Source organism: Protomyctophum bolini (genome assembly GCF_963924005.1).
Source record: "Protomyctophum bolini genome assembly, chromosome: 12".
Taxonomy (NCBI): Eukaryota; Metazoa; Chordata; class Actinopteri; order Myctophiformes; family Myctophidae; genus Protomyctophum; species Protomyctophum bolini.
In genome coordinates, this window is record NC_137873.1 from 2,701,480 (window position 1) to 2,773,568 (window position 72,089).

At 42.6% G+C, this 72,089-nt stretch overlaps 3 protein-coding genes and 3 long non-coding RNA genes across 6 annotated transcripts; 5 read left to right on the top strand and 1 right to left on the bottom strand.

Annotated features, from left to right (window-relative positions):
• The first annotated feature begins 2,983 nt into the window (after positions 1-2,983).
• On the top strand, positions 2,984-4,519 carry LOC308325019. The gene is made up of 4 exons (XR_013964992.1): positions 2,984-3,074; positions 3,366-3,463; positions 4,208-4,302; positions 4,430-4,519. It is a non-coding gene; the product is annotated as an uncharacterized lncRNA (long non-coding RNA).
• A 599-nt stretch (positions 4,520-5,118) lies between these two features.
• Positions 5,119-15,309, top strand: LOC308325534 (kinesin-like protein KIF2C). Its single transcript, XM_080778060.1, has 19 exons — positions 5,119-5,155; positions 5,260-5,295; positions 6,138-6,242; positions 6,336-6,440; positions 6,595-6,692; positions 7,259-7,378; positions 7,721-7,775; positions 7,899-8,061; positions 8,463-8,553; positions 8,692-8,755; positions 9,329-9,420; positions 10,282-10,424; positions 10,847-11,060; positions 11,997-12,107; positions 12,781-12,848; positions 13,653-13,740; positions 13,824-13,892; positions 14,155-14,281; positions 15,138-15,309. The coding sequence occupies exons 3-19, from the start codon at positions 6,167-6,169 to the stop codon at positions 15,218-15,220; spliced, it is 1,767 nt and encodes a 588-aa protein (XP_080634186.1). The 5' UTR covers positions 5,119-5,155; positions 5,260-5,295; positions 6,138-6,166; the 3' UTR covers positions 15,221-15,309.
• Positions 15,310-17,315: 2,006 nt separating this feature from the next.
• LOC308325325 lies at positions 17,316-19,348 on the top strand. Its single transcript, XR_013965022.1, has 3 exons — positions 17,316-17,386; positions 17,469-17,623; positions 19,237-19,348. It is a non-coding gene; the product is annotated as an uncharacterized lncRNA (long non-coding RNA).
• A 231-nt stretch (positions 19,349-19,579) lies between these two features.
• Positions 19,580-22,105, bottom strand: LOC308325324 (uncharacterized protein). Its single transcript, XM_080777813.1, has 6 exons — positions 21,978-22,105; positions 21,596-21,850; positions 21,306-21,492; positions 20,271-20,442; positions 19,897-20,045; positions 19,580-19,771 (listed from the first exon to the last, which is right to left on the bottom strand). Exons 2-6 carry the CDS (start codon positions 21,836-21,838, stop codon positions 19,590-19,592), a joined length of 933 nt encoding a protein of 310 aa, XP_080633939.1. The 5' UTR covers positions 21,839-21,850; positions 21,978-22,105; the 3' UTR covers positions 19,580-19,589.
• A 4,934-nt stretch (positions 22,106-27,039) lies between these two features.
• Positions 27,040-28,004, top strand: LOC308325513. Its single transcript, XR_013965030.1, has 3 exons — positions 27,040-27,349; positions 27,623-27,788; positions 27,950-28,004. It is a non-coding gene; the product is annotated as an uncharacterized lncRNA (long non-coding RNA).
• A 3,470-nt stretch (positions 28,005-31,474) lies between these two features.
• On the top strand, positions 31,475-39,990 carry LOC308325403 (DEP domain-containing protein 7-like; the record flags this gene model as incomplete). The annotated part of the gene is made up of 12 exons (XM_080777890.1): positions 31,475-31,559; positions 32,969-33,154; positions 34,088-34,229; positions 34,335-34,430; positions 34,647-34,693; positions 35,183-35,384; positions 36,128-36,264; positions 37,132-37,278; positions 37,815-37,957; positions 38,251-38,376; positions 39,322-39,397; positions 39,779-39,990. The coding sequence occupies 12 exons, from the start codon at positions 31,475-31,477 to the stop codon at positions 39,988-39,990; spliced, it is 1,599 nt and encodes a 532-aa protein (XP_080634016.1).
• Positions 39,991-72,089: the final 32,099 nt, after the last annotated feature.

The window sequence follows — 72,089 nt, forward strand, 5'->3', positions numbered from 1 at the left end:
GCCCCGCCTGCCTCTGATTGGCCTACCGACACTGCCCGTCTTGACTGTCCTCCGAGGTGGATATAGCTATGCTGGATAGTCTGTTGCGAGGTTTACTCCGTGGTGGGAAATAATAAAAGTAGTTACGATATGATACGAGAGAACTGTAACTTGTAACTTTTGTAGGCGGTTAATTTTCTCTTCCTGGTCCTCACTAATCACACACAGGCTATACATTCATGAGCTGCACAAAAACATATACGGTTGTATATGTATAGTTTTCAAAGGCACAATATTTTTTGTTGGATACAGCCACATTTGAATGCATCAACTATTTGTTGTATTTTTCCCTGGACCAAACGGGATACCCAAAGAAAGAAAGAAAGAATTCTTTGCCACCATGTCATGAACCATACAGTCACCCTGCCAGTCACAATAACTCACAACGAACCTCAGCACCCAACCACAACACACCACCTACTAGGCCTGTCAAAAAAAATCGATTCGAGTTAGAATCGCGATTCTAATGCCGTCCGATTCAGAATCGATTCTCATTTTCCAAAAAAAAAATTTTACCTGTGCATGCAATGCATTATGGCCTGGGTTTCTGCATAGTGCATTTACTACCAGCTAAGCTAAGCCTGCCAATTGTATTTATTTTACACCTGTTTTAATACTAATGTATTGTTCTGGTATTGAGTGAGAAGAGATTTTGTAACTTTTGTACTGGTTCAAATTTGTGCAAGCTAAATACATGAGACATGTTCTTATTCTTGGATTTAACCTTTGTGTGTTTAAATCATTCAGTTGATAAAACCTTTACAATTATACAAGCTTTTTACTAATTGCACTCTGCTTTCATGCCAGAAGACTGGAGTAGATCATGCTAAAATTCTATTTAATTGTTTTTAATAAAATAAAATAAACTGCTTTAGAATCGAAAAAAATATTTTTTGAATCGAGAATCGGAAAAATCGAAAAGATCGTTTTTGAATCGAATCGTCACCCCAAGAATCGGAATCGAATCGAATCGTGGGACACCTAAAGATTCGCAGCCCTACCACCTACTGTTTATCAGTCAATTGAAAATTGACATTTGGAATTGTTGGCTTTTATGTCAAAGCCCAAAACCTCTAGCTCGAACCAAAAGGAAATAGCAAATTCACTCCTAGGATTATTATGAGTGAATGATCAAGATACACATACACATACTGTTCCCATGCAGTTACTCACATACCTTCCAACAGCAGATAGTGATACAAACACAACATACAAAACTGTAGATTCACATCAGCGTTCAATTCCAGAGCCACAAACAGTTGCTGAACATGTTTCATTGCCACCCAGTCATTGGGTCCCAAAATGACAATAATAGTACACCAGCTTGAATCACACTAGTATGCACACAGCAATGACAGCATACAACACAAGCAGCAGCAGCAGCAAAGAAGGAAAAAACAAAGTTCCTACCTTGAGCCGTCTTCACAACTAGTTCATGATGAGCCCTCCAGCGGCGTCTCCAGTCATCTCCATCTCCATGCTCCCAGTAATACCAGTATCAATGGTACCGACCACTCATTCTCCTGGCTGCCATCTTCTCACTCGGCTTTGGATGTTTTGTACAGCACATAGCATTCTGGTCGTAGTGCAGTGGTCAGGGATTCAGGGCAAGGCTCCAAGGTCCAGCATTCACAGCATGTCACAGGAGAATGGACTCAGGGCAGGGAGGAAGCTGAGCTTGGGGGTCTGGGGTCATCACCCTGGCTCGTGTACCTGTGGAGCAGGTTGAGAGACACACCATAAGCTTTGTGTATAAGTAAATAAGTAAGGTAGAAAGAAAGTAAGCTGACCAAGAGCCACATACTAGTGTACACCAGTGGGTTTCAAACCTTTTCATAACAAGGTCCATTATTTATTGGCCATTTGAGCCATAGACCACCATTTGATGTCTCTCAGGCCCCAAACTAAAGAATATTTTGTTGTTGTTGGATAAGATTTTGTCCATGCTGTATTGATGTTGGTACCATTGGAGAGATAACAGGCAAATGTTGATCATAATAACAATTCTTCTACATAACATTATCTAATATACTTCTTGTAAATTAAGTAATACAGATGTTTAACAATAATTTAATTCTTGAGAGCGTAAAATGAAACCCATGTCCATTTGGTTTCATTTTAAATGGTAAAATCATTGATAAATGGTGCATTTATAAAGCGTTGTTTGGGTACCACTGCTTCTGGTTTGTTGGGAGCATAGGGAGCCCCCTCATGCTCTGCTCTGCCGGATGTCTACGACTACCACAGTTGACAGCAGGGCAAATATAATTCCAGAAGACATGAAGTAAAAGTAACACTCCAGAAACATACTGTTTGAGATGATGCACACTGGAAAACGTAGGATATTCAGCATGTGGACCGTCTGACTGTGATGGTTGCGGGCTTGTGGCACCGTGCGCTTGTGTTTGGATTCATCCATGGTGTAAAAATGTTCCGACACTACCACAGTGTGGTGAAGCATAATATTGCACAATTACTGCTTCATTGAATGGACTGCAAAACCAATACTTTATGTTGATAATTTTGCCTATTAATTAAATCCAAAATCCAAATTAATTCCGTAGGACTATGTGGTTTGCATGGGCAACAGTGTCTTTATCATTAATTAATAACGTAACATAGCCTAATTTCAAATTGAATATCATATTCATACATATATCATATACCCCAATGGATAGAAGCAAGCCGTAGGCTTTCTTGGGTTTAAAATTCCTGTGCTTTTTTTCTGCAAACTGTTAATAAAGTAATCAATCATTATATTGATTGAATTTGCCCAAGTCAAACCAAACGCCAATCGTCATCAGTCTGATCATGACAACTTCCTGTCATTCGACCAATCACTAATACTCTATGCCAATCACGTGTTCCAAATTCTGATAAAATGCCAAAGAAGAAGAACGCACCCAATCATCAGCCGTTCTCAATCCGGACAACGGTTTGATAGTTTGATTCAAACGAAACGAAGGCAAACAGTGGTGTGTTTTTGTTGCAAAATACTCTGCGTTCGCTCCGCTCGATTAGTCTTCTTTTTAGTGGTAAGTACGGTAATCCAATGCTGTTGTTATTTCTTGACCAAATGTTAATGTTATTTAGATGGCCAGTTGTTTAGACAAATGCAATATTTTGCCTGCGGTGTGTAGTTTATTCGAGGCACCACTAGATTTTGTTCTCTCGGCACTCCACTGCGACGTGGAGAACTTTGGCAGGAGTTCATGCTTATTCCGATAAGTCGATCGGGATAAAGGCCCTGCTAAATGGCTAAAGTGTTGTTCATTGAAATTTCGCAAAAAGTCATGTTCGGCTAACGACTGTTTGTTACTTTACAGTGTTTTCGGCGCAGGCATAACTACTTACCTCGAAGAAATGGAGGCACATATTGTTGGGAGTCTGCTCGGCCAGACTGTGAACATAAGCAGGAGCGATGGTCAGTCCATGTCATTTCTTTGCTCTATATTCCCATAATCATTGCAGTTAATGCTAACTAGTCTTTTTGTGTAATTGTGGGAAGGTTTTTTTAAATGGGATAAGTATTTATCCTATTTTCAACTTGACTTCAACTGTTCACTCAGCAAATGTTTCAGCTATGCCTTCCTCTGTACTAGCGGCTATTTGTATTCAGCCCTTTCCCAAGTACGTCTCACACCTGAAGCTGATTATCTCAATCAACAATTCAATTGGGGTCGCGTAGGAGAACTTCAACTGTAGGCTATGGACCAGAGCAAGTTCAATTAATAATATACATGCAAACCACTGCCCCTATTAAAAATGCACTTATATCTTAGCCAGAGCTTACTTGCCGTATGACTTTCTGCGTGCATATAAATTGTAAGAGCATAATTCAGACATTTTTTTTTAGTAATGGTCCAAGTATGCCCTGGTTGAGCTGTGTATTTTTAATAGGGGCATGATTTGTATGAGTTTATTGAAAGGGCTTTGGGTATATGACAGACTTGCATAAGCCAGGGACAAAAGGACTGAAGACATGGCCAACAATGATTGAATATGACATGACATTAAAGAACATATCCCTGATTTTGGGTCTACTGTAATATCATTGCCATGATAACCCTATGTTGTAGTGAGCGATCCAGTTCTCTGATACATTTTCTTTAAAACAAATGTATGAAATGTATGTTCATACCCATTTCATGAATCTATATGCAACTAGGCAGAGTTCATTCTTCAGTGGTGAAGTCCGTGGACGAAGCCAAAGGTGTGGTTATGGTTGAGTGGACAGAGAGGAATGCAATCAAAAGGAAGGAGGCAAGTGTCAAAGCTGGTGTTTATGGATTTGTTAAGTCGGCCAGGTCAACAAGTATTCACCCTTGGTTGACAAATGTTTCACAGAAACCCTGCCTAACCTCTACCCATGTTCATCTGTGGTGTACAGGTGGATTTTGAAGACCTGAACGCCCACAACAAGGAGCTGCTGCTTCACCTCACCTCTTTGGTTGTGAAAGAGGCTCTATGCATGGACAAGGCAAGTGTGAACAAGGTTTCCATGCAATCAAGCTTATTTGGCTTTTCCCTTAAAGTGAAACCGATTGGTGGCCTGCACTGGAGAGTGGAGATTTCCCCTAGCCTTGTTTGTACTGATGTACTTTTTGTTTTGTTCTCCCCCTTTTGGAATATCCACATAGTGAGTCTGTAACCGGAGATGAAACTGCATGCATGGGTGTGAGCTTCATTATAATTGGGCCTTGCTAATGTTCATAATCATTTTGTGTCTCGGAGGACTAGACACGTAAAAAACCTGCTTACCAGTGACATAATCGATGATTAATCTAATCTAATAGGAACTCCATGCTTTCTATTACTGGAAAGTTGGCATGCTGTAATGGAATCCATTGTACTTAATCTAAAACATTGAAATTGTTTGCTGGGGGAAAAAACTGCCTAATGGTGGTCTGGTAAATCGCTCCTATGAAACGCAGAGTAGAAACTTATCATGAGCATTAATGAGGACCACTATATGGATGAAGTTGTCCATGAGTGATATGGCTTGTTGCATGAGCTCAGTGTCATGTCTGTCATGATAACTGTACACCTCTCTCTTTCCATTTGCAGAAATACCTTAGCCGCCTGCGCTCGTCCAGAATTCCTGCTCCTCCAACTGGTATGTAAATTGGTTTTCACTACACTTCTGATTCACATCCATTTTGGCATTTGTATATATTGACTGTTTTCTCCCAACAATTTCTTTCTTTTTTTAAACGAAAGCCACTGTTCCAGCAGCCGTTGTGGCTGAACAGACAGGTTGGCATGCTATACATGTTTCTCTTTGTAAAGCTGATAATCACAATCACTTATTCTCCATAAGGTCATGAACGGGTGTTTTGGGATTATATTGCCTGTAAAGTCATTGTGTAGCTGATGATCATATCTGTTTAATCGTTACAGGTTAAGGGGGTGAAATGAAATCGTAATTTAATGGTTTTATGCAAGCCTATTAGGAAAGGAGTGTATTGTACCATCACATGGGACATGTGTAGATTTTTAAATTATTTAACAAGGACAATGCACATTAATCAACATGTCATTTTGCAAATGTAAATTAGCCAGAGTTGGCCATAAGCTAATTTTAATACATTTTGTTTAGATGTTTTAAATTTAATGTGAAAACAGTTAATCACATCTGACTATGCAATGACTTTATGCATGTTCCCTTATAGGCAACCCCATGAAATGCTGCATTCAATTGATAAAGTAATAATCACCAAATGGGATTTAATATGCTTTTCGTTTCAGTCTTGTAGATGATTTTAATACCTGCTGAGCATAGCCTTTCACTTTTCGGTGGGGGTGCATGTCAGTCTTTAAGGGCAGCCCTGCCGATTTAACCAGACTGTTAAATCTGTGATGTTGCTCTGAAATTCTGATGACACTTACTGTAGACTGCTGTTCCAGCACCTTTGCAGTTGTCTTTTGCAAACTGCTTTTGCTGTGTGGCTCAGAAACCCCAAGTCTTTGTTTCTCTCCCCAAGTGCATGCTTTAGTTTACTTTGAAATAATCTCCTTTTCCACATTGTGTAAAAGTAAAGTTCAATCATTACTATCACAACTCGGGTTGCTGTTTGACTTACATTTCACTTCTTTAGTTCCCAGGGCTTCGACAAGGCAAACGTGCATGTTTGTGGCTCCACTTCAACCCACATTCGTAGAGCCAACTCCTCTAAACTCTGCCCTCCCCTCAACTGGAACTGGTTGGTATTCACTTCAGCCCCTGATCTGGCTACATAAGACTAACTTGCATGCATCTGTATATTTATAACTGACTCTTATCTCTCTCTCCTTAGTGGCCACCAAAAAGGTGAGGAAGGATGCCGGTGGCTATAATCGTCCCCGCGAGGAGGCAAAGGAGAACGACGAGGCCCAGGACATTGTAAACAACATGGTCAAAGGTCAGGATTGGGTGGTGGAATCATATTCTCTGTCAACTAGCTGAACTACAACTGACAATGAACCATGTGTTACAAGAAAATGTTTCTTAGCAAAGGACTAGACTTGTTTTTTGTTTTCTTTTACTGACCGTAATGTTGCATATTCTGTATACAGGCCCAAGACCATCCATGGCTCCAAAGGATAAAATCAAGCCCAATAAAAGGATGTCTGGTGTTGCGAAGCCCCCTGATGCTCAAATGAAGAGGGGGAAGGTGAGACAAATTGCCTAGTAATTGTGTCAAGGGAATCCAGTTATTCGTCTAAGGCAGGGGTTCTCAACGTTTTGTCCCGGGGACCCCCGGAAATGCTTCGGCATGTCTCATGACCCCCTCCCCACCCCAATTCAAATTGACCACTACAATAACCTTAATAATAGAGAAGATAGATACATCATAAATAAATTATGTGTGTACTGTGCGACTGCGTACTATGTATTGTAAACTCTTAATTTCCATTGTCCAGCGATTCAGTAGCAAAATAAATAATTACGTCAACTATGTTCATGCATTTGCCCTAGCCATAATGGCCTTACAGGCGTATGCAAAGGCAAACAATTATGGAAGTTAGTTTGTATATTATGTAGACATGGTTGCAGTCAACTGTTTTGTATATTTTTATTTAACCACAGTAGTTGCAGGTGAAAGTAGCTGGTCCAGTGTCTATGCCTTCTGCAACTGTTGTCCCTGCTATTGTCACTCACTGGACTGGCAGATTTAGGCTGAGGCGTGCTGGTAGACTCCATTTGTCCTTTGGTTTAATTCCCATTTGTTTCCTGCAGTTTGGAGAGGTCTCCCAGTCCCGGCCCCACCAGAAGTTTTATGACATGATCCAGGAGTTCAGAGAGACCCTGGACATGAACCCTCCCAAACCTATGGATGAAGTAAATGGTGCATGCGAAGTAAGATGTTAACTTTATTATTTTGTAACGTGTATATGGGTGATTGTAGCATTCACCCAGAATCACTAATGGGAGCTGTACTTATTAGGGCTGCAAGATATTGGGAAGCGTGCATTAACTGTATTGAATATTGTGATGATATGATCCGGTTTGCTGCTCACATGGAACTCAGGTGTGCGACTGCGTGACTGGGTCTAAAAGAAGAGAAAAACATAACCTGAATTGTAATGGATTATTTTGTAGCCCTACCTACAGTACGACCTAGTATGTCAGCTTGGCACATATTTGATGGCTTATCGCTGATCTCAGTTTCTCAATTCTGATCTTTATTTCTTTGTACAGGTAGAAGATCAAAAGTTATGCGTGTGCATCCGCAAGCGGCCGTTTAACAATAAAGGTAAGCGGTCCATTCAACAATGTTTAAAGAAGAAACGTGTTATCAAAACCTGTAATCAGTTTTACATGGAATTACATTTAGTAGACGGCTTTATTTATTTTCCCTGATCTGTCATGTTCCCAGAACTGGCTCGAAGGGAGATTGATGTAGTGTTTGTGCCCGGCAATGGAACTGTGCTGGTCCACGAACCCAAGACCAAGGTGGACCTCACAAAGTACCTGGAGAATCAGGAGTTTCACTTTGATTACTCCTTCGATGAGAACGCCACCAATGACATGGTCTACAGGTAATCATGTGGCCTATTTCTTTACTCCAGTGCTTCTCAAACCCCAACGTGCTATACAGCCACGGACGGGTCCAAATTATTTATTTTTAAACAAAAGACCAACTCATGCTCCATATGACGGCATATGTTTTTGAGCAGAATGTTGCAGATAACTTTCATTGGTCTGAATTACCTCTCAGTTTGAAATGCCACTGTTTAGAACACCAGACGAGGCCTTTAGATCTTAGCAGTTCCCATCTCTATGCTCTGGTATTGTGACTTTGTAGGACCCATTTCCCTACACGTCATTGGTTTTTAGATTGCAATTAACCACTGGAAACATGGCATCCCTGTTCTGGGCCAACATTCAGCAGAAGTGGTTAAAAGGACAGGATTAATTATCCCCCCCCCCCCCCCCATAGGTTCACAGCCAAACCCCTGGTCCAGTCGATCTTTGATGGTGCCATGGCAACTTGCTTTGCGTATGGACAAACGGGCAGTGGAAAGACCCATGTAAGTGTGCAGTCTGTTCATAGTGCCGGAGAGCACATGATCCACATTTTATGCACTATGGGTTGAATCTTTGAGCCTACTAATGCAGTAGTTAAAATGTACCATGTGCTTATGGTATGGCACTTTACTTATTTCCAGACCATGGGAGGTGACTTCTCTGGGAAGCGCCAGAACAGCACTAAAGGGATCTATGCCTTGGCAGGTAAGCCATACTCATACAATTTCCATACCAAAAACTATGTCTTAAAAATGGCTACCTCATGGATTAAAGGTCTCAGGCAAGCATAAAATGCATTGCGGCACCACACATTGTATGCTTGTAGATGGCTCATTGCTGGTATTAATTATTTTGGATTAAAACTTGCAATAAATGCAACGTTAATGTTCCAGAAAATCCTATTGAGCTCAGATATGTAAGCAAAGGTTAAAGCCTCAATCTCCGATTTCTTAAACTGGTTGGCTATGGCAGGCTAACAAAACATAATTATGCTAATTGTTTATGAAACTTTGCTAATTCACAAACCAATCACACTAGGACTTGGACCTAGCAACATCTTTCAGTAATTAGATTTTATTATTGCTTTCATTCATGTGACCCCCCACTAGGCTAGTTAAACCACTTAATCCTGTATATTACGGGGTTCCCTAGCTTCACTGAAAATCTGATTATCTTATCTGAAGATCGCTGACCGTTCACATTGCGCTGTGAGCTTATAGATCTGCTATATGGGGCAGAAATGGGTCAACTTGCAATTTTTTTTTGTCCCTTACACAGCCCACGATGTGTTCAGCCTAATTACCAGCCGGAGGTATGCCCACTTGGCTCTCTGTCCATACGTCTCCTTCTTTGAGATCTACAATGGCAAGGTATGAATCTAATAAACATGTGCTGTTGTACCCAAATGTGTAGCGATAACTTACATTTTCAACCGAATCTTCGTATCTGGTTTCTAGTATCTCTAGTCTAGAACAAAAGCCTAACCAAATTTGATGTAAAATCTAAGTAAAAATTCATTCAGTTGTGAAAACGGATAGTCTTTGGGCCAAGCCCCCTAGGGCCTAGGTTTGTTTCCATTGTGTTCCTCTGTATAATATCGGCAGATATGACCCTGCAAATCAAGATTGGATCATATCTTTCATAATCGTGCACCCCTAATTATAAAGAGGGATGGAACATGGCTGGAATGGTCCTGAAGTCCTACATCATTATGGACTTGTGTGGAGGGGGGAAATAGTCGATACCCCTTGGCTTGTACAGTTATCTGTTTTTAGAAAAGTTGTATTAAAAACACTTGAATAGTGTCTATAATGACATAGCAGATTGAAGTGGCTAAGCGTTAATATCTGGCTGGAACTCCCTGCCCAGCTGCAGGGCTGGAGCCCTGTCGGAAAACGAGGAAGTGAGTTGATCAAATGCAATCTATTTTCGCTACTGCTTCGTCTATTTCTCGCTCGAATATTTTCAGACATTTTTTAGAGCAATGTTTAGCTGCAAATGACATTGTGTGCATTTACATGGCTGTCATGTTGGAAACGGCAGTAAATCAGCAGGGCGCAGCTGGTGCTCCGAGGGTTTGATTAGGCATCGGTCTGTATTAGAGTATGTTATCAGAAATAACAGACCGCTGAATTCACCGATTGACCAATCGGAATAAAGCATTCAACAAAGCCATTGGTGGGCTGTGTGGACCAAATGAACCAACATGACAAAGTGTTTTGTCATTTCAGGTCTATGATTTATTGAACGACAAGACCCAACTGCGTGTTCTGGAGGATGATCGGCAGCAGGTTCAGGTGGTCGGCCTGCAGGAAGTGGGTGTCTCTGCAGCGGAGGACGTCATCACGATCATAGAAGTTGGCAGTGCTTGCAGGTACAGTATATTAATGCTGAACAATGTCACCAATGTTTGTGAAGTCTTCGTTTTCAAAAATGGCAGATCTACAAGCCAATCTACTTCCATTTTTAACCCATGAAGACCTGAGACCAGATTCTACAAAATGTCTTTCAAATCCTGACCGGATAGGTGGTGCACTGATGCTCAAACCTTTTCATGTCAAGGACCAACAGAATTATCTCTGAAAATATGTTGTTCCAGTCACCCCAGAAGCAAATATTTGAGTTAACAATATTCACTGTGATTATTCTTTTCCCCCCAGAATATTAGCACATTTTATTATTTTTTCTTCTCCAAAATAGCCATTTCTCAACCACTAAAGTTACAAAAATAATGGTTAAAAGCTAAGCCGACACACTCTCTGTTCTACTGACTGTTCTCTTCTGTCACTCCTATAGGACGTCTGGCCAGACGTCTGCGAATGCCAACTCGTCCCGCTCCCACGCCATCCTCCAGATTGTCCTGCGATGCAACAACCGCGCCAGGACCTTGCACGGAAAGTTCTCTCTGATCGACCTGGCTGGGAACGAGCGGGGCTCGGACGTCAGCAGCAACGACCGTGCCACAATGGTGGAAACCAATGAGATCAACCGCAGCCTGCTGGCCCTGAAGGTATTAACCATAGATATAAAAATAATTATGCCTCATTGGCCGCTGCAGTTCGTTGGAGCGATGTGTTTTGAAGGAGGGGCGGAAGAATTTACACTGGGGCAGGAAGTACACGGTAGTGTGGAAGGCACGTTGCGTCACACTACCACACATTCTATCCAATCACAGCGCATTTTTTCCTGGCCTTATCAGACCCGAACATGCGCTCTGTGACGCATGCTCATGCTTCGCAAGGAATCTTGGGAAAGTTTTGCCCTCCCTTGAGCACATGCGCTCCAGAGCCGGAAAGGGGCGTCTACCTTTTATGTCTATGGTATTAAGACTGGCTGCACACTGTCTCTGAAGTCGCAGTGGGGAAGGAAAGGGCAGAAACCTTATCTCTATATTTTAACATTTTATTTAAACGCTCGACTACAACATCACACAAGCATCTAAACCACATTGCAAGTGTGTAGATCTGCTGCTTTGTTACAGAGTTTGAATGCTGGAAATGATATGAATATTTTACTTCTACTCTATTAATCTGCTTTAGTTAACATGAATGTTATTTATAATCTAACTAGCCAACCCTATTTTACTTCGGTACGAAGGTATGGCATCAAAAATGCACTCTGAGTTCCCAAATGCACTCAGTTCCCAAATGCACTCTGAGTTCCCAGAAGTTCTTTCTTGCCACCTTACTGTTTTAGATGCTGAGTTAAAGCTGACATATGTCAGAGGTCCTTTAGTGACATCTAAGCTGACATATCTCAGGTCCTTTATTGACATCTAAGCTGACATCTCAGAGGTCCTTTAGTGACATCTAGAGGCAGTGATTGGATATTACACAAATCCATGAGCTGCAAAATGGACTGAATTCTAAAATGCACTTCAAAATGTTTCTCCAGTAATTTGTAGTCTGGGCTTTTAATGAATAAAGTGTTTCTCTCACTCCCACAGGAATGCATTCGCTCCTTGGGGAGGAACGGGGACCATGTGCCGTTCAGAATGAGCACCTTGACCAAGGTACTCAGAGACTCCTTCATCGGTGAGAAGTCCAGGACCTGCATGGTATGTATACAAACATGGAACCATTAAAATGCCTACTGGCATCCAGCGTGTTTCGGAATAAATACATTTAATAAAAGCAATGCGTTTTAAATATTTAGGTGCATATCAATCAAAAGGCAACCTTCCTTCAGTAATAACATGCACGACTACAACATGTGACAAGTGTTAAATAAATAATTGTGCAAAAGTCATGACTGATGCACCATTTCTCATACTGCAGTTTACTCGGAAAAAAATTAATCGGTCACTTTGTTAGTTCCTACTTTGTTGTTTATAGAAATTGGAAATCCATTTACAAAAACAGACTTATTTGTATTATACGCAGACAAAAAGGAATCTGGGCCACTTTGTTTTTGCAAATGACTGTCGATTAGTATCGGCAATAAAATGTATGCTAGAAATTACTCCGGTCTCCTGACTAGAAGTTTTGTATAGGCTCTATAAAGCACCATAGGCTAGCAATTCTGTTGGCCTAGGACTTCTCTACTTGGAGGTGCCCACAACCTACAAAATTACATATACACTGGTATTTGAGTATTTTTGCTGCCAACAGATTGAAGAAGAGTAAAAAGACCTGACGGATGAAAAATGCTTTAAAACCATGCAAATGACTGGTGCTCAGTTGGTTAACCATGAATATTAACGTACATGCACCTTTCCTCCTTCTCGCCAGATCGCACTGTGCGCTCCAGGCATGGCTTCATGTGACTACACCATGAATACGCTGCGCTATGCGGACAGGTAGACATCTATGTCATGAAACTACACCTGTGGTCCCCATTTGTACACTTAACAGAGTTGGTTCTGGACCTGTTTGGAACCTTTCTAGAAACCCTGAGGGTCCCTGGACCTTGAGTTTCTGTCCACTCGGAGTGCGACTGGAAATTGGTACACCGCAAACTCTATAATGTTAACTATTCTCCAGATCATTTCTTCCACTTACCACTTAGTATTTACTGTGTATAGAATCTACTCTGTACAGTGTATAGAATCGACTCTGTAAAATTAGAAAATGGTATTTACACTGAAGAATTCTCTCAATCAACAAATGTGATTGTAAATATCGTTTAACTTTGTATCAAATCATTTTGCAATGCAAATAAATCAATTATTGATCAAAATACTAAGTACGTGTGCATTGTATTTAAACATTTTAAGAAAAGGTTACTTTTCAATATCGCTACACTTGTCTATCGATGTGTATTTGTTCATGTCAAGGTGTGGGTTGGTCCATATGTTAGTTACTTCAAATACAATGTCCATGTATGCCAGAGAACCACTGTTTACTTATGTATATCCATAATGTTTCCCTTAACCCATTTAGACCTGGTGCCTGGTACCTTTGAATCCGGGAGCTAAATGGGTTAAAAGAAAACTGCACTATCCACACGTTTCACACGGATTTAATTTCTTTGTTACTGTGGATTTTAAATTGTCATCAACCATGTATCGTTACACCTGACCCTTACCATGCATATACACAGAATGGCCATGCATACAGATACAATTCACCTCTTGATTGGGTTTTCTTGTCATTTCTATTAGGGTGAAGGAGTTGAACGGTCCCAAGGCCCCGCGACCCGCCAAGGCAGCAAAACCCTTAGACAGCAGCTCATCGGAGGAAGAGGAGGAGGTCAGATTGGACACGGCTCCCAAATATCCTGACTGAAATATTAAGTCATACTAGTCTCTGACATTGATTATTTTCCTCTGCAGGACTCGATCCAATCTGACCCCTACGCCCTGGTGACTGAGCTAGAGGACAAGGTCCAGGGCGAGATAGAGGTAGAATTTCCCTTGACTAATAACATGTCCTTGTTACTTTTTGAGACAGTTTCTGGCTTGGTGTTTGACGCTTCAAGTCATAGCTGCGTTATTGGAATTTGGCCACTTAAATTCTATATACTTATGTTAGGTGACCTGGGTATACTTTGCCCCCTCTTTTCCATTACCAATTCTCGTAACGCAATTTTGCCAGTGTTATCAATGTCCAGGAGAGGGATGCATATGGTTCATAAAATTGCATCTTGATTTGATTGTTTTCCAGAGATTCAGTGAAGTGTCTCAGAGAGCCAGTGAGGCAATGAAGCACATCTCATATGACGTGGCGGTTGCCCTCCCTGATCTGCTGGACTACTCGAGACGTGCGCGAGAATATTCCAGCAGTCTGCAAGGTTGGAGTTATTTATTACTCTTTAGATTGAGTGTCATGATACTTCTTGTGACCAAAAGCATTGCATAAGCAAGCCATGGTGACTGCCATTTTAATGAATAGGCTAGTGAGGGCATATCGTTGCTGTCTGGAAACCTTGTATCCATATTTCAACTTCTGTTTTATTGGGGTGGAGGGGGAATTGATGCCTGGTCATAGAACATGCAAAAGTAGCAAAGTATGTATAGCATTGTGATCGTGTCATTTAAATAAGCTTGTTTTTGTCAGTTGGTCTTATAAAAGTAGAGCTTGTGACCTATATTGGCTCCTTGGAACAGTTTATTTTATTTTTTATACCTTGTCCTGAAGGTAACATGTTTGGCCATTTAGTAAGGCCTTGTGTAACGCAACACTCAGTGGCTTTAGTTTAGGTCTTAAACTGGTCTAGTTTCTGCCCAACAACATGATTGAAGGTGTAGCAACTTTATCACACCATATCAACATGAAGATCAACTGAATGCTATCGTTTCTCGTCTTTGAATTTTTCTGTGCCTTCAGCCTTGACCTTTTTGTGTTTAGTCTTTATTTTTTAGCAAACTGACATGTGTCTGTTCGGGTGGAAACCTGGGGCACGTTCAGAAATGGCGCACTGTGCAATGCAAACTAATAGGCGAGTGCACTCCGGTGCGTTATTTCCGAACGCACCCCTAATGTGTCAACGGTTTCAAGATTAAAATTTAAAAACATGGCAAAGTAGTAGATCGGCATGCAACACGTCTGTGCTGCGTTTCGAGCTTGCAGATCTGCTACTTTTGATGCTGTAGTTGATCAAGGTACGATTATGATTTATAATTGTGTTTTCCTCTGTCACCATGTAGCTGCTGTGGAGGCTCTGCAGGCTGCTGTGGAGGAGGAGCGAGTGTCACGTCTGCCTAAACCATCAGGCTCCCGCCGCCGCTGAGTTCCGTTTGAAGTTGTTCTAATGTGTTTAATGTGTTTTTTATGTTGAGGTTTTAAATGTGTTTTGTAATAAAGTAATTTGTCATACTACTTGGGTAATTTTGTCTTTATCTTTGGAGTCGTCCCATGTCTGTGAAATGATTCCTAAAGCTATTTTGCCAAGATGCTGCTACAGTAGCTCCTAGTTGCCTATGGGCTCATTTCCCCTAATCTAAGGATGAGGCTGTCATTTTACAGATTGGTTAAAGTGTTGTATTAATTCTAATGAGTCTTGCTTGATATGCTATGAAACTGCACACATTTGACCACTTAACATGGCAACTGATGTGTAGGAAAAGTGTACTTGTGTAAATATTGGACTGGGGTTGACTACTTTGTCCCTCACTGCCGATTTGATTGTGAACTTGGTAGGGTATGGTCACACCAAACTAATTCTGTTTATTAAGCTGCCTCATGCTACAGAAACAGGAGATGGGCCCCTGCCCTGTATGGGCTTACTTACATGGGCTACTAGTGATCTGCAGCTTGGCCGATGTGTCTGTCATGGCACAGACTCCATACTATAGAACCAGCTGAATCGTGTGTACTATATTATGGATACGGTTTTGTAGTAGGTGGTCTGTAGGTAGATGGCACCTGTTTAAAAATTGAGGGATGACAATTTCAAATGGCCTGTAGATTTGAGACTATGATTTGAGAGTAACCCTCAAATGTATTGTGTACAATGGCATCCCATAACTGACAAACATCAGGCAAAGGCAATAGGCATGCATTATGTAAAGTGTTTCAGTTTTTAATTTTTCTTAGTTCTAGGATCTGAGGAGCATAAAATGGGAAAGTTTATTATTGGTATTGGATTTGGATAATTTATGGTGAATATTAAAGTGGCTGTAAAGCAAAATAAAAAGATGATACAATTTGTATTCCCAGTTTGTCACGCCACAGAGTAATGTGTTATTAACCAACACACCAAATTTGAATGATGAAAAAAATCGCTTCGTTTCAGGAATGATGTTTAAAAATGGATGAAATACAATGCAATATTTTCTGGCCTCTCTGGCAAGGACTGTAGTGGCGTGTCCATTGTACAGTTCGCGGGAAATATCTCTCCCCGTTTCGTCCAAACGTTATGTCGACAAGCTTTCCTCACGGACTGTACTCGTTTCAATGAAGTTGCTCGCTGGTCGCTAGTGTGCCACTGCCACGTGTGTGTGTTGACAGTGTGTGTGTGTGTGTGTGTGTGTGTGTGTGTGTGCGCGCGCGCGCGTGCGCGTGTCTAAGCCACGCCCATTCGCGGAAGACAACAATCTAAGTATTAGATCGTGTCGCCCGGTCTTTTGTAAAAGAGAAACATGTATGCACCAAATAGTTCCATCGGCAATGTACAGCCATACAGTTTGAGCCAGAGGAACCAGATGAAGAGGAACCAGCTCAAACTCAACCTCAAGGAGAATGGTGGGTTATTTTCCCCCATACTTCTACTCTATTATTCTACCACTGTCTGAACAACGAATTGAACAACAAGCACTGGTCCGGAGTGCATACCATTAGCATACCCTATGCTATTTATAAGTAGCATAGAACAAAAAACATTGTCATTTTACCAGTTCATTCTTTTTGTATAAATCAAACTGGCAGCCAGCCATCATGTTTTTAGTTCTGTTGCCTAGCCTAGCAGAAAATATTGCTACAAAAGATTATGCTCTGAACTGTACTTATTGTAAACTGTATGACTCAATTTCGTTCAATGGTTGACAAAATATATAATCCAATTGAAGGGCAATCCACACCAATGCATGCAACTGCCATTTGGAGATAATGGTAGCAAGTAGTTGCATCATGGAGTTGCATCGAGTGGACTGGCCTTTGGGTAGCATGATGACAGCTAGATTTCATTTCATTTTTTTCATTGTTTGTAATAGTATACCGACATGATGCTATGGTTATTGATTTACCTGGGATAGTAGTTATTGACACTAGTTATTGAGGCACTAGTGTCTCTCTGCTGTCTATGTACGGTATAGTGGAGATGATCGAGGGTCTGCTAAATGCATACATTGTAAATTGTACACATCACTGTGAATTGTAATCATACAGGTGCATCTGTGGGAAATGCAGACCAATGACCGATGTGAATCACAATATCTGCTGCAAGAGTATCAATGTGGTATGTAAAGAAACATCTTCAACAATGCAACAATGATCACCACAGAACCAGTAAAGTACTAAAATATATCATACTCCAACAGCTTCAGAATATGTTTAGCGAGCTTCCAGAGGACCTGGAGTGCATGACTCTCCATCCAGGACTAGAACCTGTCTGCCTGAACCCCTGGTCCCTGCAGAATGCCCTCAGACAATATGAGGCAGAGCATGGAAGACTGAGGACGAAGAAGAGTGCTGAGTATGTTAGACCATCAAATATTTATTTGGAATGTATATAGATTACTTTTATCAAATGGCACACAAAAACTGGTAAGATGTAGGACAAGAAAAATATGTTATATAATCATTATACAAAATAAACTATGGTCACTTAGCTGTATGGTCATAGGCATTCAATGTTATTTCAAGAACCTCCATTTGTATATGCATTAGGCCACAGACCCATTTGATCTCTGGGACACCGATCAAGATGACAATTGTCAAGTGTTTTGTACACAAATGTGCACAGTACTTGTCTGACCAGTAGGTTCAAGGTTATACTTTGTTACATCTTGTGTACCAGGTACATAAGAGTAAAACTTATTTGTTTGGCTTCCTTACAGACTGCAGCAGCATATATATAGCATAACATTCAAACAACAAAACACAGCAAACAAAGGGATAGAATATATTGAGTGCAAGAGCATTCAAAGAGTACAAATAAAATAAGTACATGTTTTCCCTGTATTAGCAAAAGTTAGGTAAACTTTGTGAACAGCTTCACAGTAGGTTATGTAGGTTCCATTATATACTGTATGCAATTCAGAGACATTGCAGTATTTTCTTCCAAACCAATTTGGTGTTATTATAAGCCACTTTGGGGTGATCTGTTTAGCAGGCTGACTACACTGACTAAACTGATCAACGCAATCATTGAAGCAGATTGTGATCCTGTAGTATATACAGTAGATGACAGAAGACTCATACTCATCAGAGACCAGTAAATGAAGTAAGGTTGGTGATCAAATGGCAGCACAGCAGTGTGCTTGACAACCAAGGAAGCTTTGAGAAGGAAGCGAAGTGGTTACGTGACTGGGCTGCGCCATGACACTTTCATGGACGCCTTCATGGGAGCCAAACTACCCGGAGGTTTGGCAGAATGCACTGGAGTCAATGAGAGCTCAGTGACCAGCTCATGAACAAACATTATTTATGAATGACTGAGACCTGTTGTAAAGTAATCACTTCTGGAAAATAACAAGACATGTAACACATTGTCTGCTGTGTTGCTTTTCAATGTGTATGTACACCGTGTAATTTTTATAGAGGTATGGTATCTAAAGAGCACAAAGTACCTTTCTGAACGTACCAAGTATCACAAGACTTCCCACCGTTTCCTGTCTGTCAGATATCTGCTGCTGTTTAGATTCTCAGATAAAATTATATACTATGCACATCGAAAACAACCTGTGATATGTCTTGTTTTATATTCCTGAACCGATTATATGACAAAGGTCTCAATCGTTCATAAATAATGTTTGTTATGAGCTGGTCCAGCCGGCTCCATTCACTGCCATGTATTCCATGCACTGCTGGTGTGAGTTGGGCTCCCATGAAAGTAACATGGCGCAGCCCAGTCACGTGACCACTTCTCTTCCTTCTCAAAGCTTCCTTGTTGACAACGCGGAAGAAGAGAAATGGAACTGGCATTAGCAGGTGTCATTTTGAAGTTGGCCCCATGCAGTTAGTCTCCAGTGCATTCACCACCTGGCTGTAACTCAACTGAGAAACACAAAACAGAGCTAACAGCACCACCCTCAGGCAGGGAAAGAAAACAGCACACAAGTCATTTTATTAATTCTCTCATTACAGGCGTGCTCGCTACCTGGCCTACAGGTCTTTCGTGTCATGGTGCTGGGGATGCCTGGGTGCAGGGAACCGGAGAATTTTGCCATCCTGTATTGTGCACCGGATACACGATGAATACCCAGATGAGGATGGCGAATACACTGGATTTAGGCCTTCCATTTAATTTGCCTGAATACAAGACATTTTTTTCCAATGGAAATATCCTAAAATTATATTTTTGAGAACCACTGTTCTAAATCCTAAGAGGTTTTTGTTTAAAAAAAAAAGTATGTTGCTGTGTGTGTATATAGCTAAAATATAAAATTACAGATTGTTGGAGGCAAAATGCTTTCTTTATTTTGTATTTATTTGACGTCTTAATTTGGCTCTGGGTGGATGAAGCGGGACACATGTGCAGCAACTGCAGCAGTCTTCTCTGGATGCTCGTACTGTGAGCACAGGAATCCAGGGACAGGGACCTCTTCCAGCTCAGCCACAAAATGTGCAGGGTTGGGGAACACCTCGTCAAAGAGGAGGTCTGTAAGCTCTGTCACATATTCTAAAATACACAAGAGCACATAACAGCATGTACAGTAGTTTGAGTAATTCATATGGTCTCAATTGCAACTAGAGCATTTATAATGCAAAGTTTCACTGATGACCATGGTATTGCATGTAACTGACCTGTAGTATAGTTGGTCTTAACCCTGTTGACAACGTGGTCCCCTTTCTTGGCCTTGGGAAACGTTATTTTGTGCTGCGGAACTCCTGACGCAGTTACCGCTTGGAGACGTCCAGCATTTTCGTTGAAATGCAATGCAGCGAGGTAAAGCCTGAAATGAGAAGAATGGGATGATATCATGAACCCAAGTTAGTTTTTAGATGGCTAGAAGATCACATTTTACATTGTTCAAGTGGCTGGCTTTCCCCCCCCCCCTTTTTTAAACACTGGCAACCAGCACATAGGCAGCAGATGCACAATATTTCCAAATGAAATGGCACTATAATAATAAATAATACATAACACTTGATTACAACATGATTATTATATAATTTACCTGCAAAGCATTCCCAAGTACGAAAAGGCGACATTTTTCGGAGCAAATCTCAAAATGACGCTATGGTAGCTTTCCAAGGCAGATGTCTGGTACAGAGGGCTCAGCTTCTTCACGTCTCCCAGAATGCGCTTATTCGTCAATGCCGTCTCCAGCTTGCGGATGGCCGTTGATCCTAAAGGGGGAAAGAGTATACTATTATAAAATACATTCAGTCAGTGGATTACATCTTGAGCAGTGATGATTTCGTCGACTAAAGCTATGACAAAAAATGTTTGTCGGCAAACTATTTTCAATGATGAAAACTAAATGAAAACTAAGCTATGATGAATAAAACGAAGATTCACAATTTCGTCGACAAAGACTGAAATGTTAGGATGGGACTAGTGGACAAGAGATCCAGTATTGCATGCTGATAATAGCAGCTCTACAAGCTCATGTGTTGCTCTGCATTGTGAGCTTGTAGATCGGCTATTTTCAGCAAGTGAAAAATGAGGACAGCCCGCCAAAATACATTTTAGTCAACTAAAACAACTGTAGATTTTGTCGATTAAATTCTTATATTTAGTTGACTAAAGCTAAATGGAATTTTATTCGAAAGACTGACTAAAAAAATCAAAATTTTCTGCCAAAATCAACACTGATCTTGAGAGTTTTGTTACAACAGCATTCTAATGACAAAAGGTTGCTATTGAATAGTGGCATACCAGGCTTCAGCCACTTGTTCTTGTCAGTCGAGGGGGGATGGAGGCACTTGGGGAAGTGTGGATTGTCATGGACATGAACATTGGTGATGTGGTTGATCACAGATGACCACTTTGCCACCTTTTCCTCTCCACTGGAAGAACCAGATGCTGACCAGTAGATATGATTTTTGATGCTGTTCTTCCACAGCTTGACCTTAGCGCATTCTTTCAACTTTGCCATGGCAACCAGCTTCTTGGTGAAAGCTGTTTAAAAACATATAAAATATATTTTATTGGATGGTGCAGCGGTGCTACAAATGATCAATAAACACTATTTTCCATAATATCCTACCTTTGCATAAATGCCACACATCGTAATAGTGGGTAATAGTGGGTTTTTCCTCCCTCATATATTTTTGGACCTGGTTGTGTCGGTCTGTCACCAGGAAATCCACCTTCACGCCAGCTTTGGAAAGGTACTTTAGACTCCTGATCAGCCCTTCTTTCTCCATATGGACACTGCTCTTGACTTCATTGCTCTGTGTATCATAAACACACACATGAATACCAGATCTGCCTCATTGGTGAAGTTCTGCACTATTGCTATACTGAACACATTTTCTAGTTTTACAAACAATTTACCTGTACCAGCTGGATATCAACTATCTTGTTGGTGTCGAGGTCCATCATGGAGTAAGAGCCGTACTTTGCACAGTGGCCTGGGCTGTCCGCTCGCATGTCTCCACCAAGAGATACTTTTTGGTTCCGTTTAAGACCCTCCAGCAAGCCCGCCTGGTGTAGCCGCCATTTATGCAGCACAGAAGCCTGGATGTACTGGTGAACGTGATTACGGTGTGACATCCTGCTGAACGTTCTGACATTCATTGCATTGAGCACCTGCAATGAAAAATATGAAAGTTCCTCTGTAACAGTGTTCATACCACATCCCTCTGTAGCAGAGTGGGATGCACTGAAAAATTAAAACACAAAGCTGCGGGAGAAGACTCCATTATTTCTTACCAACCTTGTTAGTCTGGATGAAAGAAGAGCCCGTGAAGTAGACAGCAGCCGATAGCTGTAGATTCCCTGCTGGTGTCCTGCGCAACAGTGGCTGACTGTGTTCCACTTCCGGCTGAATTCACAAAACTCATGGCTGCAGGTCTGTGTCACACTAAGGAAAGTTCCTTTTACAAATGTGCGCACCTTGCAGACACTAGCGCATGTGGGGCAAATACGGAAAAGGTCCAGCAGGCAATCTTCATACACCAAGTACTTCACTGTGTGCTGTGGCTGTGTTGGCTCTCTGTTGACAAATACAAATACTTATTACAAAGTGTATACTTTTCTAGAATAAGGAAGGCACTGGAGCAATAAAGCATTTAATATTTACAATGTGAAGGCAAATAACGTGACAACTTTTCTATGTCAATACATCTTCATCAGGTCAGGATGTATTGACATCGAAGTGTCACATTATTTGCAGAGTTTGTTCCAGTGCCTTCCTTCTACACATACCAGTCCCACTCCTGAGATGCACCGGACTAGCCAGAATTTGGCTTGAGGCGGGGTGGAACCCCTTTGTTCTTGTATAATCTCTCATATTGCTATCGAAATGGCTTTCTCTTGTCAGCACAACTGCATGAAATTAAATAATGAGGAATATATTATCATACATATGTACTATGTTGTACATCAGAGAGAAAATAGAAGATCTACAGATCTTTTTCATTTTGGCTAAATGTTCAGCTATGGCATATCCAGAATATGGATGCTATGGATATAACAAGCAATTCTTGTTTTACCGTTCATTGATGTCGTCATCTAATTTAGACGTGCTGGGATGGTAGGTGGGGTCCTCTTCTGAACCGAGGGATGGGACCTCAGACTCCTGAGAAGACAGCAGCTCTAAGAGAGGTTGCTTTGCTGCCAGGCTCTCAGCTGGCACTAAAGCTTTCCTCTTCAGAGATGTGCCTAGAGGCAACTGAAACAGAGTGCCCACACCAACAGTCTTAGTGGCCACCGTAGCTTGAGAACCTGGAACATATAAGAATAAGAGTGTTAAATACAGTTTAGATGCCTCCAAATACACCCACCACAAAAGTAGCGTCTCTCTCTGTACCAAGGAGGAGGGACTGTGATGGCTCGCAAAATGTACAGAGCAATGAAGCAGCTAGCTCAGTTATTGCTGGACTGAGCTTTCTCAGTCACCTTCTGAGGAGGCAGAACACTGTGTAAACACCAGTGTTGTGTTTTAAACTGTGGGTCATACAGATTATGTTTGATAACTCCAACTTCACCCCCTCTCAGTCTCTCAAAAGACTCAACAGGGCAAAGTAACTCTGAAAAATGAATTTATTGTTGCAAAGCCAATGTTGGAATAGTTAGCCAAGGAATAGAATAGTTAGATCAATAGATATATATATATTTATACATGTCATGGCATGCCATGTATAAATATATTGTAACCCCACAATTAATAATTACTGTCTCTAAGCCAATAAGAAGTGGTAATCAACTAAGTCTGACATAATATTTAGTTTAGTGATTTTACTAAGCTTTAGTACATTGTGTCCAATGACCGAATAATAGATTATAGGATATTGTGACAGCAGTAATTAGATTAGATTACATTTATTGTCACTGCACATAGTATACAAATACTTTGACAATGAACATCAGTATGCAGCATAATGTACTGTCTGTGTCGAATGACTAATGAATAGGTTCTGTTATATTTTATTCAATAAGTGACAGGAGTGTTGTCCTTCAAAAATTATATTGTTCATCAATAGAATCTGTCAGACAATTACAAACTACCATAATAACTTGACCAACCTTCACTCTTGCTGCTAATGAGGGTTCTTCTGGCAAGTTGCGTTGCAACTGTTCTTCTCCCCACAGAGCGGTCAGTCTGAACCCCAATTTCTCGGGTAGTGACTTTGTCACGCTGACCCTGTGTCTCTCTTGTGGATGGAAGGATCTGCTTTGTGAACAGATAAGATGACAGTATAAATTACTTATTCAGACATAGCCTACTTCTGCTCATGAAAACAATAGTGCAGGCTATGACTTGATCAATAACACCCTCGTAAATCTGTATGTAGAAAATAAAATAATGTGAATGTCCACTTGTAATGGCCTATATATATATAACTGTAGCATCAGTCTTGAGACCGCCCCTTATGCCCCTGTACACTTAGGGGGGTAAACCCTTACCTACAATACATGAAATGCACATGGTGTTTTGTGACAGTCAGTGAAGATGCATTGCATTTGCACATGTTCTATTGTGTTCTGTTTATCATCACCAGAAAAATGTTTTGGAGACTTTGGCAAATTATTTCAGTGGACAACACAACACAGGCATAACTTTATCAAAGAGCAGAACGTGATATTTCCAAATTACTCATATCCAGGAAACACTGCAACCAGACTAGGCTACTACCATCACTTTCCGGTACAGTGCAATACTTTCTGTATTTGGTCGATGGTCAAATCATGGAATACCGGACTTCTCGCCTCGGCGAGTGGACTTCACCTTTGGCGAGTGACCTTCCCCTTTTGCCGAGAAGGCTTTACTTTCCGAGGCGAGTCGCCAAGACCAATCGCCCCAGAAAGTGAAGCCTTCTCGGCAAAAGGGGAAGACCACTCGACCCTGAGCATGCTCATTTAGTCATTTCCATTGCGCTCATATCCAAGGCGCACATAAAGTGCGTTATTTCTTGCATTTTGCAGCTCCGAAATCGGGGACTCACAGAAAGACAGTGGAGAGAGGACGCAATGCCGTCAGCCCGCGCACGCACGCACACACACACACACACACACACACACACTGTGACACACACACGCACACACACACAAATTGCATACGTGCTACGTGAATGACATCATTTATGAAGAGTAGGTTTATCCTGCAAGTTCTATTTTAAAAACAATTATGACACTTAAAAGCATGAAAGGTAGCCTATTCGTGTTCCAAACCATGATTTATATTTGTGCACAGATTGCCAGACTGACCACCACCAGAAATCTGATGACACACTCAAGACTGAACCTCAACTGAACAAGTCTGTTGGCACCCAGCTCTCCAAGTACACACTAGTGAATCGAAGAAGTCAAGGTTTGTCGATTGTAATATTTCTGGTAATTTATAACGCTTAGGGTTACCACTCTGTGGTCTGTTGCCCAAATATCCACTTTAACATGTTATAATGGCATGCCTTTTAGCCATCAAAAGCTTTCTATAGTTTGTCAGGCCCACCAAGTTTTCTTTAATCACGCATGCCCTGTTTAATACTTCGTCATATGATGGTGACACACAAACATGGCTTATCTACAAATTCACTATGTTTCACGATGTGATGTGAGCTTGTAGATTGCCTATCTTGGTAATATAATATTTTTTCTAATTAGGTTCTCAGACCTCAATTCACTGGAAAAGACCTCCACACTCAACACTCCTGAAGCCCTTTCAAGCCTCTGAAATAATACGGCTGAGTCTACTTGATGATGGAGATGTTGGAGACTCCATTGATCACACCCCTGCTCTATCTAAATCAACAGAATCAACACTATCGTAAGTAGGGGCAAGAGACAGTGGGGGCAGTAGCATGCCACTTGGACACAGGCCGGAGTCCTGATGATGATAATGGCCATTCACACTAGTTTAATGGCCAGACAGGCCAGTTATAGCTTAAGTCACTCAGTCACTTCTGATGTTGTTGACATCAATTGCTTAGTGCTTTGTGTCCCCCGTTTCCTTCTTTGTCTCCTATCATTTGAGCAGACAAGCCTTACCCTCCATAAATGTCCCTAAATACATTGTGGATGAAGACTGTCTACTCCAACTGTTTGAAAAGTGTCCAGTGTGCTGCTCCATGTGTAATGTCCAGAAGATGACAATAGGGACCTTCCTGACCGTTTCTCAGCACTGCACCCAATGCCACTTCATCAGAAACTGGAGGAGTCAGCGAACCAAGAAGGTATTTAACTAGCGTGACTAGGCGCAGTCATTGTTATATCGACTTGTATTAATCATATCAATGATTTGGTCAGTGCACAAAAAGTAAGGCAGGAAGAGGCTGGTAAAGTGAAAGACGGCCCCTTGATTTTCGACCACAAGACATTTTATAATGGATACTGTGGTGACTTGAACTTCAGGTCAAGAAAGGACAATACTCTTTATCTTTGATTCTTTATCTCAAGATGTGCAGAACATAGGATTCATCAACATGGCTACATATCTGCTGTCAAAAGAGGAAGTGAACCCTTTTGCCTACATGTGACCATAGGAAAACTGTGCCAACAGATCTACTGATGGACTAATAATGTGGCATGACCATTTATTATTACAATGGAGAAGAGCACACTGTGCACGCACCTGCTAGAATCATTTAAATTCCATCTATCTTTTACAGACGGTGCCCTCGGATTACCCTCGCAGCTGCACCAATGGTCCAGAGAGTTCTGCTGCTGCTGCCATTTCTGAAATGATTGGTTTCAGTGATGAAAATTACTCCTCGGATGAAGGATCTATTGAGGTGGATGAGAAGAAACACAATTCAGATTGTGATTCCGTGGAGCACCACAATATAGACGGCAAGCTTGCAGACAGTGATTCTGATGAAGATGCAAGCAGTGAGTCTGACGCAGATGCAGACGGTGAGTTTGATGCAGATGAAGAACATGAGAATCTCCGCCAGCTCTGTCCTGAATGCGGAAGGTTTTTCCTCAGTCAGAGAAAGAGGCCTCACATATGTCAAACCAAAAGGCCATATTCTTGTAACATGTGTGGCAAGAGATATAAATCTGAGGGTAGACTGAAATTTCACAACAAGATCCATGAGGATGGCTACAAGCATTCGTGCACATACTGCTTCTCAACCTTCAGAACTAGGCATGACAGACTGTTGCATGAGCAGAACCATCCACCTGCAGCAAAGCCCTATCAATGTCCAGACTGTCCAGAGGTGTTTGCCAAGATGCGGGAGCGCCGTGATCACCTGCTGAGTCACAGAGGACCCAAAAGACATATTTGCCTAGTATGCAACACAGATTTTTCAAGTGACCACAAACTGCAGTGGCATGTAGCTGTGCACACAAAAGCAAAGCAGTTTGTATGTGAGGTGTGCCAGCGCTCATTCACTGAGTCAAGCGACCTCAAATCCCACATGTGTGTCCACACAGGAGAGAAACCCTATCAGTGTCAGCACTGTGACAAGTCCTTTAATCACAATGTTCGCTTGAAGAGTCACATCCAGTGTTATCATGGACAAGTCCCTGACCCAGGGGAGAAAGTTCAAATGGAGAAGACAAGTAGGAGTGAGTCTGAAGCAAAAAAAGACGAGACAAATGAAATGGAGAGCAGTGCTGTTGATGCTGAGAAGGCTGAGCAAAGTAAGGACACATGGGCCCGATTCACAGTAGTTTACATATTTTGAACATACCGGCATTCATGAAAATTCCTACTTTTAAGTGTCTGATTCATCCATCAATCTGGGAGAAAAGCTTGCGTATATGTCATTAGGTCAAAAATAAGTAGTTTATAAACTGCACTCATAACAAAAACAATATCAATGGCCAACATTTGTCAAATATAAAATCGAATGCAATCAAGTAATCATGACCTGCTTGTTCAAAGTGCTAAATTGTGTCAATCCTGATTGTTAGATCATTCTGCCAACCGAGCCATGAGAAGAGAGCGCGTCTTCAGGGACCGCACAAACATGTTTGAGGAAAGCGACGAATGGCTACAATGCCAATTCCGTTTACCGAGGCACAGTCTGGTCGAGCTCTGCATTGCACTGGAGCCACAGCTGACCAGACAAACAAACAGGTTAAAAAAAACATGTTTTGAATTTAATGCGTATGTTTTCAATTTGATTATTTTGGCCTTTTTATGCCATGCAGCAGAGCAGTTTGAGAATTGTTTCAAATGTAAGGTGCATTGCATATAACATTGAAGCCTATTTAGTATAATTAGTATTATCATTACAGGTCTCATGCCATCCCCGCACACGTGCAGGTTTTGTGTAGTCTGAGTTTCCTCGCCACTGGGACGTTCCAGAGGGAGATAGCCGAAAGGGCCTACATGTCCCAGCCATCCCTCAGCCGCACGCTTCCACACGTGCTGAATGGCATCATCGGCCTTGCACCACAATACATACAATTTCCATATACTGCTGAACAACAGCGAGAAATAAAACAGAACTTTTTTAACATGGCTGGCTTTCCTGACACAATCGGAGCAATAGGTTGTACGCATGTGCACCTCAAAGCTCCATCTCCCAATCCATCTGCATATTTGAACTGCAAAGGGTGTCATTCAATCAAAGTGCAACTCATTTGTGATGCCGACATGAACATAATTAATGCCGATACCCGCTGGGGGGGTGCCAGACACAACTCATTCATCCTACAAAAGAGCAGTGTGGACATGCGTCTTGCACAGGAGGCTGACGGTGCTGGATGTGCATGGCTCATTGGTAAGTGTTTTGCCTTTCAAAGCTTATTTTGTGCTTTTTCCCCCCTCACTTGGCTACATGGAAATTCAATTCACAGGATTGTATGGCTAACTATTAGCCTATCTCTATAGGTGATAAAGGCTATGCCTTAAGTACCTGGCTGATGACACCCCTGCACACGCCCCAGACCCAACAGGAGCAGGCCTATAATGACAGCCATGTCCGCACACACGCAATTGTGGAGCGCACTATCGGGGTGCTGAAAGGCCGCTGGCTGTGCCTGGACACGGACAAGGAAGGAGGAAAGCTCCTTTATAATGCCGATAAGGTATGAAATGTATAGTATAACCTCCACATTATTGGACCAAGACCTGAAGACTGTATGCCTATGCTATAACGGTACATGTTTTGTGCAGTCTATTAATTTGCTCCCATCTACAATTACAGGTAGGTAAGATAACCATGGCCTGCTGTGTTCTACATAACATTGCGAATCGCCATGGGGTACCCCTTCCAGCAGCAATGCCCCCACCAACAGACATGCCACCGGACCCACCTATTGAAGCTGAGGACAACAAGCCAGCACTGGCACTGCGCCAGCAGCTAATCGCTCGTTTTTTGAAGTAAGAATTATTATTTATTAAAAACATTTACTGAGAGCCCTTGACATCTCCATCTTGCAATTGCAATCCCGCACCACCACCTGAAACCACCTCCACCCGTTGAGGTGCAGATGCGGCCACTGTAGGCCCACTGCGCACACCAGCTCCTGGGTGGGCAGCAGTGGCAGGCAAGAGAGCAGACGCAGAGGTTATCAACTGGTGGTGGAGGAGGAGGAGCAGCAGACCCTGTGGAGCGCTGGGAGATGTCCGGATTCATCATGACATACACTTGTCATCTACACATGTCAGGGACTTACACACTGCTTTGTGTATTGCAAGTTAGTTTTTGCTGAGAGGAATTACACATCCTTTTAGTTTATTAACATGTCGGCGTAAACAAGCTTAGTGAATCGGGACAGAGGAAGGAGAGGATGTAGAGGAAAGCAAAAGTAGAAACCTGTCTTTCCTGTAAATCGTTTTTTCTTTTTTTCAACGTGTAATCCAGGAATACAAGAACACTCACCCCAGGACCTCCCAATCTCAGGGAGGACACTAATATACGGTAACTACAATGCCGCTGAGAGGGTTAAGGGGGTCCCATATTCAAGAATGTCTATTTTGTTTGATTTCACTGTTATGTCTATAACTATCTACCTTGCATACTGTCTAAATCGGAAGGAATTTCTGGACCAAATAACAGACCTTATTGGACACATCTTTTTCTGATTTTGTCCTTGCTTTCCTACTCCCTGCCTACATTTTCTTTGTGACAATAAAACTGATTCTGATTCTGAACCATTGTAATTAGAAGAGTTAATAAATAAATAAATAAATCGTATTGCCGTTCCTCCAGAAATGATTTGACTCCAGGTTAAAATGATTTGTTATAATTTATATTATTTTTATTTAAACTCTTTCAGAACAAAGTAATCTCTGTCAGTCTACATTTGCTTGTGCGTATCTGCTTTTTTATTATGGAGAACCATCCAAATCGACTTCACACTTTAGGCCAGTCAATCTAAGGTTTGAACCAAAAGAAATTGCAATAGTAATCGTTCAAAGTTTTTTATGATCTTAGGGTCATCCAAATAAAATAATAAAGAGTTTCAATTAAGTAATTAGTGGATCATGATAAAGTCAGGGTTTGAAAGTTGGGGTACCATTTAACGACCTATAGAATTTGTGCCAGGAGCTACATTTGCATGCAAAGGAAATTGACGTCCATCGCCCTCAAATGACATAGTTAAAGGCAGATTGACATACATAATATTGACCATTGTCTTGTGACTGCCCTTTTGATGTCCCTGCCTGTGTGTGTCAGTGAATGGAAGGCGGTGGGAAAGTGCTCTGAATCTTGAACAACACATAGGGGTAACTGTTGGTGTAAGAATTAGATTCTTTTTAATTATTATTTCATATTAAACATGCTTGTGGGACAGGTTTCAAGTGCTTCAAGCGAAACAGAAGGTGGCGGTATAATGCAAAATATGAAGCCAATGCTAGAAAATACCAAAAAAATAAGAATATCGTTTCCTGATCTACTGCTTGATGTACTGTAGACTGCATGCAAAGTTAACTATATCCATAAGAGTATAATTTAAACAATTAAAGTCTTTGTTTCGTGGTCCTTCAAACAAAGTTGTATTAGGTGGAAAAATCCACTCCATGCCAGGTGTTTTTCCCTTAGGTCCTTAAAGCTTCTTCAGATGCAATGGACAAATGCCTTATTTTAGCCAGCAGATGGCATTTTATCTGTCAATCATCGCCCCTATAGCTGCTCTGCCCCCCAACTTCAAATTCGACACACTTGCGTTCCACACCACCACAGGGAGTGCAGTGCCGGTGTCGACCCAACACAGTTAGTGCCCGGTGTCGAGTCTGTCGGATAGCCGGTTGTCCAGAACCAGCACAAAAGCCTCTGCCCGGGCTCTGGACCTGATCACCCCTATATCTCCCCTATATCTCCATATGGAGCTGGCCTGTTCTGACATCACAAAACTTCATATAGGTATCCGGTGTGGTCGCCCATAATCGACAGTGGTGGAATGGGACTTTTGTGGAATCAGGGACAGTTTATTGGCCTTAATTATTTTATATATCACTTCTATATTATCTACGGTTGACCACAAGTCACAACAAGACAACAGTTGTCAGCCTTGTTACTGTAGATTAGATGATCATGGAAATTGCAGATCTACAAGCTCACAGCATGTCCTCCTTATCGTCATTAGTTCACTCATTATGAGAGCTTGTAGATCGGCTACTTTTGGCATCTCAATCTCAATGTGGGATTGTGCAGACCAAAGTAATGATGTGGCGTGTATGTGCTGCCATCTAGTGGTTGAATGTAGTGAACTGACTGTCTGAGTTATTGATTGATAATTGATTGATTACCTGTATAAAAGGTGTGGAGTCCACTGGACCACTGATTGCCTTTTACGTCAGCTTGGTGAAAAATGCCTTCAGTCAAGGAGAGAGTCGCTGCATTGAAACTCCTTGAAGAGAAGTTGTTTGTTGGACCCTGGACTCTGCACTCCCAGGGTAATTCACTTACATGTGAGCGAGAGTTTAAAGCTTAAACTAGTGTCATAATAGGCCTTTGGAGGTGGCGTTTGACTGGTTTGAGTTGAACCACTGTGATTGTTGCGGCTGTTGCCTGACTTGCCTCACATTTTCATTAGAATTATCGGTCTATTCAGCCTTTCTTTGTGTACCCAGCGCTTGCTTTTGCATCTACTGTAGCGGCTGCCCCTTTCAGGACCCTTGGTTAAGATTTTCTGAAGTTTGAACGTTGCTTACCCTAGGGTCCCTGATCGGTTATTAAGCCCTCCGTAGGATGCAGATGTACATACCCTCCGTTCACGGAGAGCGGCGCGCTGCTTGAGTGTTTGTGAGATGTTTCAAAGATGCATAACGCGGCTATAGGAGACAACGGAAACGTGAGTGAAACTGCATTAACCGCCAATGCCGTTATAAGTATTTTTCATCATTTCATTTTGGCTTCTCTGAAATTCTCTCTTCCTCACTTCCTTATTGACTTCCCATTGTACCGCCTCACGAGCGGAGACTGACTTGCTGCGTGTCCCTACGTTACTGCCTCGCACCGACCACCCTGCCCTGGTGCTGGAGACGGTGCAAGGGGAAGTCAATAAGGAGGTGAGGAAGAGAGAACTTCAAAAAAAGATTAGAAATACTTAAAGGCATCGGCGGTTAATGCAGTTTCACCCACGTTTCCGTTATCTCCTATAGCCACGTTATGCATCTTTGAAACATCTCACAAAGTCACCAACACTCAAGCGGCGCCGCCTCTCTCCGTGAAAGAGAGTATGTAAATCTGCATCCCATGGAGAGTGGAATAACCGACCAGGGACCCTAGAGTAAGTGACGTCCTAGCCCCTCTCGGAACCCCCCGTAAAGCTTTTCTGAAATTTGGATGTCACTTTACGTAGGGTCCCTGTGCGTATCTATGTTTTCATATTGAAATGATAGAACGCGGACATAAATATCGTCGGATACGTCATGTCTGCATAGTTTGACGGCTTCTTTTCGTTTGAGTTATTCTGAATGTGTCAACTATAAGTAGTTATAGTATAACATACCGCTGCGAATTCTCCTGGCTTCCGCGCCACAGGAGATATTCGCAGCGGTATTTATAGGTACTTATAGTTCACACATTCAGAAGCCCTCAAACGAACAAAAGCCCTCAAAGAGCGCAGAAGGACGTATCCGAAGGTATTTACGTTTATTTATGTGTGCGTACCCGGTGGCAGGATGGAGGTGGAATAGGACCCCATGCTATCTGGGTCTCAAAAATGTCAGAAACTTCAGTAGTATTGGGTTCTGCTTGTAGGGCTAGTGACGTCCAAACTTCAGAAAAGCTTAACCGAGGGTTTCGAAAGGGGCTACATGTACTGTTGAGTGTTGACTGTTCATATTCTCTTCTCGTTTAGGTCACAGAGTGGTAACTAAGGCAAACCACTCGACCATCTTATGGAGGGGGCTCATCTCCCATCTCAAAGCCTCAGTGAAGGTTAAGGATCGACGCATCCATCTCAAGTCGCACAGTAGCTGTTTTGTTGGCTCTGATGCTATAGATGTGGTAATGGATCATCTCTCCCATGCTAGTGGCTTCGAAGGTATTTTCTAGGCCTACTACAGTGATTCTCACTGAGAATTTATCAGCTTTGTGAAAATGCAGGACCCCCAGTTTATTATGAATTAAGAACCCCTCTTGATATTTATTTTTATTTTTACAGAGGGTAGTAGCTGAGCACAAGTGCTCATTTTCACTAACGCCCTGCACATAGAAACACAAATTAAAACCTTGGAGCTGACCAGTAAAACCTCAGTCTTATACTGTTTGCCGCTAAGCAGCTACACTGGAGCAGTTGGGGGTTCAGTGCCTTGCTCAAGGGCACTTCAGCGGTGTTGGGTGAGTGATGACCAATCACTTCCCGACCCAGATTTTTCCTGCCCGTCAAGTCTTGAGTGTTCATTTAACTCTTGAATGTACAAATGAATGGAACCCGCAAGGGTCCATTTGGAACTCTAGTAGTCTGGACGCTGCATTGAGAACCATTGTACTACTACACCATAAATCTTTCAACAATGTCCTCTGATAGATTAACCACTTGATCCCTATATATTGTTGTATGATGAATAGTAAAAAAAAAATAGCTGGAAATTGCACTCTGATGCACCGTGAGCTTGTAGATCAGCCATTTTTGAAAAGGTGCCTATACCTATAATGTGCTCAGGTTGAAGGTGATTCAAATTAATGAATTATATGATGCCACAATACTGTTGATTGAAAAAGGTTAAAATGTAATTTAGATGCAAGGTTAATTTGTTTACCTGGCATCCAATAGTTGCAATGTACAGATTTGTTTTTTCAGATGTTATATTGTTTAGACTGATTCTTGGTTTATGATCCTAAATCCTAATTTACTGAGGTGCTAAAACGGTCTCTCTGCATTTGTTGTATGTCGCTCCAAAGAGTGTCTGCTAAAGGATGCCTAAATTGATTAATGGTACCCCTCCCACCACCATCACTTTCTTCACAACTGCAGGTGTTGATATCCAACGGGACAAGATTGTGTACATCTGTCAGGCATTGTTGAACTGCAATGTGTTTGAAGCAGTGGACACCAAAATGTTTGGGAAAGACAAGAAGCAGGATGTGTTTCAGGACAGCAAAAATGCTCTCTACAGGTTAGTCTCTCACACACACACACACACACACACACACACACACACACACACACACAATTGGTTTTATAACACTGCAATCTGAATATGCTGTGAAATATTTAACAGGTTCCTGGACACAGAAATGCCCCCAACGGGTGAGTTGGAGACAGGCGAGCTCTGCCATGGAATCCTCAACTTACTGTGCTGTGCTCCTACAGACGGGTATGCAGAAAGGCTCGTATATCAATTTTGATCTTTTAGTTTTTACTTGGCATTTGTAGTTTTAGCACCATATATAATATACATAGTGATCAGCCAATCACAAGCCAATGTTTGTGTTCAAACAAACCCGTAAAGCTGGGCATAGGAGGGGCTAGCGCCCCTCAAAAACAACTACTGCAATATGAGCTTTCAATTATCTTTCTTTATGTTGTTTAGGCATGAACATCCAACTTCTAGTTCCAACTCTGCATTACCGCAATCATGTAAGTCAGCCATTTCATCACAACTAAACGCTATTGGCCATAAGATGGTCTCAGACAAGACCACCCAAAAGGAAAAATATCCACAGTAGGCTATGGACTTTGTTCTAAATGTGGGAACTGCCCATAGATCCGAAGTCCCGTTAGTCCGAACATGCATTAAGGTTGCTTGCGGGCACCCTACTACAGTATTTTTGCCCTGACACACACTGGGATGCAGTGTAGAAGCTACCCCTCTTGTGTCAGTACTTTCAGTACTAACTGGAAGTAGAGAACTATCCGTTAGGACTGTCCGTAACCCAGACATGTTCTGGCCTGGGCATGTCATAAATGGGGGAATATGGTGACAATTTCAAATCTATAGGCTTATATTGATGGACACACACACACACACACACACACACACACACACACCAAGTATAGACCCTGGTCAGCTGAAGTATAGGTGGTTAACTGTAATACTCCTCCCATCTCTGTCTTCTTCCATTGCAGTTGTGGATGAACTGTGGCAGGAACAGACCATGGTCAGGCTGTTAACAGTGGTAGAACTCCCCATGCTGGATGGATTGCTTCAGAGCAACCAGAACCCCTCACCTTCTCCATGTCGTCAGCGGGCTCAGGACAAACCAGACCTCGTCTACAGCAGCAGCAGTCACCTGGACAGACGGGTCCTCAAGGCGCTTAGAGACTCAGAGTACGTAGGTGGTAACCGTTAGATCAGCTGTTATTACTAAAGCCAGAGGATATGTTTTTTTGGCGGTCCTTGGCATGTGAGTTTGGGAACCTTTTGATTGAATATTTTATTAGACAATATATAATTGCAAACTGCACAAGGTACAGTCTAGCTGTAGGGAAAGCTTGAATTATCATCTTTCAATCTGCAAAACGTTTGTTTCATAATAATCCACCGTAGACATGTTATGAGCTACTTTCTGTCAAGAAATTCTGTGCAGGTGATTATTTTTCCAAGTGTGGAGTTTGGAGGTCACTGAATGGTCCTTTTGAGGGAAGGGGGCAGGGCATTCCACACTTGAGTAGCAGTGCTGTGGAAGGTGAATTCTGCCCAAGAATCTTGTCCTTTGATTTACTCTTTTGATCGCCCTTGTTGCCATGCTTTCGCCTGTCAGTATATTGCCAGGATAGATATTTTCTCATTTTGGTTAAGGTGCAACTTGCGGATCAAGCGGTTAGTGCTGACGTTTGTCATTTTGATACATTCTGGGAAAAGCCAAACTGTTGAGGAAAATTATAGCTATCAAAGAAAAAAGCTACTATAGCGGCCTACTTGTGTTTTAACGGGCACAGCTTTCTTTCTTTTTTTTACTGAACATTTATAAGCTTTATAAGCTTTATAATTGGAATACAGTAGCCTACTGGGGGTTTCACATCACCTTTTTGTCTTCTACTAAGAAATGTGTTATTTCTTGTCTTCCTCAGGGAGGATGAGTGGTTCTGTGCAGCGCTGGACTGTCTTGACAGCCTCCCTGATCAGCCAGTGGTGGAGCTCAGCAGGGAGCTGCCCAGATGCTCCGCTCATGATCATGACCGTCACAGTCCTGGCTACACTACGGCAGGTAGTCGCAATGCAAATGAAAGCAAGTGTCTTCACCTAGACAATTTATATTCTGTCCAAATCGTTTCTTGTCAGTGAGTGGAAAACATAACCTATGTTCAAATGTAGTCATTAGTCACTAGCTCTTTTTCATTGTTTTTCAATGCATAAAACAACAGAATGAGCCATTTTAACCAAGTGTCCAGCCCCTATTTTGGGCGTGTACACCAACATTGTAAATGGCCAAGGCCAACGCGTTAGAGTTGCAAGTTTCTGCCTGACAAAAGAATAATGCTGCATACCACGGTTTAGGGTAAAAAACACTGTCTGAAGTTGATCTTTGATTGTGCAGTGCCTTTTTACATTAAACACTATGCAGGTTGACCAAAAGGTGACCACATAGCAGCCACTTTTTGAAGGTGCTGTTCAGAGCTCTTCTTTTGGCCTAGCAGAGTGCTTGGACAAGCAGAGCTGTTCGTCAAGAGTTTATCTGTGTTCACCTGACAGCTTATGTGTTGTTGTTTTGTAGCACAGAATGTGCGGATTTGATTGGCTGAGCACGGAATGTGATGTATGATAAGAGCGCCCCTCACTTTACACACGCGTGCGTGCGTGCACGCATTTCAATTTTGACAAATACACCTGACAGCTTGTTTACAAAAGATTGATATATGAAAGGCAGTGTTTTCCTTCATCCTTCATAAAAGGTGAATAGATTAGAGGCTACAATTTGGGTTGCATGCATGTTCAGTGAGTAATAAGATTGTCCCTTTTTACTGTATAATTCAGAGTAACACTATTTAACGTGCATATCTTTAGATTGTATTTATAAATCGTTCAGAGAAGAACTATGTTAATTTCAACACAGTAAGGTTTGTGTCTACCCCAGGCCTGGTTGGGTTCTGTCTGGATCCCATGGGCCAGAGTAAGCTGCTGATTTATGAGGCCTTGGTCAATCACTACAGCCACACAGACAGGCCTGCCCTGCTGCCCAATCACATGAGTGACGTCTACACCGCCATCATTGACCTGCTGGGTGAGAAGTGAAAAATCAGACCCTTCACATAATGATTTTCTTTATCTATTGTAGGGCAGGCCTACCCCTGCTGGATTCTAAAGTGATGGGAATGTCTTATGTTTCTAGTGAATCTGTAACTATTAGTTCAAATTAAACTTGATGCAAACTAAGTATATTTATTTATAGCAAAACTAATGCTCGACAACAAAGCCCTGTTAAACTTGAAGGACCCTTTCTCATACACAACCAAATGTTGCCAATGTTTACCCCTTGTTCTTCCTTTTAATCTTTACAATAAAGTGGACATTAGACTGGAAGGGTTGGTACAGTAGGATGACACACCCATAACATGCACGCCAAAGTGCAATTGCAGTTTGTAACTCCACGTCCAGTCTTAACCTGAGTTTAATCATCATTCTACTGTATAAGCCATCTGAGGTGTATCATGGGTGTTTTCCTGCCAAATGCAACCATCTGAGGTGTATCGTGGGTGTTTTCCTGCCAAATTACATATCCATTCTAGGTACCCTTTACGCTGGTTTCTCTCTCCCTAGTGAATGCAAAGCTGGACAAGGCACTTGAGGCCCTGCAGCTCTGTCTGAAGCTGCTGCCTCCTAGCTGTAGAGAGGAGCTGCACAAGCTTCTGACTTTCCTGGCTCTTGCAGCTAACCCTGGGGCGATAAAACTGGACAAACAGGTTGGAGACACACACACACACACACACACACACACACACACACACACACACACACACACTCTCACTCACTCACTCACTCACTCACTCTTTCTTAAAGGATCAGTCACCCAAGGTACTGCAGCGTGGCACAGGAGGACTGTATTTAACCCCATTTTCAGCTTGAAATATTATCGCAAAGAGTAGTACTTTTCTTATAGGCCAACTTCCAAAGCAGTGCCATATTTGGCCTGACTTGTTGAGAATTGGTTTTTATGTTTTGGTTTAACACTAGCTGTGTGCTGTTGTACTTTTAGATGGAGAACAGACAGGCATTGGTGAGATCCTTCAGCAGGGCTTTTCTCCACAGCAAGAAGCTCTCCATGGAAAGGGATCAACTGATGGTGCTCTTCATGATTGACAACAGAAAGGAAATCTTCAAGGTAGCGTACTGTAGACTATGAACTTAAATAAATATAGCAGACATTTTGACTAATGTGCTGTAGAATATACAGTAGCAGAAGGCTACTAGGCTCTCTTCTAAACGAGAGGCTTGGAGCTGATTATTAAGAGACTTGAATTTACGGACACATATTTGTGAGCTCATAATATCCAACAAACTATTTTTGTCTAGGGTGCAGTGCTACAGTCTGCTGTTTCCCAGAAAAAACTCAAAATGCCCTTTGCCCTCCTTTTACTTGGAGGAAAGCTCATGGGGTGACCAAAATGAGGCTATCCATCCGTCCATTAATTGTTAAGAGATATGAGCATCACGCCTGTGACAGACATGCGCAGAGATAGTTCAGTCAGGAAACCTCAGTGCAGTTGCTGCCGGCCCTTAATTGGGGCACCTCAGCATCACATTCACATCCAATCACACACTCATTCCATCTTCATACCGGCTATTTAAACTGGAAGTTTGAACTGCTCAATCTGCTTGCTTGTTTGCTGCTGCACACTGATAATGCTGCGCTGCTGTCTGCCTACATTTTTGCCTCTCACCCTCCTCCACCCCAGCTACCACCTGTCGTTTTGGATCTGCTGTTTAGGTACGAGGGATTCGGAGTCCCTATGGTTGGGACTGATGCGCTTGATCCGAGTACCTAAAAAGCAGATCCAATTAATCGCCAAACCATATTACATATATTGCTCATTTTATATTCAATAAATAATATATTCCATCCATTCTTGAGTTGTCCTGACTGAAGTTCTAGGCGGACGTGCTGATGGATGTAAATGGATTACACTGTTTCACCTACTATCAATCAGCATTGTCTTCACTGAATCGTTTGTTCTAAATGGTGCATTTATATATACGGTTTCCATCTAGCTCCTCTGCTGGCTACTCTACCCCTAAGCCACTGCCACTTATTTCTGTGCCTTTATAGATACCTGGGGCTCTACACAAGAAGGTCAGCGATATTTTGGACAGAATCTCGAATGGGACTCAACCAGATGTAACGGGTAAATAATTTTCAAGAAATTATTTGTAATGGAAAACTTAATGGATAAATGTAAAACATAATGGCCTGGGGAGCCACATAGAATGCTTACAGTCACCATAGGTTGCAGTTTACCATTGCTCCCATTCACATTGAATGTCCCTGACTAGACCATCTCAGCGTCTCTAATATCATAGACAAACATTAGGTTTGCTACTCAGGGGGGAAAAATGTTCATTGGTCATTGGTCAAATTAAATTGATGATTTGTATGGTATATATTGGGGGGTTTTGAGAGAGGTAGGGTGGTGCCTTAGCACCCTCTACTGACCTGCAGACACCACTGGCACTGCTGAGCATAATCTTTGTGCATAAATCTAATTGTTTTATTTTTTATCTCCTAGGCTCTACATTCTGCCAGCAGGACCCTAGCAGCATCTATCCTGACACTACCAGGAGCAACACAAACCAGCATCTGTGCGATTTGTTGAAGAACATCCACCTGGACCCTAAAATCTCGGCCAAGGAGAGAAAGCGCCTACTGGGTCAATTTCACCAAGCCCACCCAGTGATATTTAATGACTACTTTGGTGATTCTGCTCTTGATGTATTGTAAATGTTTTAGTAGGAACACCAGGTTGAAAGTATGTGTCCTGTCTGTTTTAATATGTGATAGCCCTGTCAAAAATATTAAAGGCTTTTTAAATGTTCTTGCTCAAGAGTGTGCTTGAAGCCTCTCCCGATTCACTAGAAAGTAGTTTTAACTTGGTGAGCACCTCATCACCAGGACTGGGGTTGCTCTGAATCTCGGCAGCACTCGGCTCGTCTTTGTTCTTCAACATATGACAATTATTTGACTAAACTGCAGTCTGACCTAGTGTTGGCTGATATCTGGGGCCATTTGATTGCACTGATTCAGCAGTTTTTTTTTTTTTTAATGGGGGACATGTGAATGGGCTTGAGGCATGCAATACTGTGGCTGTCTTTGTTTGCTTTTGTTTTTGTATGGTGTGGATGATGGCGTAGATAAACTTTTCCACCAGAAAGGTGCCAACCTTTCCTCCTTACATCATATTTGGTATTGATGAGGAGTATTTAGGATACTGTAAGGAGTTATCCAATACTGGATGACTCCACAGTCTTAAGGTTTTGGATAAAGTGGATGAAGTATGTTAGGATTAGAAATTACATTTAATGACCACTGTTGTGGCTGATAATAATTTACAAATAAATTACTCATGCCGGCAGGCTAAGCCTGGGAGCTAAAAACAAACTGTAATGACGCGCGACAAAACAATGATAAAATGATTCATATCCAAACAAGCTCAAAGTTTAAAACGTTTATATAGCTCGGTGCACAAAATATTACAATACAATAAATATATATATATGCAATAAATATGTGCAAAGAATCTAATAACAGTCAAACAGTGAGCAAACAACGTGAATGAATCAAACTATACCAAAGTGTATTGTGCGGTCAACAAAGTGTATCCTGCCTCCAAGTTCAAACAGCCTTAGGAGTGAGCTGGTTCAGACGCGCATATTTGTTGACTACCAAGGGCCACCCACAGAGACGCTCCCACCAATAACGGGACGTCAATGCGGTGCCCACACCCATCACCAACCAAGTGACAACCACCGTAGCTAAGCACTCTTTGGCTCCTACATTCCGGCCCCTAATTAAGCCTTGCATTAATTAACTATTATCAATTATGTAGGAGCCCTTAATTAGCTTTAGCAAAGTTACAATAATTCCCAAATGTAAAGTCAATGCAAATTAATTCAGAATAATGCATCATTTTCTCCATCGATAGGATCTCCATTCCTCCATAAACTCTCCACCTGCAAAATAGAGACAAAGCGAGAGGATTCGGAGCATGAGCGCCCCGAGTAAGACTTCATGGCTCCTCTGCTTCTTGAAGAAGACACACTTTAGTAATGGGCCTATCCAGGCAGCTTGAGCTGCCTGGACTCTGATGGTCTGCATCTCCTCATGCACCTTCTCATCCTCCAGACCAGACTGGACGAGAAGCCTCCTCTTCTGAGCCAAATCCAACAACAGTCTCCTAAACCTGAGAAACCAACCAACCATCTTTCTCAGGCGGAACCAGGGCGAGAAGTGGGTACTGAACTGCATGACCAAGTCTGCCTGCTCATCAGCTTGGATTGCATTCACAGAGGCCACCATCTTAACTTCAGGATCCTCTAGAGAGACCTTTCCAGCAAGATCAGACTCCGTTTCAGGTTCAACAAGGAACTTGGGTCCTGCCACCCAAGCATCGGACTTCAGGAAGGATTCCACTCTGGTCCCTCTGGAAGCCAAGTTCCGCTGGATTACTCAACGTGTCAACGTATCTCCACTGAGAAGGACTGGACATTGTAAGTATCTCGGAGACACGATTTGCCACAAATGTCTTGAACCTTGATGTTTCATTCCGGATGTATTTCGGTAACAGGTATGTGACCGTGCCATACCAGTCCTCGCTAGCATCCGCGAAGTGATGCGATTGAGCGGAAGTGACTTCTCCAAACTTGGGAGGTTTCAAGCACCTGCACAAGCGAAACTCTTCGATGAGATGAAGCTCCTCCAGCCAGACTGTCCACTCCCGGACAGTGCTTACTGGCAAAACATCATCCCAGCCCAGCTGATCCCTGCACAGGCGTTGAAGTAGCCTCTTGGCGCTCAGCACCACAGGTGCAAGAAACCCCAACGGATCGTGTATGGAGCTAACGGTGGACAAGATCCCTCTCCTTGTCAGAGGTTTGTCCTTGAGTGTGATCTTGCACTCGAAAGCATCCGACTGGACACACCAGTGTACGCCCGGAGCCCTTTCCACAGGCAAATTGTCATTGTCCAAGTCAAGATCCTTGACATCCACCGCTCTTTCCTGTGGAGGTATGGCAGCGAACACAGCATATCTGTTGCTAATCCACTTTGTTACCTGGAAGCCTCCTTTAGCACACAGAGCCCGATGTTGGTGATATAGGGACACTGCCTCTTTTTCGGGGTTCGTATGGAACGAACAGTCCTCGTCAAATCTCCTTTTGAGAGCCGGGGTACGCTGCTCAACAACCTTCCTAACTGAGCCATTGACGGCCTCCATGAAATTCAAGTCTTCCCTAGACATTCCAAGCTGTTACTCCTGAGCACATTCAGGGAAGTCTGCCTTCATCTGCTGCTCCCACACCTGGTCTAGTCTTGCGACTGCAATCCGATTGACGGTTACGTCATGGCTCGTGTAAGTGGTGTCAGTAGTGCAGTCACCCCTAAGAGAACCATTCACGGTCCAACCCAACATGGTTCGAATGGCATAAGGACCACCAGACTCACTTCTGACCACCTCCCATGGCTCTAGAGCCTTGGGGACGTTGGTGCCAATAAGAAGATCCACTCCTGAGTCGATTGCTGTGATGTCTATGTGCTCAAGGTGCGGCCAGTTCCGCAGATCTTCCTGCCTAGGAATGTTGCCTTGGTGGACAGGCATGCACTTCTGCGTGAATATTTCAGGTAGCTCACAGAAACAGTCTGTGTCCAGCCCAGCTACCTCCAAGTCCATCACAATGTGACTGCCCACCACCTTCTCCTGACCCATTGTCCGTAGGAGAATATCTGACTTTCGTCCTGAGAGGTTCAGCCGTTTCATTAGCCCTTCTGTACAGAAAGTAGCCGAGCTTCCAGGATCAAGAAATGCATAAGTGACCACTGTTTTATGACCCTTCCTAGACTTCACTCGAACCGGAATTATAGCAAGTGTGCACTCACCATCTCCGGCCCCAGTAAGACCGCTGGACTGAACTGAGATCAGAGCACTTTCATCTGCTGTTCTCTCTTCACCTTTGGCCTGCATAGGACCTTCCCAGTCTTGGGAATAGATATGCAGCATGCTGGGATGTTTCATACCGCACACCTTACACACCAGGCGTTTGCGACATTGTTTGCTTTGGTGCCCAGTGCACATGCAGCCAAAACACACCCCTTTCTCTTTCAAGAAGGACATCTTATCGATGTGTGTCTTCCTTTCCAATAAAGAACACAGGTCCAAGGTGTGACCTGCTCCACAAAGCAAGCAAGCTCCAGGTGAGCTCCTCTCTCTATTCCATCCAGTGTCATTGTCCCCTTCGACTGTAGCGACAGTGGTCGCAAAGCTACTTCCCCTGGGTTTAGAAAAGGACTGGGATTTGGACTGCTCTTAAGGAGTTGAGCTTGCGTAGTATAGGTGGAGGCGTTGGTTACAAGTTTTAAAAAAATCTGGTCAGTATTTTCACTGAAATTGTGTTTGCTGTCAATATAATGTGCCTAAGTATTTAAAATTGTCTACTGACCTCACAGTGTTCATAGTACTGAGTACTGACCTCACAGTGCTCACATAGTGCTGACCTCACAGTGTTCACATAGTACTGACCTCTCAGTGTTCTCATAGTACTGACCTCTCAGTGTTCACATAGTACTGACCTCTCAGTGTTCACATAGTACTGACCTCTCAGTGTTCACATAGTACTGACCTCTCAGTGTTCACATAGTACTGACCTCAAAGTGTTCACATAGTACTGACCTCACAGTGTTCACATAGTACTGACCAGAGAGTTTAGAGACTCTCGTAGATGTATTTATCAATTCTGACAGTCTAAACTAAGGCTCACATACATAGTCTGGATTTGCGGTGGTGAGGTGACCACCGAACTACAACATGACGTCACTGAGGTGACCACCGAACTACAACATGACGCCACGAGCCGCGGTGAAGAGTAAACCCACCGCCAACCGCTCCAGCCCTTCTCTCTGTTTTTACTCACCACCGCCGCTCAACGTTATTTCAGCTCCAGGTGGTCAGCTCACCACCGGAGCGGTGGTCAGCTCACCACCGGAGCGGTGGTGCATGGTCACCTCACCACCGAAAATTCAGACCATGAATAGGCCTTAAGAAGGCCTCTCTCGCCCCATGTTCCTGAGCCCGAAATCCCCTGCCCTTGAATAGCTCTGAACAGATATACAAATGAAAAATATAAGGTGCTTACCACCTGTCCGGTACACTACACACAACACACACACACACACACACACACACACACACACACACACACACACACACACACACACACACACACACACACACACACACACACACACACACACACACACACACACACAATCAGAAAGCCTGTTGCCTGTGATTGGTTAGCTGATCTGCTCGTTTACATATGACATAACTTTTCCCTTCAACGTCAATGGCGTTTAATGTTTTGATGTTTAATTTATGTTTACATTATGTTTTGACTTTATTAAGTCATATTTAGCAGAATTCTGACCTCATTTCTCTTCATTGTTAATGGCAAATTTTGAGATGTGTCGGGACAAAAGCTGTATATAGGAAAACACATTATTTGACAACTTTTCATCGTACCCCTAAAATAATGTGTGTGCTACTAGATTTTTCAACATAGTAGCACTCGTGCTACTTGGAAAAATGCTAAGCGTCGAGCTCTGGCCGAGAGACCTTTAGATTCTCATAGATTTAAAATGTCAGAATCGATTAAAAAAAAAAAATCTATGAGTCTAAATCTTAGGCTATAGGCAGGTTGGTGCCTTGCATGGTTTCCTTCGCCGTTGGTGTGTGAATGGGTGAATGTAATGCACAATCTATCTAATCTATGTAAAGCACTTTGGATAAAAGAGCTATATAAATGCACCATTTACCAACCTCAAATTGAGCTCCAAGCATGACCCATGAGGTTATCAGGAAAGGCAACAAGCAATCCATGAAGAAGACCACAATTCTCGTCCTCTATGAATGAATAAGCCCCCTTCAACACCTCTTCCACAAAGCCCAGGAGAATCGTGCGTTTGATCATTCAGTACTGTGTGTTCACATCCAGCCTCGTCTGCTCCAGCTGTCTATGTTTGGCACATCACACACAAAGAAAGGGATGCGCCTTCCCAACCGTTTTTTAAGAGCAATACAAACAGATTGACTTTTAATTTATTTAGTCAGTGTGCTGCTGTTCAACGCGCCACTGACTGTCAAAGTCAACAAGTCTATGGAGTCCAGTTTCTTCAACACAATATGGGAACTAGAAGAAAGATGCCCTTTTGGGCACAGGTCTCCACCAGGGCAGGTCAGGTTGTGGCCTCCTGGTGGCGCTATAATAGGCCAATGTGAAAAAGGTTGCCATTTCTTCTTACCAATCCTTGGATGGCAATTGGATGATGTGAGGCATCTTGTTCCAAAAAAAAATGTGTTTTGCAAGAATCCACCTGTTGGTGGCGCTATAACAGGCCAATGTGAAAAGGGTGGGATATATTCCTCAGCCTATAGCAGGGAAGTCTGTGAAAGATTTCACGTAAATGGCACGCCGCGTTCATGATTTGAGGCGTTTTGTTAAAAACGGGGCCAATCCTGCAAACTTTGAAAGCCAATGTTAGGCCTAAGAGAATAATAATTTGGTTTCCCATTGGCTGTCATTTTTGGGCTGAGTAGGTAGGGCATTTTTGGCAATTGGTGGATGGGTAGCAAGGAATTTATTTTATTTTATTTCAGTACCTCTCTAAATAACTCTCCATCATTTAGCTGGGGACCACCTGGAACCCCCTTCAAGGACCACCGGTAGTCCCCGGACCACCAGTGAATGAGAGGAATGATAGACAGAGGAATAGACGTACATAGAGCACAGGCTATGGGGCTGACAGAGAGGAAAAACAATGGTCTGGTAAATTTAGCAGAGGGGGTGAGAGAGAACTCCCTCAGCCACTGGTGGTTCCCAGGCCAGAACCACTGACTTGAACACATCGTTTTTAAGTTTTTAACACACACACACACACACACACACACACACACGCACAGTCGCACACGCCCCTCTCACTCTCTCCCGCATGCACGTGACGTCTGTCTGTTGTTAGCTTCAGCAGTCAACATTAGCAAGAGTGTATATAGCTGCACGCTTTCACAACTAACTGCTGCTATCTTTGTCAAACAAAACCGTCAGAGCTTTTGTTTTTGACCAATGCCTATACTTCAAAGAGCATCAGTTCTGATCTTACGCGTGGAGCAAATTAATTAACAATGACCACAACGGCTGGCTGCTCTGACCACGACAAGCTGCAGTCACACAGAGCTGCAGTGCTGCGTTAACTTTTGACAGCCTGAAAGAGAACTTTATTTTGACTTTGCGCGACCAGGTGGTCTCACCAAAGAGAATTTTAGTGATCAAAGACCTTTTTTGGTCCGACTCGGTCGGATGTTGACTTGATTTTGTTAGGCCTTAGCGCGCGCTCGCACACACACACACACACACACACACACACACACACACACACACACACACACACACACGGACGGACGGACGGACACACGGACGGACACACGGACGGCCTGGTGGAGACAATAATCAAGGACTGCACACTGTTTAAGCAATTTGCCCCCAAATAAAACAAGAACTGCTTTAATGGCAGCGGAGAATAAATCTGTGCCTGTGAGGCACCACTGCCTCAGATATGGTATTTAGAATTTCCAGTATGTACATGTGGCTAGTAACATCAATGCCAATAAAGAGTTTTGCTTTTATGCCACTAATAATTCATAATCATTCACTATGACGACATTATACACAGACATCATTGTACACCGTATGGCACAGAAAGCAATAGCATAGAGGTTGTAATGCCTTTGCCACAAGGACAGGCCATGTTTGTTTCCATGTGTTACTATGTGTGTCCGGACTCTGAGGAAGTCCAAAGTCGAAAAACGTCAGTCACCCCTTCAAAATAACAAAGCACGCATGCAGACCAGTCGAGTCAGTGCTCCAGTATATTCTATTTGCGTATAGTCTCCCCTGAAGGGCCCATGTAATGTATGTACAGTATAATTATTTTCTCTGATGCAAGCCCCGACTAGCCCTTCTACCATCTACTGGCTGTGCTGATCGCCGTGCAATTATAAATAAGGATTGCAATTCACATCTCAGAAGACTGCATCAAGTGAGTAGTACACGACATCGGACCATAGATAGTCCAAAAGTCGACAAAACAATGCCAACAAAGTCTGTGAGCATGTTTCATTTGTTTATCTCTGTAACTATATGCATGTTACAAACTGCTTAGTCACATGTCATCAGAACATATTACTGAAAACAGCATTGTTGTATAGGCCTAATCTCAGACAAGAGGATGCCACGACGCACAAGCTTATTGGCGAAATGCAATACACTGAACAACGAACACAACTGTTATTTAAAGGTAGAGTCAGTGATTTCACTTAATTCAAATATCACTTACTTTTTTGTTTTGTTGTGATAATCCTCTCTACTATAGAGTGTGCTGACCATATAAGGAGTTCCTCCCTGTCCCCAGTTAACCCCTGGGGGTCAAAAAACCTTAGGTTTCGTTTTTGTTCTCTATCCTGATTGGATGAAAGTTTGTGTCCCCAAGGCAAAAACGAAACCGAAGGGTTTTTGACTGAAATCACCGACACCCCCTTTAATTTAAAAATATCTTTTTGTGAAGTGTTCGTGAGGGCCACGACAGAAGTTTGAAACGGGTCTAAATCCTAGAATCCGACCCTTAGTTCTATCGATTAAGTTCCCATGTTTGGTTGGTTGTTCCGGCCATCCGTCAGTCCAGCCAACACAATCCGAGAAGGATATCTCAAAAACGATATAATTTGCTATAAATTCCACAATTTGCACTGGCAGTCTGGCACACAATATATCTCAAATCTAATGGGCGCATTGCCATGAAACTTGCTGAGAGCATTCATACTCCCCGGAGGATGAACTCGTCATGTTGGTGATCTCATGGCCTTTCCTCTTGCGCTGCCCTCAAGGCTAACATTTCCACAATTTGCACAATTGGCAGATTGCCATGTAATTTGCCAATGAACACGCATCCCGTTCCTTTTCTAAGGAAGAGCCATTTTGATTTTGGCTTCTATAACGATTATTAGAATAATGAGCTTGTAGTGATTACTTATACGACTGTATGCTGTATAATATAGTGATGAATATAAAGAATGTGATCGTCTTATACAATTCATTTTTATTTAGGGACGATGGGAGGTGCAGAGAGAGATGTTCACGACATTGAGACCCGAGGTCGATTCTTAAACGCCTTCTAAAGACCTATTTATAATTTTAGTTGAAATTTTAATCAAAATTTTCAATATAAGAGCAGGCAGACAAAATACTGTACTATAATAGTATTTTATTCATAAAAGAAAAGTTACATAGTGCCGCTAGGGAATAATATTCCCTAGCGGAACTATGTAACTTTTCTTACTATGTAACTTTTACATCATATCATATCATCATATCATATTATGATATGATGATATGATATGATGTAACTTATTTTTCGTCACAGCACTATTGATTGTAGTTTATCCATTTAATTAAAAATGTCTTGGCAAGAATAAGTTGTGTGGGACTCAGTGCACACATACAAGGCCCCTGATATATCATGAAGGAAGGACCAAGATAAGAAATACTGCTTAAAGAGTGGCAATGTGTCCCTTTGCCTGGCTTACGTACATTTACAGCATGCGTCTGGTTTATCCTGGAAGAATTGCTGGGGATTTACACTATGTGTGCATCATCTTATTGCATTTTCTAGGATTGTATTTCATGTATGAATGTGTGCTTTTGTCCACAAGAAACCATAGCTGTGCATTCTCCAAAACTGTATACATTTCCGTTATTTCAATTGCTGAGTATACGTGTACAGTATAGACAGAATTCTAATATATAATGTCGGGGACTCTTATTTCAGATGAAACTGCCAATTTAAGATTGTAAGTAAACACAAAAGTGATTATATTCTAAGTCTGGAATCATTTTGTAAATAGGTCCAGCGGAGCTATAGTCTTTCACACGTCTGCCTCGGTCATGACGTCACCGGAACGCCTCAATAGCTAAATTATTATAAACATATAATGTTTAAAACACCAAAAGGGGTTCCCGACCAAAATGGGTCAACACCTCGATATCAATGTCAAACTGATCTCTGTGCTTTTGGTCCTCCGTTTTCTTTCCCCTCTACACCAAACTTCTTTGCCAAAGATAGCCGATCTACAAGCCCACGGCACGTCGCATGCAGGCATGTTGTGAGCTTGTAGATCTGACGTTAAAAAAAATATATATCCGGATCCCCTGTTGTATAGAGTAGACACCTCTACATTAAATGTAGAGGTGATAAGAATGACTATTCAGATCCCATGTTTCACAAGTCATCCGAGTTGAGATTCAAATGCCAATATACTGTATATATATACACTAGTAAGACACCCTGATATGAGTGCGAGAAGCGACCTCGTGTGCACGCATCCGCCTGGGTGACGGCAGACTGCTGGGCGAGCGCCGGCGCTTTGGCATGGGGGGGGTCAGATCAACATATGGAATGAATTCTGCACTGGCCATATATGGAGCGTGTCTTGAGTGTATACAGGCACAGGGTTTGATGAGGTCAGATCAACATTATGGAATGTCAGAACAGGTCAGCTCCTTTTTTGTGAAGGAAACCCCCCCCCCCCCCCAGAAAAGTGCAGATCATAAAAAAAAAGAACTGGTCAGTTCCATATATGGAGATCTAAGGGTGGCTTGAGGGTACGGGGTTTGATGAGGTCGGATCAACATTATGGAATTCATTCTGTATTGCGCAGGAGGATGCTTAAAAAGCACACCAGTCTTGGTACTAGTGGTGCCAGCGCACGGCAGAAACATCTAAAGAGTTAAGTCTTAACCCATTCTGACCTGAGATCAGATTCATATACGAGGTTTCCACTGGACACACACTGGTCTGATTGACCCATTCTGACCCGAGATCAGATTCAAAAAATCGGTCAGTCGCTCTTCGATTTTTCGAAAAATAGCAGACCTACAAGCTCGGTGGCGCGCTATGAGCTTGTAGATCTGCTATTTTTAAATAGCTAAAGCACGACATGATGCTAACACCAAAATGGGTTCCCGTTCAGAATGGGTTAAAAAGACAAAAGTGGCCGCACACACTGATAGCCGAGGTGGCGATTATTTATGTGGATGCAGAGTAGAATAGAAGGTACAACTGCCTTCTTCAGGGTTTAAGTTTAATTCTGTATTGGCCATATATGGAGCGTGTCACAAGGCCTGACTGACTGACTGACGGACTGACTGACAGGTTTTCATAGTAATTCATCATAATTCATTGCAACCGTAGGTCGCAATGAATTATGAACTGTTGGAGCTTCACTTAGTAGGCCTACATGGATGTGATGTACAACTGTACTAGATTCGGTGGAACTAAGCCTCTGGTTGGTCACGTGGCTCAGTGATGGGGTCATGAACGCCTTACGGTTTGGCCGCTTGTCATGGTGAGAAAGTGAAGCTTTCTTTTCAGGTATACAGTAAATCATCAACCGCAAGCATGAGGGTAAGTTAACTTCAATTGAAACAAAAGCAGACTGAGAGCTGTGCATTATAGTTGACCAAAATTGCACACTTATATCTTGGATATTGAGTAAGAGACCTAATGGGCTCTGTGACGTTTTGTGGCCCGTGTTGTGATAGAGAGAATGATACAGTGTATTATTGAGTTAACTGTCTATACAGACAACATGAATACCTTATATGTGCTATATACACAGACAGCCTCACAATCGCTTAATGGCTCAACTACTGATTGGCAAACACAACTTAGCCTAACTGCTGGTGTGCTGGTGTGTGTGTGTGTGTGTGTGTGTGTGTGTGTGTGTGTGTGTGTGTGTGTGTGTGTGTGTGTGTGTGTGTGTGTGTGTGTGTGCGTGCGTGCGTGCACTGTGCGTGCATAATTGTGCTGGACAGAGCAAGATGTAATCTGACCTGTCCAGCTTAATCCATTCTGTACGGGAACCCCTGTTGGTAGCAGATCTACAAGCTCATAGGGCTACGAGCTTGTAGGTCTGCTATTTTTGAAAAGTCGACATTGTTTAGAATCTGATCTCGGGTCATAATGGAAAACTGTCAGGATGTGTAGAAGACATTTTTTTAGAATCTGATCTCAGGTCAGAATGGGTTAAGAGAAGAAAGAAGAAAGAATCCCAGAACAAAACGTCTGAGACAATCAAAGAGCTGGAGGAACAGAGAGAGAGAGAGAGAGAGAGAGAGAGAGAGAGAGAGAGAGAGAGAGAGAGAGAGAGAAAGTAGAAGGAAAACAAAGAAAGGCACTGCAGCCCCAATAAAAACTACCCAGCACAGAGCTTAAATCAATAGAGGAGCACAAGCAAGTCCCTATTTCTCCTTTATTGAATCTGCCTGGGTTGCTGGGAGATGGGGATGAGTGTGTGTCTGTGTGTGCGTGCGTGTGTTTTCCTCTGTGCGTGTGTACGTGCGTGCGTGTGCGTGTGTGTGTGTGTGTGTGTGTGTGTGTGTGTGTGTGTGTGTGTGTGTGTGTGTGTGTGTGTGTGTGTGTGTGTGTGTTTGCGTGCATGCAGCTGAAGATCAGGCTGCAATCCAATGATATATTGAGAACCAGAGCACCCTACTGCTAAACAGCTCTCTTCCTCTCTAGAACTTACACTTGTATCAACAGTGAGAGTGAGTCTGAAATGTACGTTTTCAGATTTGATCAAATGAACACGTCTGAAACAAATAGCTGTGGCCCACTGGCCACATGCCGCGGTCCTCAAACTCCTTCAGGTTCAAGTTTATTTGAAGTGCACCGTTTCCTCTCAAAGGCACTGCTTCAATAAAAGCCATTAAAGTCTCTCATGCATTGCAAACAACTCTAGCTAAAGCAGTGGGTTCACTTGGTTCTCAACCAGTATGATGCCCCAAAACCACAACGTCTGGAGCCAGTAAATCAAAACAGGATTTGTCAGTTTGTTATTTGAGTTGACCTCCATGTCCTACTTTTAGGGGTCATCGTCGCCATGGGGGCTTGTGGTGGGCACAATGGAACAATGGCTGCATGGCCCAAGCATTGAGCCACGTCCACTCCAACCAGAGTTCTACCGAGTCTAGTACAATTGCGCATCAATAATAATGTTACCAGAAGAAACACAAAGAGATGGCCCTGAATGACCATAACGAGTCGTCTGTAACTCAGAGAGATATAGGGGGTCCTTTCCTTGCAAATACAACTTTTGAGAACCACTACTAGTGGACTCCTAATCAGAGGCGGAAAGTTCTTATAACGGCAGGGGGTTCAAGCACCTCCCCCCCCCCCAAAAAAAAACGAGTTTTGTTTTTTCGAACAAAAGCCACCTTATTAGCATTTGAATGCGGCATGCGCGGCGGCCCAACACCTATCTTGTAACCCCTCGTAAAGGTATGTCACTTGTGACTACGTGTATGACAACATGACCACTGGGGAGGGGACATTTCAGTGGACAGTCAGTGGGTGCATAATTTACTGCAGTGCATATAGATATATTTTGCCAAAATGCAGTGGGTTCAGTCGCGCCTTTGCCAAAATGCCAGGGGGTTCAATCGCGCCTCTGAACCCACGGAGTTTCCGCCACTGCTCCTAATGTACCACAATGTCTAGTGTAGGCTATGATCAAAATAAGAGCATTATAATGGTGTGTAAAACTGAAAATCTAAAAATATGCCACAGACGAGGACAACGTATACAGTATATATTGATGACCCTGCCTACTTTGCTTCTCCTGGACGGAAACACAGGGCCAATTAAGGGCATTGAGTCAATTGAGTCTCACATGAGTTTATCGGGTAGAGTGTCTTAGTCTTACATACTTTAAGAGTGTAAAAGTGTTGCACCAGTTTATTCTATCACCTGGTTGAGCCAGGTCATCCTTTTACTTCCTTTCTTTTTTCCCTTCTGTTTTTTATCTTTGCATCTGGAACTCAATAGCCATGAGGGTAAATTATACCACAAGTGCCGTTTGCAACTGAACTAATCATTATTAACAATTACAGCCATTATTAGGCTCCAACACGTGTCAGATGTTGGGAGTGAGACAATGTGACAGAGGAACATCATCCTGTGCAAAGCAAGGTAGGTGTGCTGTAACTCGTAACTGGTAAGGAGTAGAATAGCCTACCAAAAAAAATAAAAATTAAAAATAGGGTACCGAGATCAATTATTAATTATTATAACTTACTTGAATCTTCCCTGACAGTGCTGACACCGGTCCCCGACCCAACCATGGTCGCAGACGCAGGTCCCATTGACGCACTTCCCCGAGAAGCAGTTTTTATCGCAGGCCTTTGATAACGACGCTTCCGTATGAAGAACCAAATGAAGCATAATAAAAATCCCCAAATGTGTTTTCATGACGTCCGTTTTAGAGGTCTTGGTCCAATAAGTGCACGCATGTACCGGTCCGTCATCTCCCATTGTGTAAGCGCGGAGTTCCTTTCAGATGAAAGCCTGCCTTCAGCTCCCCCGTTGGAATAGCACAACTGTGTTGTGTGTCGTGTCCTTATTCACTGTCCGTGTCAACCGTACATTAACGCAAGTAACGCACAAAACAGTCATTATACGCGCCGATCGACGACGTCAAAATCTCGCCCCGCGATGTCAGACGCCAGACAACTGGGCAGAGCGAAAGCATCCAACTTTACAGAACTGGGAAGCGTTGTCTAAACGTATTGATCCAGCCTACCGAAACACGCTGTTTTTGAGCAGCAAGGAAAAAGACAAATCCACCTCCATAAATGTCCTAAAAAGAAAAAGACTTATTAAGAAGTTCCGGTGGACCGTGGACTCATTCCAATGTAAACAGACGACCGTGATCCGTTGTCTTATCGCCACTCAGCAGTGCAGTGATAATCGGGCAACGTGAACGAACGGGATCTTTTATCATCCATGAAAACGCAATCCCCGTTATTAAACAGCTCGGAGATGTGTTGTCCTAGTGCATTCCACTGTCCTGCTGTCTCCTGTGTGTGAAAATCGCGTCATCTCTGCCCAGATTGCGACAGTGACAGCTGACAACAGCGCTCCGCTGGTGCGATGCTACTCTTCCTCTTGGGTCCACAGCTGGCTCCTGAGTCCTGGTGGGGGGGAAACTCCTGCACAAAGCCCCGAGCATGAGCAGTAGCGCTACACATTTAAAGGGACAGTTCAGTCACGTCTGTCACAGACTCACTCAGTCGTAGACCTACAGCGAGTCTCTCTCTCTCTCTCTCTGTCTCGCTTCTAAGCACTGGACAGTTTATGCATGCATTCCATGCAAGCCAGTCTCATGGTAAATGTATTATACCGTAACCACCGTCCTGGCTAGATCCAAATCACTACAATGTGAAATTGTGAATTTCACAAACCAGTACACGGGCTGAGGAGGAAACCATCATGCAAGGCATGGTCATACAGGGGTCTTGCAGTGTCTTGCTCAGGGACACGTCAAGGCTAACACGGGGGGGGGGACAGTAGTCTATCCATTCATTGATCTATGAAAGGCACTTCATTCACAAGAAAATTAAACAAATGAATGAATAAGAGGAATTATGAACATGAATACGGTATTCACTATTCACACTAATCTCTATTTGTGTTATTTTTGCGGCTGGGCTTTTATGGTGTCAAGTGTGTGAAGAGCACTATGGGGTTCGTCGTTTATTAAAATGAACAAATGCTATGAATATAGATGCATATAATCAGATTAATTATACCCCCCTGATGTTGTGAGTAAATGCCATCTCAGATATCTCAGTAATCCTTGCTCATCCCCGCTCCACAGTCGCAGTTCATTATTCCACCGTTAAATTGCAAACAAACTGTCAAAAATCGATATTACTTTTTTATTTTTCATTTTCCTCAGAGTATGGCTCATTGTTGTGTAACTAAGCCAATCAATATTTCTGCTTCGGCCCCCAGGGGAAGATTAAAAACCATCTATTATAGGATTTAACTCAAGCAGTATAGGAATAGCAATAAACCAGAGCAATTTCCATGAGGCCACCAACCAAGCCTCACTTTCTTCTGTCCCTGCTTGGAGCCTTTTCACATGCACATCTAATTTAACATTTGTGGAGTTGGTCACCTGACCAAAAGCGGTTGACAGAAACTGGTCGACATGTTCTGTTGCCCCAACAGCGGCAGAAAACAGCCTTTTAACCAGGCTACTTGCACACACTGCAACTCGCTTACAATTCGCAAACCTGGCAACACTGCTCCGTGTTCTCATAGGCCCTCCAGGCCCGCCCCCACAGCTACTTTTCAGTCTCACAATCGGCCATCTTGCTTTTTACTTCGATGCGCGAGTGGACATTTAATGCAAATACATTAATTATAGCTCCAGCAAGCAAACACAAACACCTCAACTCCATCTCATTGTGAATAAGAATTCCGAGGGGAAAAATAATTTTTGGAACGCCACTTTCACCCAGTATGAAGCTAAATGTGGAAGCCGTGTGTGTCACACCAACACTGGTGACCCAGAGAATCCTGTGCCGATTCTCAGGCATCTGGCCTGAGGCACTGCCTGCGAGTTGGCTCTGCGTGCGCTTTTTCCAACTCTCACTGATTTATCTAGCTCACACGTCAATCACAGTCAGCAGCTCTCAGCCTGCACACACACGCACGTCTGTCTTGCGCACACGCGCACACACACACACATACACACACACACACACAGAGACACACAGGAATGGCTATACGGCGGCGAGACAGCGCAGCACGTTATAATTTTCAGTTTCATTAAATAACTGTCTTTCTCAGCGTGCGCACGTGCGCACACAACATTATTCAAGTGAAATGCGTAACGCCAATATTGGGCTCATATAGGCTACCAATACACGACGAAATAACTGACAGGAGTGATGGTGCTGTGAGTAAACTCACAACGCTTTCTGACAGAGAGAGAGAGAGAGAGAGAGAGAGAGAGAGAGAGAGAGAGAGAGAGAAAGACAGAAAGACGTGTTAGAGTAACGCGCGCGAGCGAGAGAGAGAGAACGTCAGAGAGAGAGAGAGAGAGAGAGAGAGAGAGAGGGAGGGAGGGGGGGGGGGCAACAAGCTAACAGCATACGTTCGTTCTATGATCCATAAAACGACAGATCTGCCGTTTAAGGGCAGATCTGCGGCCGCGCAATGCTGTGTGGTTTCGTCTTTTTTCCTTTTTCCCTCCTGCTTCCACATGACTGCAGCCTCTGATAGCTACTGTGCTAAAGATGCTAAAGCAACACAAAAAACATCCACACGCAAAGCAAACCAGGGACCAGGGTTGCCACATATCGTGGATGTGAGAGTGAAACAAGCAACCAGGTCTATAAAAATGTTAATAGGCCAGTTCAAAGTAGGTAAATCAAAAATGGTCCGGAAATTAGTCTTAAAATAATCAATTATAGTGTTGACTGTCAAACTTTGTTGTCTAATGTTGTTTCAGAGCAGTGGAACTCAAACATTTCCATGTCAAGGACTACCAATAGATAAACAAGTCCAAAGTAGCTTATAATGATCAGACTTGGCAACACTGTCTCTAGGTTGAACGTTCCTTTACAAGCTCACACATATGAAATATCTTTTTTTGAATCTTCAAACTGAGACATATTTTATGATAATACTGTTAGCACAGTCATCATACTCCAAGAGCATACAAATGGAACCAAATGGACCCTGATTTTCCCAGAGAGCAAATGGTATCAAATGGGGGTCTGTGGCCTAATGCATTTCAAACTGGGGCTTCTTGGTATTATATTCTCTGCATATCTTATCAACTTGGGGTGAATATTTCACCACAATACTTAACTGAATATTTCACAAGAATATAACACAAGAGTCAAATGTACGGTCAAATGTAATCACAATATAGGCTACAGATGTAAATATTTATGACACAGTAAAATGTCGAAAAATAGTGCTATCCCCCCCCCCCCCCCCACACACACACACACACACACACGACAGGCAAGGCTGTTGTTTGCATCGTTAGCAGGCAGCAGCTACCTTGGCACTGCTCTCTGTGACTGTAGTTGTTTCACCATGTTTGCGTATTTATGAGAAATAAAAAACACTTTCTGTTATTATACTAATTTATAACCCATCCGTTACTACATGTGCAGGGCACACTACTGAGTTTAAAAACACAGCTGAAACATGAAGTGGAGTCTGTCAACTCTGTCAACGCAATTTCCTTCTTCCCATATTGCGCTGCAACGACACTAGGATTGAGCCCCCCGAAGGGGGGCGAAATTCTAGTTTTAATACATGGGGCAGGCAATGGTCTATATGTTCATCAAGTTTCTCAAGGTGGCAGTGATGAAGAAGAATGGGCAGCCAAGTGGCCATGACTTGTGCTTGTATTTATTTTCTCTTTGCTGTATATGCTGTATATATGTATAGAAGCATATATCACCCGTGTGATCAAATGGTAACAAGACAACTCACCCCGTTTCTGTTTTCCTCCCAGAGTTTTCCCCAGTGAGGGGTGGGAGAGGCTGGACAGCAGACGGCTGGACTTTGTATTTCTCTAACTATAAACTTTCATGACAGCAGACAGCCTAAGTACAAATATAATTTATGAAAAGCTACTACAGTGAAGTCTGTTCACAGAAGTTGTTGTAGGATAAGTGGGGATTATCTGACGAGGTACCATTTGAGTGGGCAAGCCGCAAAACCTTACATATACTAAATAATACTAAATTGTTTATAGGGTCAATATAGGCTAAGTAAAATAATATAGCCTTTCCACAGGAGTATCTTTTTATATTTTTCCAAAAAGAATACAAACAGCCAATAGCATATTACAAAGTTATCCCCCTCACTGGTGAAAAACAGGCAAGCACCCGGGTGAGTTGTCCAGTATTCGATCAAATCAGTGGAGGGTAGAGATGATCAGAATTAACCTCGCCTCACCAGGCTTTCCGCCACCTCGGAGGAAAGCCTGGTCTCTGTTTCAAGAGTCCGTATGATCCGGTCGGGAGCCGGATGATATCGTTACGTCATGTTGTAGTGTTGTTTTGTAGTCGACTGCAGGCAGGAACAACAGGCGGCAACTTCCTTTTCCCACTCAATAAAAGCTCTCGTAGACTGCAGCTTTTATTGAGAAAAATCGGTTTGAGGGAAAAGGAAGTTGCCGCCCCGTTGTTCCTGCCTGTCGACTACAAAACAATACTACAACATGACGTAACGATATCATCCGCTCCCGACAGGATCATATACCCTAAATGAAATGGTGCCCAGGCTAGATCAGAATAGCTTTTCTCTACATACTACAATAGAAGATTTTGCTGACTAACAAACTTTGTGGCTTCAAAACATTACAAACCCCGTTCATACCAGTGTGCATTTTCACTGAACAATGCAGGAAAGTACCATTCCACGAATCCACGTCCTATACCCTTGACCTTGCCAGTCGTTGTTACCTGACCTGTGAGGCAAAGCAGAAACTGGCTCACTGTTCTGACCACAAGGCATTTTGATAAATACTTTTGCTATTTTGGAGGCAAGGCAGATGGTCTTGTTGTTGCCGTGGGGAGGATCTGGGAAATTGGGCCAAAGAAAGAAGCAATGTGTCAGCGATGCATCGCACGGTAGAGAGAAGTGGCAAAGTGTAATGAACCGTACTCCGTCTCCCAATCCCTGGGGTACAAAAGAACAGCACAGCTTGCAGTAAGGCAGCTGTTTCATCAAGCAGTGGCTGTCTGCCAAACCTACCTGCTGTATAGCTCTGTGCAACATGAAGTAAAGTTACTGCCCGGTATGTCAATTATTTATCCCTCAAAATTGAATATTACTGCTAAAATATTTAGCAAAGCTGGGAAAATGTTGCCAGAATGTGCCTCCACTATACAGTACATTGAGTTGAACAAAGTCATAAAAAGAACCAAATCGTCAAACCAATCAATGTGTCATTTTGGAACGATTTGGCAGTTAACCAGACTCTAGCAGTCCCGTTAAATACGGTAACGTGTCATTGTTCCGACCCATTACTAACCCTGTCCCAAACCCTAACCATAACCACACACGGGAGCCACAGGCTGAGTCTTGAACCGACCACGTAGTCGGACTAATGTGCAGGCCTCCTAAAGACGTGTCAGAATCAGAGTCACCTGTTCATATCTGAGTCAACTTACAAGCTGGATTCCAGTGCTCCTCTCTGGTAGTCCAAGCCCTGTGCACTCTGGTAACAGAACAAGCTTATTCAAGTTTAATAAGTTTATAAGGCGGCATGCATTGTTGTGTTTATGACGGGCTGTGTACTGTAGTGACAAGGTGTCACTACAGAATAACAAAGACATCCCAAACAATGTCTGCTGAAAGTGACATCACTGACTGACTGATGCTGAGTGACAGCAGTCATATAACCATTTATAAAAGCTTCCTTCATGTTCATATCAAATGTCAAACTTATGCAGACCCCTTCACCAAAGACACTGACAAGCTGTAACATAATCCATTCCATCCAGCAACAACTCCATTCATTTAAAATGAAATCACTCCTATAACCACACATGCCGATGGTTTACTGAGATTGTTCCTTTTCTGTTAAACAACTGCAGTTCAGCCAAAAGCTCATTGTTAAGTTCAAGTCATAAGGATACCATAGCTGCTCTATGAAAAATCTATGATTTTCTTTTAGAGAGAGAGAGAGAGAGCGCGGGGGGGGGTCCTGTCAGTATAGAGTGCAGCAGAGACTTTTTGTAAAACAAAAAATACATCGCATGGATGCAACTGGGACGTATCTTCAGTGATGTATCCCAAGGTCATCAGGGTTTCGGGTCTCCCAACATCATACCCCTCACTCAGGTGACCCAGCCGGTGGTGATCAAGCCCCGACTTACGTCCCATTAGCTACCCTCGATCAGTCCCATTAGGGGAAAACCAGGGCCACACAATCCGTTCCTCCCGAACTACTCTGCCGGGACTTGGAGGTATTATTCTGGCGCGTGGAAGGACTAGGCTCTGTGGGTTGACTCTTCCTACGTCTCACCAGGTCCACTCCTCCACAATTCCATATATTTTGCACATGCAGGAGTTGGACAAGCAGCAGGCATGCAGCAATAAAAGTAATTAAAATAACTGTGTTATGTAGGCCTACACACACAGTGCGTGTGTGTGTGCGTGTATGTTGAAATTGATAAATAAATTACATTTTCTAACCTGATGCTTTCTGACGATGAATTAAAGCATTTAATTCTGCCTTGATTCATTCAATAAAACAATATATAGGCCTATATTACTTTAAACTGGAACTGCACGTCTCTGCTCCCCTTCTTATCTCTGCCCAGTGGGCTTGGAATCTGTATTGTGTATTATATTCTCTGGGTGAAATACCCATTGTGGCGTAGTCTCGTCTGGCTCTGTTTCCGGGCCTTAGTGCCCAGGTTGCACATAGACACTAATTGATACTGCAATCTCAATCTAGTTATAGCGGAGATGAAGCTAAAAGAGACCTTCAAGAGTAAACTTGTAAAGATTAACTGAAGACTAAAAAACTAGCAACATACTGTACAGTTGTAGGACACAAAATTACAACTGTAGATATACATATATAAATGTGGACCCTGCCTGCAGTGCTCTAGTGAGATGTCGCATCCATGTGTCCAACAATGGATCCTCAATGACGGAAGCTGCCCCAAGTGTCAAGACCCCAGCTTTACTGGAATGGAAGACAGCCTTCGCATCCTCAGAAAGTTCTTCAGTGTTTTCATTGTTAAAAATTGACAATCCATGATTGCTAAATTGGAATCTTATACAGTCCTACAGTACATTTTCAAACCGCTTGGATTCATAAAAGATTCGCACTAAAGGCTTTAATTGTCCTGTTTTTCTTTTGATGAATATATATACCATTACAATGTCTGTCATTCTGCAGGTCAAACTAACTGGCTGTATTTTGTGCATGTTTTTCGATTCAGTTAAGTAATTATCTCTGCTTTTTGGTAGTAATAATTTCTTTGTATCAAGAGGTAACGGCACAAGATTTGTGACCTTCAGCACAATGACTAAATGCTCTACAATATTCTATTTATTTTGTAGTGTAGACTTCAATACACTAGCTTACCTCTACCATTACTGATGCCTAATATTGAAAAGTGTACTGATCTCAAAGGTGGAGGAGTGAAACATTTGATTTGTATGGTGTGCTACCACCTAGTGGTTGCTGGGAGGTCTAACTGGTAGTCATTTTATTTTTCAATGATGGGGAAGGCCTTGTTCTGTGTGTCAATGCAGTTTGGGTGTTGTAGTAGCTAATAATACTTGGAATTTGGCTAAAATGTTCATGTTTATCCCCACATTTTAAATTCTGATTTGTGTCATTAACCAATTGAAAAGCCAGGCAGAGGCAAATAAACAACTAAGTCAAAAAGGTTTTAATGCAGTAAAAAGGTGCTCCTGAATCAGTCTGGATAAGGCATCAGATTTCTAGGCACTCAAAATAACACCAAATGATAATGGCATCAATATTTATTTTTGGCTAATAGCAGCAGCCAGAGCACTGATGACATTCGCCAGGTGTGTATGTATATATAAATAATGTTATGTTATTGTCACTCCCTTCACAGACGAGACAGGTTGCTTTCTTTACTGGTGGTTTATTAAGCACTTTCCTCACTTAAAGACCAACGTCAAACTGGTGACACTCAAAATAATAAAGACATGATCAGAATAATCGCCAACTATACAATACAAACATGATGATATGGAAAATGTGCTTGACAAATGAATGTAGCCTACTAGCCTACCTCGCTGGCTGCATAGCGATGTAAAGGGAATGAAGTTCATGGAATGCCCAAAACAATCAATAAACTGTCGAACTGAAACAAAGACTAATGTAGACTGGGAACTCAAAATGTTGACACAAAACAATTAAACAAACCTTTTAACAAACAAACAGCCTCCCTCTCACGGAAGCGACAACTCTGAACTAGTGAGCCTTACTCACATGGCCATATAAGGCCTGATGGCCGGAAATGACGTGAACGCAAACATCTGGCACTTGACTCTTAACAAAATAAAATAATGTATCAGTAAACAAAATAATGACAGAAGTAATAACTAAAGTTTTGAGGTAAAGAGCAGCACTTCAGGACTGAGCTACTCTGTAGACATGGAGTCTGAGTTTTGCACCTGTCCAGTGTGGCTAACGGGGGCACCATGCGAGCGCCAGGCTGCGGTGGTTAAAGACATTTGGTGTATTTTCTGCCGTACCCGTAACAGAAGAAATTTGGGTGGAGCTGCTCAAACTGACAACAGCAGGTATGATTTAACACCCGTTGGACGTTGAAGAGTATTCTTAGTTCATGTCTTCATTTTTTTCTCCAAAATAACGTTGTTATTCTCATGCTACTAGTAGTAACACAAATGCAATTATATTCACTGTTTCAGGTGCCGAAGGTGCAGTAATGCCCAGCTCGTTTCTGACACCTCTCAAGACACGTCAAACTGGAGGGAGTAAGTCACAACTCACATGCAGCACATCACAGCAATGCATCTATATAATATAATATACTGTGCATGCTACTCATCTCCCACTCTGTTTTCATTATAGATTGCAAATCCTCAGACTTTGTCTAGGTCCAACAACCCCCATGCCCAACCCCAACTCTGCATCACGTTTGAGGCTGTAGGTGACGTGACAGATTGCAAATCCTCTGACTCCATGCAAGCCCTTTAGATCTGCCAGTGACCTCTGGGATTCTTGTGCTGTTTAACCTGAAGTGGCCTGTCTGTACTTTGTGTATGTTTTCACATAAAAAGGTATTTATGTCACATGATGTCAAAAATACTAATAGCAATAATTCACCCTATGGGTGGGTGGTAGCGTTGTAATAACAGGAGCGCTGTTGTGCCCACCATCTGTAGACATCCGCACCCCGCGAGCGTCTACTCCAAGTGCAGGCCGTCCGCTCCTTGTGTCCACTCCTCATGCAAGCGAAGGAAACACCAGGACCAGACAATAATGTGCAACTGGAAGTTCTGCTGACCGACCTGTGCTGAATCATGAAGAGTGTAAGAATTATATAGGGGCTCCATCTCGCGCCACCCTTATCCCTAAACGTATTTGCCATTTTTTTTTACTATTTTGAAAGACATTGTGAGCTTGTAGATCGGCTATTTGAACTATTTTAAAAGGTAAGGTAGTAAAAAATGGCAAATTAGTTTAGGGATAAGGGTTAAGGGGTGGCTGACTGCTGTGTCAAAGCGGAAGAGGAGTGGCCATGATCACTCTTACGCCTTGATAAAATAAAATAAAAACAAGGCTGGCTGGGCACCACAGATCAGCAGATTGTGTTGAAAGAAATTGCTCACATCCAAATAAGTGACATGGTGACAAAATAGCATAGGGAGTAATGCTGCGAATTGTCTCAAAAGTGAGCACGGCTGCCCACACTTGAGAACTACTTTTAAAAAGACCAGCTACCAACCTTCTGTAAATAATGTTTTTTTTTTGTTTATTTATGAGTTCTTTGTCCACGCACATTTTTATGTGACCAAATAGCATAGGGAGTAATGCTGTTACTTGTCTCAAAAATGACTGCAAAAGACACCAGGGCTGCCCACACTTTATTGACTGCAAAAGATTGCCGTTATGTTTCAAAAAGCTTTATACCAGGGCTGCCCACACCTTTTTTGACTTGAGAACTACTTTTAAAATGACATGCAGCTATACCAACCTTCTGTAAATAATGTTTTTTTTTTTTTTTTTTTTTTTTATGGGTTCTTTGTCCACGCACATTTTTATGTGACAGCATAGGGAGTATGACCAGAAAACGTCTCTAATATTCAGGACATAATATCTGACAGCGAGTCAGATGGGACAGCAGGCTCAATCCGTGTGGAGGAACGGAGTGAGTCAGAGGAGACTGGAGGCTCAAGCCGGGTGGATGAATCCACACACCAGACGTGGACTGCAGGTGCACCAAAACGGCTTTGTTTAAGTCATAACCTTCACTTAATGTGGCCCGCATGTTCATATCCAGAGATATATTATTTATTTCAGCTGTTACACTTCCAAACATTGACCTGCCTTATTTATTTATTTTATGTTTTTGTTTTTTTCTGCTATTTTTAATATGACAGTATATGCAATGTTAGTGTAACAGGTTTTTGGGAGAGTTGTTTCTATAAAGTTCAGACTCCAGTTCACACCAAAGGTATAAAAGTACAAAATAAATTTATTACAATCTAAACATATCATGAATTCAACAATGCAATAATTAAATTCAAGGGTACCCTTTTTTTTTAAAACAAAACAATAAATCAATTAATTAATAAATCACTTCATCGGCATTTAAAATAGCAAGCATCAATTGATAAAACTGTAGGGGAGAGAGTCAGTGAGTCAGGAGAGTTAGAAATACCACAGTCCAGTCCAGTAGCCAATCTGATCCGGGTTTTGCGCCTCGCCACAGCCGTGACGAGACAGCTAGTTAAATTCAGTTCGATCCGACCACATTATCCAGTCCGGGACACTTGCAAACCATGACAACACACACACACACACACACACACACACACACACGCACGCTGGCGTTATTACTTTCCTTTAAAAAGGAGTAGGATGAGCATATCAATAATCAATCTATGTGGTCTGCGCCACCTGCACCGCCGTCCTATCATCTGGCTGGCTCCAGCACCTGGTCCTCAATACAGAAACGGGGACTCGAATCACTTTACTGTCAAAGAGCCTTAAAGCACACACTCAATGGCACTGAGGAATATAGTTACTTTCCTTAAGTCAGTTGATAGAGAGCGTTGACATTGCAGAGTGATCAATCTCAGCGACGTGGAGGAGGCGATGAGGACATCGGACCCACGGTGTGGTAGAGAGGAGGAGAGAAGTCCGGTCCACGGGCACAGCGTGGAGAGACCAGGAGATGATTTATCTGGCCTACAACATGTAGGGAGAAGAGGACAGAGAGAGAGAGGTCTGGCGTGATCTGACGACGGCGCGAGCAGGCACTGTCTGAGCAGAGAGAGAGAGAGCCCGAGGTAGGATCTAGGTGCACCTTTTATTTGGGCGTGGAGTTTTCACTGGCGAATGAATGACTCAGTCTGTATCATGATAGGCTGCACACGCCTCGGTTAGAGCACCTGACAGGTAAACAATACTGTGGCATAATGTTCATTGTCCATCGTTATCATAGCGCACGGCACAAAATATAAATAAAGCAATAAAACATAAAGTTAACCATCTATCATGCTGCTCTACATAGCCCTGTGCATTCTGTGACATTAAACCAAATGGCATTCTCCACTCTATGACACTATTGTGGAACTACAGTAGCCCTCTCCATCTGGCCCACCCCTGGTTTGACTAGAGAACTTTTATCTCATACAGTATGTGCATCAGGTCCTTTCTGATGACTGCGATTCAGAGGAGACGGCAGTACAAACTCTGCGAAAGAGACCTCGTGAAGGAAGAAGACACAGGAGAGGAGGTCGAACTTGAGAACAGTCAAACCTTTTCCAAGCCAAACCAACCAGATCCAAAGTATGTTAAAAAGCAAGTTTGTGCCAAGAAGAATAGAGTATTCAACGAAGCTGGTATGAAAAGTATACAGCTGGCTTAATTTCATTCCAGGAATTGATGGTGTTCTGTGTTTTCACTGCTTAAAGTACTTTAAGAGGGCCACACCAACCCAGGCTAAGAGCATAGAGAATGCCTTTGTTAGGACTGGATTTACAAATTGGAGAAAAGCAATTGAAAAATGTACAATTTATCAGGATTCGGATGGCCACAAACTTCCAATGACAACTCTGTTGCATGAAAACAGATCGGTTCACTCATAGCTGAGCTGTGCCTACACAACACAACAGGAAAAAAACAGAGCTACCCTATTAAAGGTTATTGGTGGGGTGACAATAGTGGCAACTAGTGATGAAGGGCCAGTCCTGGTAATCAGGCCTTTATGTCCCACCACCAGATGGACTGTTAGGGCTCCATTTTTGTCTCATCTTTCTAAAGCCACTATTTGGGGATTTAGGAGTGGGGAAAGGGTGTTCCCCCACTAAAGTTGGTAATTTGGTTACCTGTCTAAATCCCTTAAACACCTCCGTTACCAGTTATATTATGCATAGGTGTGGTTTGGGCGTTAAATAATTAAACAAAATTTAACCAATCACCAGTCCACGTGCCATTGCCGTTGCCCGTTAGTGCTATATTGCTTCATAGCCTTACGGTCTATAGCCCATGGAAAGAGTGTTGCGTTGCTGTTTTTACAGAAAATAAGCCAGACAGTGCTGGCTGCAGTCTCCACAGTCCAAGACAGCTTTAAAGACAAAAAGGGACTCTGAGCACTTTGATAAGATATTTGAGAAGGCACAAGGTATGTGTGAACGACTGTCTCTAGAGCCCATTGTTTTTTCCACGCAATCGTAAGCACCCCCAAAGATACAGTATTCTGGGCCGGCTGCTGCAAAACTGTTTGTGCGACAGATTTCCTGAGATGCTCAAAATGTTCAGAATACTCATGTTTGAATAGACCATATGTCGGTCGGTCATCTTTAAGTTAAAGGCAGGGTGGAAACTAGCCGCAATTTGCCAATGACTGCCCATACTGTACATCTAAACAGACAAAGTCCTATCTAATTGTATTAAATTATGTCACTAAAATTGCAGCTGTATGAAAAGCTTGAATGATGCTCTTTCTATCTGCCAAGTGTTTGTTTCATAAAAATCACACCCGTGTGACTCCCCTCCCCCCCCCCCCCCCCCCCCCTCTCTCTCTCTCATTAGCAGGCTACAGTGCAGTACTACAGCGCCCCTACTGGCCCCTACTGGTACATACTGGTGCTCATTAACGTCACATAGGTGAACAACACATACAGACATTTCTGTTCCTTGGAGTGGTTGCACCATAGACATGTTATGAGCTACTTTATGTCAAGTGATTTTTTTTCTCCAAGTGTTGGAGTTTGGAAGCGCTCCCTTTCAGTAACGCAACATCCTGCTGCCTCCTGCATTATGTGCAAATCCAAAACAGGTGGTACGCATGCAGGACTGTTGAGTGATTAATCAACGAGCGCCTCCAAACTCCAATACTTAGAAAAAAATCAACTGCAAGGAATTTATTGACATAAAGTAGCTCATGACATGTCTACCGTGGACTTTTATGAAACAAAACTTTGCAGATATAAAGAGGATAATTAAAGCTTTTCGTACAGCTGCAATGTTGGTGGGTTTGACATAATTTAATACAATTAGATAGGACTTTGTCTGTTTGGATGTGGCTAGTTGGCCACCCTGCCATTAACTTAAAAATGAAGTGCATATCTTAGCCAGGTCCTGGAGTATAACACTGTGGAAACACTATACAAGATGCCCAACAGGGGGCACCCTTGTCTCACTGACCTTTCCAATGGAAAAGTGTCAGTCAGAACCCCATTTCACTTTACACAGCTCTTGGCATTACTAGGCTACTATACAGCAGTTGAATCCATTTAATGAGCATAGGCCCAAAACCGCATATCTCTCCATTGTTTTGTAAAGGACATTATGCTGAACTCTATCAAATGCTTTATTTAAAAAAAAAAACCTTTTGGTGTTTTAAGCATTATGTAATACTTTAGCTATTGAAAAATAGCAGTTCTACAAGCTCATAGCATGGCAGCTTGTAGATCTGCTACTTTTTTATTGTGAAAATGTGGCTCAAATCTTAGAATGTATATTCTTCCAGATAAAACGTTTTCAACTCAAATCTTTGCTTCTGGGGGGGTTCCTGGAGCAACATATGTTCAGATGGGGGTTGGTGGCCAATAACATATAATTGTTGGGGTCCTTGACATGAAATATTGAGAACCACTGATATAGAAACATGAGGTATTTCAGAAAACTTTTAGAAGACATTTTTTTTATTTCAACGTCAGGCCTAAATAGTCTATATTTAAGATTATACCACCTTCTCCATCATTATTCATATGGGGAATCACATCTCGCATTGTGCATATTATATCTTCTATATGCCTGTGTAGAAGATATAATGCTACCCAATACCCTTTTAATCCTATTTGCCAGAATCTTATAGCAAAAGTCATTGTTCAAGAGACTGATTGGTCTGTAGTTCTCTACTTTCAGTTTTCTACCCTTATTTCTTATACAAAATTGTGATTACACCAGTCGACATGGATTGTGACACCAGCTGCATCCTCCATATGCCTGTAAAGCCTTACCTTTAGCCTTACCTTTAGCCTTAACCTGAAAAGGTTTTATAAAAGTCCCCTGTATAGCCAGTCTGACCCTGCGGGCTCTTGTTAGGCTGAATAATCTATAGCTGCATCAATCAATATAATATCATCATCACATACAGTAGCTGTTTCTCAGATTCACTTATTTTCACCTTGTTCAAAGCATTCTCAACACACTCATTGTCAACGTCCCTAACATTTTTGGCACTACTTTCCCCAATTTAATTGTGTAATAATTGTGAACACAATGGTCAATACAACTATAGTGTCATGGTGTGTACTTTGGGAGCTGTCAGAAGAAGGAGGTTACAACTCCCGAAGCACCGCCCATTCACCTCGGAAAGTGACGAGTCAATATGGCGCGTCATCACGGGGGGATCTGGTCGGGCCCCCATAGGATTACATTGAAAAGTGGCTGTGGGAATTACCATATTAAACACTCTACTAAGGGAGTAAAAATATAACTTTGTTAACGACCATGAACGGGGATATTTCGGCTATCACACGTTGTGTTTTGTTAATAATTGAGCAGACCGTTTTTGCAATATTCATAGTGAAACAGGGCTAGCGTCGGTGGCTAGTTGCGAGGGGCGTGTCTTAACTCTTCTCCAGGCTGGTTACAGCGGGCCACTGAGAGGCAGCTATCCCAGAATGAGTGCTTCTCTGTGGGTACTAGTAGGCTATAAGCGGGGTGACTTGGCATGATTATTATGGAGGGTTTTTTTCTAGACAAATGTTAACATAGGATTAATACGGGACATGAAGCATATTCATGAGGGAAAGTTGATAATTAAAAGAAAGACTTTAATAACATAACGGTCCGTTTGGTTCCATTTTCCTTTACATGAAAACTTTTATATATTGCAGTCACATATGCTTGCTTAATAATATCAACGTTCCCATCTTTTATCATCTACATGCGTCGGTCTTGGTTCAAATTATACCTACTGTTGGTTCCAAGGTATAATTTGAACCAAGACCGAATATCATTACGTCGGATATGAATTGCAAAAGCAGATTGAACGCTGGCGAGCCATAGTCTCTCTAGACAGACTGCATGTTGACTCGTGCAGATTATACATTATATACAGTATAATTGCGGGGGTGGGGGTATTGTATAATATAGGCATACTGTTAATTCAGTCAATTTCTGCAAACATAACTACTTTTAGCTGATAAAAGTTCACCAACCAACACCTCGTTCCTTTTGTTTGTCTGCTCCATTGAAGTGCAATGAAGTCCACTCCTCAGCGTGTCCTTTTTCATCAGATGATTGATTCACACACCTACCAACTGGCTGCGTTCCTAATGTTATTAATTTATCATACAATGGTAATTCTAACCATTCTATCAACGCAGTTAAAATATTTAGCTATAGGCTACAACATGAACATGATTTATGATGTACAGTAGTAGAAATAGACGACCTAGACTATAATTATCCTGCTATCCTGCTACCCTAATAGACAGGGGTACATGAGCACCTGGCCCTTCATTCGTGCTCTATCTCCGACCAAGCCACACTTCCACCACACATCTCTCTATGCAAAATAAAACCTGCACACTCCCACAAAAGACATAGACTACATTGCATTCGCCAGAAATGTCTTATTTACTGTTTAAATATTACTTTTCTGAAACACGCTATTCTTGCTCAACCTCAACAGCCTACGTCAGAATCGTCATGTTGGCGTCTACTACGCCAACTACGTTCACTTAATGGGGCCAGTCCTTCACAGTGACACACGCGTTAGATCAACCACGCGACCGGGATGGTTTCTACCCCTCAATGTCGTGCCTACTCTACACTGCCATCCGAAGGCCCCTCCCCCTTTCACTGCTCCTGTGTCGCCAACTACGTTCACTTAATGGGGCCAGTCCTTCACAGTGACACACGCGTTAGATGAACCACGCGACCGGGATGGTTTCGACCCCTCAATGTCGTGCCTACTCTACACTGCCATCCCAAGTCCCCTCCCCCTTTCAGCGACTCGAACAGCAGCTCCGTCCGAAAGCCGACAGCACTGCACAGCCCCACACATGTCACACACCCAAATGAATCGAATGAATGAATAAGGCGCTTATATCGCTTTTGCTCAGTGGATGGGACATTTACATTAAAAGCTATCGGATGGACGCGTGGATAACGGCATCGTTGTGTGCACTCGGAGGGAAAGGTTCCATATAGCTTCCATGCTAGCTGCTTCAGACACAGGGGAGGGGAGTGAGATTGCCCGCCTCACGGGACTCCAGTGCGAAATAGCGCTTATGCAACAATTACCCTAAAAACAACACCTCAACTCGATGTCATTGTGAATACGAATTTCGAGCGCAAATATAATTTTTGGAAGGACACTTTCACCCAGTATGAAGCGAAATGTGGAAGCCGTGTGTGTCACACCAAAACGGGTGCCCTATATAATCCTGTAACGCCGTGCATTCTGTGCTTGCGTGCGCATTTCCCAAATCTCAGTGATTTATCCACACATCGCTCTGTGTGTGTGTGTGTGTATCACTACATTAGTTGCCTGTTCAAAACTAAACTACACTTTATGAAATCATTGTTGCAGCCTACACACATATATTCAGGCCCATTCAGAACACATTTCCCAAATCTCTGATTTATCCACACATCGCTCTGTGTGTGTGTGTGTGTGTGTGTGTGTGTGTGTGTGTGTGTGTCGCGTCGCCCTCCAGCTGCAATTGCGAGTGTGCGCTGTGTGGGCTCCGTCTTATGAGCAAATTTAGAACTTCCTGTCTGAGAGCTAGCAGATTTAAGACATCCGGTTGCTTTCAGAATAAAATAAGGTTATTTAATTAGTTAAATAAATAATTTTTACATTACATTATTAGTATTATTATTACATTACAGTTATTGTAAAGACACACATTATGTTTCTGTGTAAAAATAAGTAATTAAATAACATAAAAAAGTTATCTAAATGGATAAATGCTATTCACTGGAGTGCATGGACTTTAGAAAGTGGACACTGGACAAAAGGTCCATTCTGGGTCCAGAAACGGTAATTTCTTTGCATTGACCCCAGTAGAAGCTCTGCTGCTGTGAATTTTACACCTCTCCCGCTTAGCGGAGACTGTGGGGTGGTAGAGGACATCTCCCCGGACGCGTGGGTATGTCCAGATAGTTGCCTCGCGGAGCCGTCTTTTGTCCAGTGTCCATTCTGGGTCCAGAAACGGTAATTTCTTTGCATTGACCCCAGTAGAAGCTCTGCTGCTGTGAATTTTACACCTCTCCCGCTTAGCGGAGACTGTGGGGTGGTAGAGGACATCTCCCCGGACGCGTGGGTATGTCCAGATAGTTGCCTCGCGGAGCCGTCTTTTGTCCAGTGTCCATTCTGGGTCCGGAAACGGTACATTTCTTTGCATTGACCCCAGTAGAAGCTCTGCTGCTGTGAATTTTACACCTCTCCCGCTTAGCGGAGACTGTGGGGTGGTAGAGGACATCTCCCCGGACGCGTGGGTATGTCCAGATAGTTGCCTCGCGGAGCCGTCTTTTGTCCAGTGTCCATTCTGGGTCCGGAAACGGTAATTTTTTTTGCATTGACCCCAGTAGAAGGGCTCCAGCTGTGAATTTTACACCTCTCCCGCTTAGCGGTGACTGGGGTGTGGTACAGGACATCTCCCTGAACGCGTGGGTATGTCCAGATAGTTGCCTC

What these genes read in the sequence shown, in the direction of transcription:
- LOC308325534 (XM_080778060.1), top strand. Translation starts at nt 6,167, where the DNA reads ATGTTTGTGGCTCCACTTCAACCCACATTCGTAGAGCCAACTCCTCTA. An exon ending in TGTAAACAACATGGTCAAAG is followed by an intron (nt 6,441 to 6,594) that starts GTCAGGATTGGG and finishes TTCTGTATACAG; the next exon opens with GCCCAAGACCATCCATGGCT. An exon ending in GAAGTTGGCAGTGCTTGCAG is followed by an intron (nt 10,425 to 10,846) that starts GTACAGTATATT and finishes TCACTCCTATAG; the next exon opens with GACGTCTGGCCAGACGTCTG.
- LOC308325324 (XM_080777813.1), bottom strand. Translation starts at nt 21,838, where the DNA reads ATGAATGTCAGAACGTTCAGCAGGATGTCACACCGTAATCACGTTCAC. An exon ending in TGTGTGGCATTTATGCAAAG is followed by an intron (nt 20,443 to 21,305) that starts GTAGGATATTAT and finishes TTCCCCCTTTAG; the next exon opens with GATCAACGGCCATCCGCAAG. An exon ending in TAAGACCAACTATACTACAG is followed by an intron (nt 19,772 to 19,896) that starts GTCAGTTACATG and finishes TGTGTATTTTAG; the next exon opens with AATATGTGACAGAGCTTACA.